At 36.1% G+C, this 72,089-nt stretch overlaps 4 protein-coding genes across 7 annotated transcripts; 2 read left to right on the top strand and 2 right to left on the bottom strand.

The window, feature by feature from the left end:
* The first annotated feature begins 11,985 nt into the window (after window positions 1-11,985).
* LOC112037112 (probable starch synthase 4, chloroplastic/amyloplastic) lies at window positions 11,986-28,913 on the top strand. 4 transcript variants are annotated; one of them, XR_010627272.1, is made up of 18 exons: window positions 12,130-12,243; window positions 12,388-12,578; window positions 14,943-16,074; window positions 16,394-16,475; window positions 16,587-17,679; window positions 17,752-17,803; window positions 19,416-19,538; window positions 19,616-19,691; window positions 19,798-19,982; window positions 20,086-20,280; window positions 20,400-20,471; window positions 21,243-21,452; window positions 23,345-23,470; window positions 27,212-27,361; window positions 27,685-27,746; window positions 27,843-27,918; window positions 28,156-28,414; window positions 28,610-28,913. XR_010627272.1 is itself a non-coding variant. In XM_065769187.1 (17 exons), exons 2-17 carry the CDS (start codon window positions 12,433-12,435, stop codon window positions 28,330-28,332), a joined length of 3,957 nt encoding a protein of 1,318 aa, XP_065625259.1. In that variant the 5' UTR covers window positions 11,986-12,076; window positions 12,388-12,432; the 3' UTR covers window positions 28,333-28,603. The 4 variants fall into 4 exon arrangements, 3 of the variants coding, with proteins under 3 accessions (XP_065625259.1, XP_023925694.2, XP_065625260.1); XM_065769187.1 differs by lacking the exons at window positions 12,130-12,243; window positions 28,610-28,913 and adding an exon at window positions 11,986-12,076 and having other exon boundaries at window positions 28,156-28,603; XM_024069926.2 differs by lacking the exon at window positions 28,610-28,913 and having other exon boundaries at window positions 28,156-28,603.
* A 2,772-nt stretch (window positions 28,914-31,685) lies between these two features.
* LOC112037113 (chlorophyll a-b binding protein 1D-like) lies at window positions 31,686-33,201 on the bottom strand. Its single transcript, XM_065769184.1, is given in 5 exon segments — window positions 31,686-31,809; window positions 31,811-31,965; window positions 31,967-32,067; window positions 32,070-32,184; window positions 33,142-33,201. Coding segments are annotated over 5 exon segments (555 nt in total).
* A 6,959-nt stretch (window positions 33,202-40,160) lies between these two features.
* LOC136065666 (secreted RxLR effector protein 161-like) lies at window positions 40,161-40,730 on the bottom strand. Its single transcript, XM_065769183.1, has one exon. The coding sequence runs from the start codon at window positions 40,728-40,730 to the stop codon at window positions 40,161-40,163; it is 570 nt and encodes a 189-aa protein (XP_065625255.1).
* Window positions 40,731-62,794: 22,064 nt separating this feature from the next.
* Window positions 62,795-63,761, top strand: LOC136065667 (chlorophyll a-b binding protein of LHCII type 1-like). The gene has a single exon (XM_065769186.1). The coding sequence runs from the start codon at window positions 62,860-62,862 to the stop codon at window positions 63,652-63,654; it is 795 nt and encodes a 264-aa protein (XP_065625258.1). The 5' UTR covers window positions 62,795-62,859; the 3' UTR covers window positions 63,655-63,761.
* The last annotated feature ends 8,328 nt before the right edge of the window (window positions 63,762-72,089 follow it).

Genomic DNA, 72,089 nt, shown 5'->3' with positions numbered 1-72,089 from the left:
TTAACCTTTCTTGCTAGAATGATATGATGTTCCTAATTACAACTTATCTTTGGCATAATTTATGACGGTCTATCACAGTATAGGACAGCTAGGGCTTGATTCTTTGGTTTGCTAAAGGCTACATGTTAGAGCTTTGTGCTTGGTGTTGGGCTTAAGAGTGACCTAGGATTGACATTTTTATATATAACTAGCTCGATAGTATTATGACCGCGTGAGTTAACTAAAAATTTTATGTAAAAGAGAAAATATTTTACAAATATTATTAAAATGATCTAAATAATTAGTGAGTCACCTGAAACTTTAATAGACCTTTACATAAACCAACTTAATATATATATATATATATATATATTGAACCAAATGGCTTAACAACAGTATGAAGTTTATTTCTGAAAAAGGGTATGAAGTTTGTTAGTTTTACCATATTAAAATACACATAATGATAGATGTAAAGACCAGGTTTGAGATCTCAGCCCACTACGTAGGTGGACTTAGGCCCAAAAAGCCCAAAACAATGAATTTGTAGAGAGTGGGTTGGAAAACTGGGTTTTAGTTAATCAAATAGACGTTGAAATAGATTTAGATGATAAGAAGATGGAAAGAAATAGGGTTGTATTGAAGAAAAATAGTCCTCGGCAAGGTCCGAGGTGCACTATTCTTGTATATTATTCTCAAATTAGGTTACAAGTTTGGTTCCTAAATGCTATAGTGTTTGTTCTTCTAATTTCCGATCCCACTCCCATGAAAGATATCTCCCCTTATATCGTTCCTTCTAAAGCATCTTAATCCTACACTTGTTGATTACCTGAGTCACCACTTGAGTGCTTGTCCTATCAGACACCTTCTTTGGTTGTGTATGCCTTGGGGTAGCCAACTTTGCACTGTTCAGGGGTCTTCTCCACATTAATGCAACCAGGAAGTTAGCTGCAGATCATTAAATACAGTGGTGACAGCTTTCTTCCTAAGATATTTTAGGGATTAGCACTGTTCAGGAGTCTTCTCCCTATCTAATGTGTCTGCAATATCTATTCATACCGAGAGAACTTCCTAGGAGGTTCTTTAGTGTTGGAAGGCTACTTCTCCTAACCTCGGTTTTAGTTATCCGAGGAGACATTTATTCTCGGCTAATCCCTTTGAGCCCTTATGGCCGAGATCAACTCTTTTGTTTGCTAACACAATCTCTTCAGATGGAGGCTCTTCCCCCTCGGACAAGACATTATCCTCAGCTTAGGCTATAGGCCCAATGGACAAATATATAATGAACTTCTGGGCCCAATATCCCTACAATAGATAATCATGATAAATATTAAATTTTATTTTAGATTTCTTGATTTTTGGTAATAAAATTTAGTTGGAGTAGAATTTAATTTAACCTTTTTTAATCATATTTTTGAAACTTAGGTAGTTGGTTTTACCTAAAGTAAACTATATTGACAATTAATAAAATATAAACTATTTTAATAATATAGTGGGGAAGTAGAGTCTTTTGGCTAAATATTGCTAATTCTGAAACATATTTGTATTATAGGTACTGTTACAAGTTATTTGAGGATTTGAGGAGAAAGATTGAATTTCGGCAACAGTGTTGCCGAAATTCCAAGAAAAGTAGGAGAGAGAATGAGGGAAAAGGTAGAGAGAGAAAAATGGTGAATTACGACAACACTATTGCCGTAATTCGCTGCCCAAATATCTGCCTGGGCACTGTGAGACGAAGTGCTCTAAGTGGTGCCCCAAACAAACTAAAAAAAAATTGTCCCTATTATGGCAATACCATTGTCGAAAATGGGAGTAGAAAAAAAAAAAAAGTGAATACCGAAATCTGGGAGGAATTTAAAAAAAATATATAATGTGTTACGTACACAATATTTTTATAATATTTTCACAACAAATCACAGGTAACTGGTTATTATTAATTCAAATTTAAATTTAACATTGAGATTACTATTTTAATCTAACAATAACAATAAGTAACAACCTGACACTTAGAATTTGTTGCAAAAATATTGTAAAAATTATGTGCACTTCATTTCTAAAAAAAAAAAAAAAAAATTCCCTATTGTAGCAATGGTATTGTCGAAATACCATTGCCACAATTGAAAAAAAAAAAAATTCCCCAATTGTGGCAATGGAATTGCCGAAATACCATTGCCACAATTGAAAAAAAAAAAATTTCCCAATTGTGGCAATGGTATTGCTGAAATTGTGGGAAAAAAAAATTTTCCCCACAATTTCGGCAATATCATTGCCACAATTGGGAATTTTTTATTTTTTATTTTTAGAAATGAAGTGCACACAATTTTTACAATATTTTTACAACAAATTCTAAGTGTCAGGTTGTTACTTATTGTTATTATTGGATTAAAATAGTAATCTCAATGTTAAATTTAAATTTGAATTAATAATAACTAGTTACCTGTGATTTGTTGTAAAAATATTGTGTACGTAGCACATTATATAATTTTTAAATTCCTCCCAGATTTCGGTATTCACTTTTTTTTTTTCCACTCCCATTTTCGGCAATGGTATTGCCACAATATTGACAAATTTTTTTTAGTTTGTTTGGGGTACCACTCAGAGCACTTCGTCTCACAGTGTCCGGGCAGATATTTGGGCAGCGAATTGCGGCAACAGTGTTGCCGTAATTCACCATTTTTCTCTCTCCACATTTTCCCTCATTCTCTCTCCTACTTTTCTTGGAATTTCGGCAATGCTGTTGCCTGTTGCCGAAATTCAATCTCTCTCCTCAAATCCCCAAATAACTTGTAACAGTACCTAAAACGCAAATATGTTTCAGAATTAGCAATATTTAGCTAAAAGACTCGGGAAAGCACATGCAACGTGCTTGCTATTATATTGAATAATAATTTATTGCTATTATTTTTTTTTTTTTTTAGAGAGAGTTTTAACTTAAGGTGTCTGCTCCTGATGCTAGTTCTTTATTATCAGACCAAGATATTAATAAGTTTTTAGTGTAGGTGGGGATTGAACCCTAGATTTCTTATTCAACCATAAAAAACTTTACCAATTGAGCTAATTGGAACCCAATATTGCTATTATCTTTATGTCCATTGCACAAATCTCTCATTTTTTTTACAAGATTTTAGAGGGGTTACGTCACGAGGTTTTGGAAAAATAATGTTAGACAGTCTTACCATTATCCTTACCCTTACCCTAGTATCTTGCCATTACATTATATAACAATATAATTTCAAATATAAAAACTGTTTATAACACAGTCAATATGTAAATCATTTTATATGTGAAAAACCTAAATTTTTTACCATCAATATTTTAAAAATGTGAGGCATGAAATATAAAGTTTTATTTTCTCTAAATTTGCGATTACAGAGCACAAAACACAACGGGATATTAACTTAAGAAATGAAAATTTCACATTTCAATACCCAATTGCGAGTACAAGAAGCCTTTTGCTCTAAAGAATACAGAGCTGATACTGCAACCCAACCCACCATCAACGTTACCTTCATACACAGCTTTCTCCATCTGTATATGCCAAGACTCAGTTTCGGACTCGCACACCCGAAGAGAGAGAAAGCGTTAGAAGAGCAAGAGACCCATCTTCAAGCTTCGGACCAAACCCAAATCACGCCGCCCCACCCCCATCCACGTGCCGGTGAGTTCTCCCTCGCTTCCTCTCTTTTCTCTCTTCTCCTCCGTCACTCTCAAACCCAAGCCCGGACCCAATTAACTTTTTTTAACCATATTTTGTGTGGGTGGTGGTGGCTGGTGGCTGGCTTGAGCTTTGCAACTGCAAGTGAGTGATGGCCCGCAGACTCTGTTCCCGTCTTTTCCATTTCCATTTGCAGCAACCTTCTGTTTCTCCAAGGTCTCATTCTGATAATTATATATATATATATATATATATATATATATATATATATATATGCTTACTTAAATATTCCCTAAACCAGCTGCAGAATTTCTCTATATGCTGCTTTTGAATAACATCATCAGTCACATGAAAAGGGAAACCAGCCTTAATATCCGCTATGTGTACACTGTGTAGACAAACGTGTTAATGTTAAGCTAGAGTATTGTATTGGAATGTTGTGAAAGGATACGCAAGGACATATCACTTTTTTGCGAAATGGGGTGATTTTTTCACAATTGAATAGCACGTAATGATGTGCTTGGATCCATGAATTTGAATTTAGTGTAATGCTCACTACCGCACCTATGGATTCCTTAACATTCCTTGCAGGCCAGTTGAATACAGTTTCAACAAATTTAAAATAGCATGAGTAGAATGTTAAGCATTCCTTTGCTATATACCCTTCTGTAATGGAGCCTTTAGGATAAGTTTTATTATGCATGTAAGACTTAATTCTTGACAAAAACCTATTGGAAAACCCAAGATCAACAACAGGAAATTGGTAAGTTAAACAAAACCAAATAGACCAAGTTACTATATGTGTTACCTCTCTATGGGATGCATCGAACGATAATGAACTGGGCTAACAACTTTGGCTTCGCTAGCCAAATGCATGGCTAGATGTACCATCACTGTAAAAAAATAGGGAGGGAATATCATTTTCAACTCACATAATGTCACTACAATTCTCTTTTTAAGAGCCTCAAGTTTCTCCACATTTAGTACTTTGGAACATATCTCCCTAAAGAAACAAGATAAGTCAATTAAATGCCTACTCACTTTAGGAGGCAAAGACCCACGTATTGCTATCAGAAAAAGTTGCCGCATTAAAATGTGATTATCATGGCTCTTCATCCTACTAATCTTGCGTTCTTTGAGTTTAATGCNAGAGAAAATATATAAAATTTAAGAAGAAAGGGAAAAATATGTAACAGCAGTGGACACAATAAACAAAAAATCACAAAAATTTGAGATAAGGTAACACAAATATAAAGATAAATTGAGAGAGAAATTTTTTACCTGCCATTAGAAACATAAATCTAGCATACTTTCACAAGTTGAGGGACCCTAAAATCATCATTAGCATAAATCATAAATTTCAATGAGAAAGAAGCTGTGGGGTCCGTGGGCCTGATAGCCTCAGTCCATCATATAGCAGGCCCAAGGCCCATGCCGAGGAGCGCAAGCTATTTCTGAGGAGAAGGGGGGAAGCCTATTCTCTTGAATCCACGCCGAGGATACCTTGTCCTCGGCCTGACAAGAGTGATTTCAGGGAGTGGCTAACCCCAAAGTAAGCTGTCACTCTCGCATTTAATGCACTCAACTAACCCTCCTGGCCGCATTAATGGAGAGGTAACCCCTTGGCAGGATAACGTTGGTCAGAGTGAGCCACTTGAGTATCGATAAAGCCTCTGATGGGATGGACGACCAGAAAAAAAGGCGAATAGACAATCAACAGATGGAAGCAAAAGATAGGAAGATAAAAACTATAAAAGAAGAGCTAGTAAAGCTAAAAAGAGAGGGGGAGGAAAAAAGGCCTCCTCGGCCACAGGCCGAGGAGCATTCCCTCATTTGTAAGAAAACACTTAGCCATTTTTAAAAATAAGTTTGGGCATGGTGATCAACGGCCAGCACCTAAGCCTGTCAGCCCACTCTCTATAAATGTATTGTTTGGGCTTGTTGGGCTGAAAACCCAACACTCAATTCAAATTGAGTCCTTACAATTGGCGCCGTCTGTGGGGAGGATTAGGGTGCTGGCCGGTGCACCAGGTAAACGTTCCAAGTTATAAGTATTTGTTTTACAGTAGATTGAATAAGATAAGGTTTTATAAGTATTTGTTTTACAGTAGATTGAATAAGATAAGGTTCTACGTTCTAAGTGTTTCTTTTACGGTAGATTGAAAAAGATAACGTTCCAAGTTATAAGTATTTGTTTTACAGTAGATTGAATAAGATAAGGTTCTAAGTTCTAAGTATTTGTTTTACAGCAGATTGAATAAGATAAGAGTTCTAAATTTTAAGTATTTATTGTACCAAAAAAAAAAAAAAAAAAAAGAAAAAAAAAACGAAAGAGAAAAACAAAAGATCTTGATATTATTAATTCAAACGTAGAAAAATTACATATTACAATCAGAGGCTCAGGTAGGCCTGTGTTACAAGTAAATTTACGAGCTAATAGTCACCTGCTATTCCTAGCTACTCCTACAATCAGAGGCCCAAGTGGGGCCGCCCCAGGAAGAAACTAGCCGGAGGGAAGTGTCAACTCGTGCTTTTATTTGGTACCAAGAGAATGGGAGAGCTTGACACACGGTGGAGGAGGTGAAGGACAATCATGCCCTCAGGCCCCCAACCACTCCCTCCTCGGCTGGGCAGAGCTGGAACGAAGAGAGGAGCAGACGCAGGGGCTCGGGGGACCCTCCCCCATGATGTTCCCTCGATTCTCTCCGTTCCTCTCAAGTGTTGGCCGTTGGAGACGGCAACACTCGAGCACCGCCCATGAGGTGAATTCGCACGTCTTCCTCGTCGGAGGTGTGCTCCGGGGAAGGACCTTAGGTTCTCTAACAACATCCCTCTAGGATACCTCGAAGGGCACCATCAGGGTTACGCCTAGGCTCTGCCGAACCGAAAGCCCAGTGGGGGCTGCGGCCATGCCGGTTTTATCAGACCCGGTGACAATTCCGGCGGGGTTGTTAAAAGGGAGCGGAAAGTTGCAAGAAAGTATTTTACTCTGTTTGTGTTGAGAGGTTCATGGGTAGTGGGGGAACCGTCCCCTTACTTTATATAGGGGATGGAAGTTTGGTGAGAGTTAATTCATGCAGAGTTCGAGGAGGGCATTATCAGCGGGGTCAGTAATGAAATCGCCAATTTCCAAGGAGACCACGGACGGTTGGACTCGTGTCAATTTACAAGGACAGTAATGAAGGCGCGTTTCGTGCACTGGAGCGTCAAGCGCGGAATACAAACAGACAAAGGGCGCTTCATAAATGAAAAAGATGGGGCCTCGAGTTAGAGATGAGATCAATGCCACGTGTAAAGATCCTAATCTGACGCAAAGAGTAATCATCTCCAGTAAAGCGATCTGAAGGCAAATCCCTAATCACAAAAATTGAAGTGGCAGACAGAGCCAAGGTATTGCATGGTCCTCGGACCCAAACCTATGGTAAAACTACACACACCATTATATCTGAGTACTAGACAGAACCAAGGTATTGCATGGTCCTCGGACCCAAACCTATGGTAAAACTAGATACTTACAGGAAAAATTGAAGTGGTAGACAGAACCAAGGTATTGCATGGTCCTCGGACCCAAACCTATGGTGAAACTACACACACCGATTATATCCAATACTTACGAAAAATTGAAGTGGTAGACAGAGCCAAGGTATTGCATGGTCCTCGGACCCAAACCTATGGTAAAACTACACACACCATTATATCTGAGTACTAGACAAAACCAAGGTATTGCATGGTCCTCGGACCCAAACCTATGGTAAAACTAGATACTTACAGGAAAAATTAAAGTGGTAGACAGAACCAAGGTATTGCATGGTCCTCGGACCCAAACCTATGGTGAAACTACACACACCGATTATATCCAATACTTACGAAAAATTGAAGTGGTAGACAGAGCCAAGGTATTGCATGGTCCTCGGACCCAAACCTATGGTAAAACTACACACACCATTATATCTGGGTACTAGACAGAACCAAGGTATTGCATGGTCCTCGGACCCAAACCTATGGTAAAACTAGATACTTACAGGAAAAATTGAAGTGGTAGACAGAACCAAGGTATTGCATGGTCCTCGGACCCAACCTATGGTGAAACTACACACACCGATTATATCCAATACTTACGAAAAATTGAAGTGGTAGACAGAGCCAAGGTATTGCATGGTCCTCGGACCCAAACCTATGGTAAAACTACACACACCATTATATCTGGGTACTAGACAGAACCAAGGTATTGCATGGTCCTCGGACCCAACCTATGGTAAAACTAGATACTTATAGGAAAAATTGAAGTGGTAGATAGAACCAAGGTATTGCATGGTCCTCGGACCCAAACCTATGGTGAAACTACACACACCGATTATATCCAATACTTACGAAAAATTGAAGTGGTAGACAGAGCCAAGGTATTGCATGGTCCTCGGACCCAAACCTATGGTAAAACTACACACACCATTATATCTGGGTACTAGACAGAACCAAGGTATTGCATGGTCCTCGGACCCAAACCTATGGTAAAACTAGATACTTACAGGAAAAATTAAAGTGGTAGACAGAACCAAGGTATTGCATGGTCCTCGGACCCAAACCTATGGTGAAACCACACACACCGATTATATCAATACTTACGAAAAATTGAAGTGGTAGACAGAGCCAAGGTATTGCATGGTCCTCGGACCCAAACCTATGGTAAACTACACACACCATTATATCTGGGTACTAGACAGAACCAAGGTATTGCATGGTCCTCGGACCCAAACCTATGGTAAAACTAGATACTTACAGGAAAAATTGAAGTGGTAGACAGAACCAAGGTATTGCATGGTCCTCGGACCCAAACCTATGGTGAAACTACACACACCGATTATATCCAATACTTACGAAAATTGAAGTGGTAGACAGAGCCAAGGTATTGCATGGTCCTCGGACCCAAACCTATGGTAAAACTACACACACCATTATATCTGGGTACTAGACAGAACCAAGGTATTGCATGGTCCTCGGACCCAAACCTATGGTAAAACTAGATACTTACAGGAAAAATTGAAGTGGTAGACAGAACCAAGGTATTGCATGGTCCTCGGACCCAAACCTATGGTGAAACTACACACATCGATTATATCCAATACTTACGAAAAATTGAAGTGGTAGACAGAGCCAAGGTATTGCATGGTCCTCGGACCCAAACCTATGGTAAAACTACACACACCATTATATCTGAGTACTAGACAGAACCAAGGTATTACATGGTTCTCGGACCCAAACCTATGGTAAAATTGCACACATCGATTATATCCAATATTTACAAAAAAATAGAAACAGTAGACAGAACTGACGTATTGCATGGTCCTCGGACCCAAACCTATGGTAAAATTGCACACATCGATTATATCCAATATTTACAAAAAAAATAGAAACAGTGGACAGAACTGACGTATTGCATGGTCCTCGGACCCAAACCTATAGAAAACTAAATAAGTAGTATGCATTACCAGGGTAGTATATGGTCTTCGGACTCGAACCCATAAAGAAAATAACTGCTCTGAGAAAAGCCAAAGCGTTACTCAATGTCAGGCGATAATACAACCCTTCGGTTTATATTTGGATGATAACAGATGGTCCCATGATGCCAACTCCATAATGGAATACAAATATTGAGTAGAATACAATAGCAAAACAAACAAAATAAAGTATCATTAAATGAAAGCAAAATCTCAAGTATTCGTTTTTCTTGAATTAGTGTGTTTGTTTCAACGACATCTTTAGATAGATTAATCAATATATTTTTAGGAAATTTTGTAAATATATTGTTACTAATTGAGTTTTTGTGGAAATTATAATAATTTGGTAATGGCTTGAAGCCTAGTTGAGTCTGGGTGGTTATGGCTAAATTCAATTCCATTATTTCAATCATTTTTAGTTTTGCTTGTTGAGTTTAACTCTTTGCTTCCATTCCCCCTTTCTTAGGAGATGTTGAAGCATCAATTTTTCCACTTAAGATGTTTTGTGTTTATCCTATGCTGCTCTATAAGAATATGATTTAGGAAAGCACCTTAATGCTACAATGAAATCACATATTTTTTATAAGTTAAATTTTATTGTATGCTTTTGTTTATTGTTTTCCTAAGATTATGACATTTTTCATGTAGGACTCTACCACATCAAAAGAAGATAGTGATACAAATTGCACGTTGGGTTCCCCATTTCATTTTATTCAGCCACCAACCCCTCCCATTTCTCTGTTCTTCCAAGTAATTCTTAGTTGTTGAGATATATTTAATATTAGTTGTTGAGATTGTGTTTGAGTTATTGGGCTCAGCTGAAGCCATTTGAATGGTTAGTGTTTGGTCTGTTGGGTTGTTGGTTAAATGGGCCTGCCTTTTGGGAATAGGTGGGTTCAACTCTTGTTTGGGTACTAAATTAGATTGACATAATTCTGGTTATTTGGTAAGTTGCAACCAAATCTAATCTATGTAAATTTCCCAAATTTCTCCAGTCACTGCCAATTTGAGCTTCTCATTTATCAACTTTTGGTCATTTAACATGTATCCCACATGTTACATCTTTCTTCATCATAAGTTGAACACCTATCTCACTGCAATACTTTTTGTTCATATATGCCCAAGCATATCACATGCATGGCAAAAGTTTCCCAATTTTTTTTTTTCATATTTAAAAGGAACCCACAAGGATGGTAAATAATAATGTTCAAGAGGAAATCCAGTGACGAGGGACACGTAACATCAAATTCTACTTCAATCTTAAGATGACTTCCAAATTGTCTATTGAGAGGCAAAGCCATAATTAAACTTGAACCCAACACTCAGTGAAGGAGAAATCAAGTTCATTAAAATAAATCTCATAAAAAAAGTTCATTAAAATAAAGGGTAAATTACAAAGTTGGTCCTTATCCTTTACATCATATTTCAATTTGGTCCTTAACTTTTTAATTTGGTCAATTTAGTTCCTAACATTTTCAGTGTCGTGTTAATTTAGTCATTGCCGTTATCTTTTGGATGGAAAAAGCTGATGTGTCAAACAGAACAATAAAAAATTATTTTTCATGCCACATTAGTTGCCAACTATGCTGCCATATCAGATTAAAAACAACCACATCAACAACCATATGTCCTTATTTATTTATTTAAAAACAAAAACAAAATACTGGCTTTTCTCCCCCAAATCTGAAACCTCTCCCTCCCAATCTCTTTGGCTAATGCACCTTCATCCTCTCCCAACCCTTGGCTTCCTCAGCTCCCTATTCTTAATAAAATAATGTCCTATTCTTAATAATAAAACCATAGTGAGAGCACTAACGGTAATGAAGCCAAAAAAAAAAAAAAAACTAACATCACAAGAATAGAATATGGATCTACGTCATATGAAGGTTCTAACCCAAATCTGCAATGGAAATAAAAACTTTTTCTTAAAAAAGAAAAAAGAAAAGAAAAGAAAAGATCCAATCTTTAGTTGGTATTGAGAGAGAATAGTCTACCAGAAAACCCATTGTGTGATCTTCTGGCTGGTTTTTCCTCTTCGACCATTGATATCCATGGCGCAAGATTCCCATGTGATACCAATTAGACAAATGCTATTATTCAAACCCTTGATTTCTTTTTATTTATATAAATTACGAACGTGTGGCTGTTGATGTAGCAGCTCAATTGGCAAAAATAATAATATTTTAATATCACCGTTAGCCACGTCAGTATTTTTCATTCATTATCTAACAACGAGGACTATTTTGACACAATAGCAAAAGCTTATGGACTAAATTGACATATTTGAAACGCTAGGGACCAAATTGACATATAGTGTAAAAGATAGAGACCAAATATGTAATTTATCCTAAAATAAACGACTGAATACATAGGAGTATTTTGAGAGTTTTAGAAAAACAAAAAATCATTAAATTTAATTTAAAATTTTCCAATTTCTCTTTGAGAAAATAGAGAGTAATGAGTGTTCCATCTTACTTATTTCATTCCCTCCTCACTTAAACTTACAAACAAATGAAAAAACTTTTTGTTCCCTTTATTAAAACTCCCAAATAAAATAAAGAAAGAATATTTTAAATCTTGTTTTAATTTCTTTCTATTTCATTCATTTCTCTCTTCCTGAGCTATCTATTAGACTTAGTAATCCTGTAAAGTTGGAAGTTAAATCAATATCATTTTGTTAGATCTAAATATTGTACTTAAGTATTACTCATAAAATTTACACAATTTAAATATACGGTGGATAATCACTCATCAAGTCAGGACAAAATAATTATTTTAAGAGGTCGCCTCAAGTTCAAAGTAAACATTGCAAGTCGAGCCCCGGAGCAAGTAAAAACAAGCTGCAGTTGACCTCACCTAAGTCCTTTTCCTTAACACAAACCCATCACCATTCATTACGTCGGACTCGGACCCATGTGGAATCAACCGTTGTTCATTCGTTTCAGATAAGGTAGTAACGTTTGTCTTTGTCACATGTTAAACCCGCACGTATCGTCACACATTCATTTCTCGAATCAAAGATGCCAACACCAACAGCTAGACTCAAAATCCAGACAAAGAGAATGAGTGTTGAGTCAGAAACGTACATAAAACAAAGTAACACTGTACTACTGTGTGGTGTGTACAGTACTGTTAATATGTCAACTTTTCCCTAGATTCTCGTATAAATATATAATCGTTGTGGCCAAGAAACCGTTTGTTCTATCTATCTATCTATCTTTTACTTGGTTGCTTAGTGTTTCTCTCTTTTATTGCATGCAGATATAGATTGAGAAAGAGAGACTGTGTTATTGGATTTGATTGACAATGGCTGTGAAGCTATCTACATGGTTTTTGAGCCAAGGGATGATGAGTGGACTGAACTGCAGCAGCAACCACTCAAATGTTCGTTTTTTCTCACCTTCCTATCGCTTACTTCCTGCTTCCTGTAAAATGCGTCACCGTAATCTCAGGTTCAATCCCATTCTTTTATTAATTGGAACTGTATTTTGTGTTTTTTGTTCTTTGTCATCATAGTTTTGAATCTTTTGATCGTTTGATTGAGCTTTTGTTTTATGGGTATTGTTCTATAAATTGATTTATTTCTTGGGTTTGGAAATTGGGTGCCTTTTCTTGATGTTGATTGACTTGTAGTATGATGATTGCTAAATTTTCCTTTTTGGGTGGTGGGAGTTTGAAAATTCATACAATACACTTCCAAATTTGCCTTATCGATCGTATTGTGAATTGGTTCGGATTATATTTGTATCGATTGAATTAAAATCAAAACCATATTAGCCACCTTTATCCTTATCCCAATTGATGCAATTGAATTATTACATTTTGCCATCACCACTAGTACACAACCTTCTTGGAGCTGATGTGCCACTGATAGCGATAGATAGAGCTATTGCCTAGGGAGTTTCAAACCCACGGCCTTACCCTCCACCCTTTCTTATGTGGGGAGGAGGTTTGTTTTGAGCTAGAGCTCATTAGCAACATATTTGATTATATATAATCCAAAAAAACTAATCTAGAAAGCTATGTATCTGTCCTTTTAAAAAAAAATATTGCGTCTCTAAGCCTGTGGAACCTAAGTTAAAATGGGTGTCGTTGATTCAACAGGTTGAGGTAAATGGTGGCAAGGCTAGGAAGAAATAGAACTGAAAATGCACTTTATGAGATGTTAGAGGTTGCTTGGAATAATTTGAAGACAGAATGCTGACTGAGATAGACATAACACATATGCTTCCAGGAGGAATGGGCAAAAATGAAGATATAGGAAGTGAGTCTAAGATTGATACATAAATGTCAGCAAATTGGAACAGCTGACCCAAAACTTAAGGATATTGCTTAGACAAGTTTATTTGAGTTACTTATCAAAAAATTAATGTGGGTTACTTATTTCTTCCTTGAAATGTTAATTTCACAGTACTTGGTTACAGCTGGTCTATCACTCTATTGTCTTTAGCATTGGATCAATTTGATTCATTGAATTGAAATTGTTTTCCTTATTACAATATTTACACAAATTAATGCTGAATTTTTGTTTATTAAAGATTCAATTTTTCTCTGTACTATTGTGCACATTGAAGTATTTTGGATCTTGAAGTATATGAGTTTATAGAGGCTTAATTTTCCTTAGGTTGACCCTTATTTATTTATTTTTGTAATAAGTTAGTATTAGAAAGGGAAAAAAGAAGGTGGGGGGTAGTGTAAAAATATAATCACCAAAAAAAAAAAAGTTCTCACTGCCAAAAGATAAGGTCATCAAGAAAATATAAAAAGGGGATCATAGAAAAGAATCAAGAACAGACTGATACCTAGTAGAACATAAAGATAAGAAAAATTGACTTTATTTCCCCCAACGACTTTGCTGGAATTTCAGAATCCTTGTTATTTCTTTCTATACACAGACACCACCTAAGTTAAAAAATAATAATAATTAAAAAAATAAAAAATAAAAATAAAAATAAAAAATCTCACTGCCAAAATCTAAGGTCATCAAGAAAATCTAAAAAGGGGATCATAGAAAAGAATCAAGAACAGACTGATACCTAGTAGAACAGAAATATAAGAAAGGTTGATTTTATTTCCCCCGAGGACTTTGCTGGAATTTCAGAATCCTTGTTATTTCTTTCTATACAAAGACACCACCTAAGGTACGATGGACTAGGTCCTAAGCTATGACTTCTTCCACTCCCCAATTTCACCCTCTTATTTCCCTTAGGTTGACCCCTTTTTTACCAAGCAAGATAGGACAAAATCTCATTGCTGAATTTTTTTTTAGGATTCCAATTCCTAGAAAATTATAAATTTATAACCTTTTCACATCTAATCTTACATAAAAATTTAAATGCACACTTTAGAGCACATTATAGCACTTAATGAACTTAATGCCTTTTGGCATCCATTGTCTATGAATTGTGGTGGCAATGGCGAGTATTCACTTGAAAACCATGTCTTCTAATTTGAATGTTGCTCTGCTTGTTTGAGTTGAAAACAAAAAATTAGGTAGAATGGTCTGATTAAGCATGTACTATGTGCCCTACTTTCTAGATTCAAATTCCTTGAAAAGTTATCTTCAATAAATTTTCTTGTATTATAGACATGTAATTTTCTTAAGCAATCATAAATTCTCACCCAAGTTACCGGCTCTAGAAGCAAATTTTTGAAATTAGATTGAATTTCTTTTATGGAGTTTTTTTTATTTAAATTTTTTTTATTTTTTTTTTTGTGTAATTTACATAGTTTATCTTATCTCAGATTAAAAAATTCTGTACCTTAAATTTGATTATTAGTATGCATTAACTTGATCATACAAAAATTACATACAGTTCCCAGCATAAAAAGCAACAATTGAAGAAAGCCTCTCATGAACGCATTGAACAGCCTCCAACAAATGCAGATTTCCAGCCAAATGGTGATGAGGAGTTAGAATCCGAAAATGCTTCAATTACTAATGTCCCAATTTTGAGTCAGGAACTCATTTCAAATGGTGATGTTGACACAAGCATAGCTCTGGAGCATACCAGTGCAAAACAATTGAAGAAAGCCTCTCATGAACAGCCTCCAAAAAATGAAGATTTCCAGCCAAAAGGCGATGAGGAGTTAGAATCTGAAAATGCTTCAATTATTAATGTCCCAATTTTGAGTCAGGAACTCATTTCAAATGATGATGTTGACACAAGCATAGCTCTGGAGCATACCAGTGCAAAACAATTGAAGAAAGCCTCTCATGAACAGCCTCCAAAAAATGAAGATTTCCAACCAAAAGGCGATGAGGAGTTAGAATCTGAAAATGCTTCAATTATTAATGTCCCAATTTTGAGTCAGGAACTCATTTCAAATGATGATGTTGACACAAGCATAGCTCTGGAGCATACCAGTGCAAAACAATTGAAGAAAGCCTCTCATGAACAGCCTCCAAAAAATGAAGATTTCCAACCAAAAGGCGATGAGGAGTTAGAATCTGAAAATGCTTCAATTATTAATGTCCCAATTTTGAGTCAGGAACTCATTTCAAATGATGATGTTGACACAAGCATAGCTCTGGAGCATACCAGTGCAAAACAATTGAAGAAAGCCTCTCATGAACAGCCTCCAAAAAATGAAGATTTCCAACCAAAAGGCGATGAGGAGTTAGAATCTGAAAATGCTTCAATTATTAATGTCCCAATTTTGAGTCAGGAACTCATTTCAAATGATGATGTTGACACAAGCATAGCTCTGGAGCATACCAGTGCAAAACAATTGAAGAAAGCCTCTCATGAACAGCCTCCAAAAAATGAAGATTTCCTGCCGAAAGGCGATGAGGAGTTAGAATCTGAAAATGCTTCAATTATTAATGTCCCAATTTTGAGTCAGGAACTCAAATCTAATGATGATGTTGACACAAGCATAGCCCTGGAGCATACCAGTGCAAAGGAGTTGAGTAGTCCAACTATAACTAATGAAGAAAAATCTTTGGTATGGTCCTTCACCAAGACATCTACAACAAAATCAATAATCTGTGTTTGGACTATACCACTTTATTTTTTATCTTTCTATCTATATTTCATGTTATTTACCCGGTGGGTGGGATTCTCACTGGTAAATTAAGAAAATTAATTTGAGATAAATGGAGAGTAAATGCAGTTGTTTATGGACAATACATAACAACCCAGAGATCAAAAACTGGTTGATTTTTACAACAAAAACTGTTTCATTTCCTCTTATTGGCTAGAAAAGCTAAGGATAATCATTGTAAACTTAAACAAAATTATTATATTCTTTGCTTGTCTCACAGGCTATAAACATAGGTGGTGCAGAGCAACTATCAAGTGTTCAATCTGAGGATTTGGTTGGCATGATAAGATATGCGGAGAAAAGTAGGATATTTTCTGTATTTTTATAATCCTTTTGGTATCTGTCTCTTTAAATTAGCATCTTTGTATCAATTTACAGTGAAATACATACCTATGTTTCCATTCTTGCTATAGATATCCATCTTCTCAATCAAGCTCGGGTTCGTGCGCTTGAAGATGTTGAAAAGATTCTCACTGAGAAGGAGACACTGCAAGGAGAGATCAATTCTTTGGAGATGAGACTTGCAGAAACTGATGCCCGGATTCAAGTTGCTGCCCAAGAAAAGATACGTGTGGAACTTCTTGAAGACCAGTTAGAGAAGTTGCGAAATGAATTCACTCAAAGGGGTGGTACTGAAAGAATTGAGCTTGATATGTATGAGAATCATGAAAATCTTTTGAGTAGTGAGGACTCTATAATACATAATAATAGTTTTCATCCTCTTACCAAGGAGCTTAGCTCATTGAGGGAAGAAAATGTCTTCCTAAAGAATGATGTACAAGCACTTAAGTCTGAGCTTAATTATGTCAAGAACACAGATGAACGTGTGCTTATGCTGGAAAGACAACGCTCACTGTTAGAATCTTCCCTAAAAGACTTGGAGTCTAAACTTTCTGCTTCTCAGGAAGATGTTTCCCAACTTTCTTCTCTGAAAGTTGAATACAAGTACTTGTGGGAGAAGGTGGAGAATTTACAAGAATTGCTAGATAAGGCAACCAAACCAGCAGATCAAGCTATTACAGTGTTGCAGCAAAATCAGGAGCTCCGAAAGAAGGTTGATAAATTGGAAGAATCCCTTGAAGAAGTTAGTGTCTATAAGCTCTCGTCAGAAAAATTGCAACAATATAATGAATTAATGCAACAAAAGATCAAGCTTTTGGAGGATCGTCTTCAAAAGTCTGATGAAGAGATACATTCTTACATTCAATTATATCAAGAATCAGTGAAGGAATTTCAAGAAACACTTAATAGTCTGAAAGAAGAAAGCAAGAAAAGGGCACTAGATGAACCTGTGGATGACATGCCTTCAGAATTTTGGAGTCGTTTATTGCTCATAATTGATGGTTGGTTGCTTGAGAAAAAAATATCAACCCATGATGCAAAGTTGTTGAGAGAAATGGTTTGGAAGAAAGATGGACAAATTCGTGATGCATACATGTCATGCAAGGAAAAGAATGAACGCGAGGCTGTAACTACATTTCTCAGGCTGACATCATCACCAACATGGTATTAATTATTTAATAGTAAATTGTGGTGAATATATATGCTGTTCATTAATTTGTACCCTTTGTTGATCAGTCCAGGATTATATGTAATTCATATCGCAGCAGAGATGGCACCAGTTGCTAAGGTGTGCTCAACTTTGCGTTATGGTCTATCCTTTCTTTCTTTGCTCAATCTTTGTGAAAACTTCAGTGAAGGATCTGAAGGTCTTTTATGTTGATTTAGAATTACATTACATACTGCTGAATAGATGGTCAAATATTGCCAGAGGAATCTGTGACACTCAAAATGTCCATGTTGATGTTATTGACAAATTCTCTCCTTCATTATAGTATATCATTTATTTTATGGAAATATAAGTGAGGGGACCAATAAAGGAACTTGTGTCTTGGTTGGAAATATCTTATGTCAAATTATATTAGTGTATACAGAACCTGGGATTTCACTTAAGCCTCTCTGATAAGATGCTTGATTGTACATATAAATTTATAAAGTCAGCTGTAGTATAGCTTCTGGGTTCAGAAATGCAATTTCTTTTTCCTTGCTGAATTCTGTAATGGTGCTTGTGTAGACAAGTTGCCGCTGCCCAAATAGTTATTTTCTACTCTTTGGTTGAACTGTGTATGGTATATCCTTTCTTTTGGAAAATGGCATATGGTCCCCAGTCCCCTTATTGCCTTTTCAATAACAACATAACAACTCCAAAATAAAAGGATACTAAACCATAACCTTAAAGTCATTATCACTTTCATTATTAAATTATGACTAACATACACTTTTTGTCCTTGAAATTTTGTCAGAGTTAGATTTCATCCATCAAATTTAAAATGTATCAATTTTGTCCTTTGAAAATTTTCTATAAAAGAAATTGCATACGTGGCAGATTGAGTGTTGGCATGGCACATATGTTAAAAAGTTGTATAGCGTGGCATAAATTTAATAGCAGATGGATAGAAGGATGAAATTGATACCTTTAAAATTGTTAAAAAGACAAAAGTTGAACTTCCACCAAATTTTTGAGATGGAAAAGTATATATCTCCCATTGATAGTACCTTATCTTTGTGCCTTAGATTATTAAACACATTTTTTTTTTTTTTTTGATAAATAACGAAAGAACTTTTTATTAAAGAATATCCAACCCAAGTATACTGGAAATGTACTACAGTGGCAGAGATTAGTAACCCAAATTACATTTATTTTTCCTTTTTGAGTGCACCAAAGTTGGTTAAGCTTTTTTTAGGTGGTTTGAAGCTGGCTTTATCTTGGCTTGTGCTCAGTTTGGTATTTTAAGTTTTCCTTCACAAGTTTTTTTAGATTATACAGAAGACTATATAATGGCTTAACACACAAGTCAAAATGCTCCACAAATGCTCTTTGTTGGATCTTATCTGCCACACATATCTCAAATTACCTGGCTGTTAAAATATTTCTTCAGCACATTTACTACGCTATATTTTGCACGAATGAAAGTAGTATATGATTTTGTTTGGCCTTTATCTAGTTTTCAGCATTGAACCATTTTCTCTTCTGGTGCTGGCCTTGTGTCCATGTGGAAAATAAAAGAAAAGTTTGAATACTAAAAATTTTTCAACATTTATTCAGACAAGAATAAGGATAGGTGCTAATGCGCTATAATCGTGATTCATGAACTATGATTTAAAATTTTATGTTGTCTATTCTTGCTTAGTTTTTAGTGTTAGTTCTATGATTTCTTCAAGATTCTACATTGCTTCTGTAGGTTGGTGGTTTGGGGGATGTTGTAGCTGGTCTTGGTAAAGCTTTGCAAAAAAGAGGACACCTTGTGGAAATTGTTCTTCCAAAATATGATTGCATGCAATATGATCATATTCGTGACTTAAGGGTGAGTTATTTTTTGTGATAATATTTTGAAGTACCTGAGTTTCAAGAATATCTCAATGATCTGATTAACTGATACAGGTCCTGGATGTGGTGGTAGAGTCATACTTTGATGGCCAACTATTCAAAAATAAAATCTGGGTTGGCACAGTTGGAGGTTAAGGATCTTATAGTTTTTGCTTGCATTGTATACTTCAGAACATGGACTGTACAAAAATTCTATGTTTTAGCGTCAGATACTTATTATAAATTTAATTATGCAGGTCTTCCTGTTTATTTTATTGAACCTCATCATCCTAACAAATTCTTCTGGAGAGGAGAATTTTATGGCGAGCATGATGATTTCAAACGTTTTTCATTTTTTAGCCGTGCGGCACTTGAGTTGCTTCTTCAAGCTGGCAAGAAACCAGACATAATACATTGCCATGATTGGCAGACAGCTTTTGTTGTATGGTCCATATAATCTTCATTGTTGACTTGTGCTTTATTTGATGTCTGACATTTATTTTTATATATTTATTCTTCTAAATGAAAATTTTTTGCCTTCTTAGGCACCACTTTACTGGGATTTATATGCCCCTAAAGGATTGAATTCAGCTAGAATATGTTTCACATGCCACAACTTTGAGTACCAAGGGACTGCTCCTGCTGCAGAATTGGCATCTTGTGGTCTTGATGAACATCAGCTAAACAGACCAGATAGAATGCAGGACAACTCTGCACATGACAGGGTCAATCCTGTTAAGGTATAGTAATTATTGATACGTATTTACTAATTCTTTTTTGTGTTGAGAATCACATTTATTACTGATATCATAAAGACATGAAAATATTTCATAATGTCTTATGGATTCCCTATTTTCAGGGTGGAGTAGTATTTTCTAATATTGTGACGACTGTTTCGCCTACTTATGCACAAGAGGTGCGGACTGCTGAGGTATGAACTTTGCCTTTACGTTGGTTTTGTTGCATTTACATTAAAAGTTCTCAAGAATGCTTTGAGGTTGCTTCTATAGTCATTATTATGATTGGGCTCCCGGTTGAGAAGATTAGGGGGAAGATTAGGGGGGAAAAGTTGGGGAAATTTGCCATTTAACGTGATTTTAGCAACTATTTTGATAGTTGACATGTTTTTTTTTTAAATATATTAGTAAACTAGCATCTTGAGCCTTAGAGACTCGAGTTTAGCGAAAAAACTCTAGTCTTCGAGACTTGAGTTCAGTGAAAAAAGAAGCAGATCTGAAGAGTAAAGAACCCACGGCAGATCAGAAGAAGAAGACAAAAGAAGAACAATCCAGAAGAAGAAGAAGAACCCACACGGCAGATCTGAAGAAGAAGAAGCCACCACTTGGAACTCAAGGCTGAGAGACTTGATTTTCAAAGCCTTGAGATGCTAGTTTGCAAAATAGTTTTTCAAACTTGACAACTAACTAAATTGTTACAAAAATAATGTTAAATGGCAAATTTCCTCGAAAATGTCCCTCTTTTTCATTCACATCAGGTAATTAAATATCACATAACCTCTGTGTACTGACTTTACATGACATGATGGAATAACATTATTCCTGGCTTCAAATTGATCCAAGATGATTAGGGTGTGGTGTCTACCATGTCTTACAAAAATCGGCACTGATGTTTTAAGGGAGTATTCATATCGGTCTCATTGCTTTCATGAAGCCCTTATATGTTGTTATTTCTTGATTTACAGGGAGGAAAAGGTCTCCATTCAACACTTAATTTTCACTCAAAAAAGTTTATTGGGATTTTAAATGGAATTGATACTGATGCATGGAATCCTGCCACGGATACATTTCTCGAAGTCCAGTACACTGCAAATGATCTTCAAGGGAAAGCAGAAAATAAGAAAGCTATGAGAAGGCATCTAGGGCTTTCTTCTGCAGATGTTAGGAAGCCACTGGTAATTTTATTTTATCAAATGGTGACATCATCATATCACATTAAGTTTTCATATTTGTTGACATTTTAATATGCAGCACTAATATAGTAGTATAAGATGTTACCCTTTTGAAAAAGTTATATTTTGACTCACCACATTTGTGGTTTTACAATATACTGTCACCAGCTATGGAAATTACATTTGGGATCCTAGGAGCTGTACTTTAAGCTTTGTATTATCGTGCATACATGGGAAAATGTTTTTTATTTTATTTTATTATAAGTGAATGAAGAATTTTTATTGAAAAGGGGGATTGCTTCATGTTCACAATAATGAACACAAAGTATCTTAAAAAATTACAAAGAATCAAACTGAAACTCTAAGAGAATTATGAAACTCAAAAATAGAAGTAAAATGAGTGAAACCCCTAACCATAGACCAATCAAACAAGGTATGAATCAATAAGGATTTTTACTGATCGAGGGATCTCTCAATGTCGTTAAACATATGAGAGTTGCGTTCCTTCCCACTAACCACATCAAACATAGTGGCACTAAATTCTAAACATCTGAAGAATGCTTCTAAACCAATTCTTGCACCCAAACAATAAGGCCTTTACTATCAAAGGAATCACCCATTAAATTCCAAACATGATAAGAAATTTACTCCACAGCATATGATATGAGGAACATCACAATGAAGTAATAAATGGTCCACTATTTCCCTGCAATATCGACACAAGCAGCACCATCCTATCCTTCTTAATAAGGTTATTAATAGTAAGAATTTTACCCCAAGCTTCTGGCCATAAAAATAAAGAAACCCTCTTTGGGGCCTAGACACACCATATACTCTTCTAAGGGAAAAAAATGTCATTTGTGCCATGGATAGCTTTGTATTAAGAACAAACATGAAACTTGCCTCTCCCCATTAAGCACTATTTCATCTTATCACCCCCCTCCCCCCTAGGCACCTGAGAATGGATATGATTTGAAAAGAAATTAACAGAGCCCAACTCCCAATTATGGAAGTCCCTTTGAAAACTTACATCCCAGCTCCTAACCTGCCCCCATCCAGCCTAGAATCCAACAAATCAAAGATGGAGGCTTTCGTATCGGCTGAACTGGCAAACGGACATAGGAAATTGTTAGCATGGAGACTTGAGACATGCAACTCTGTCTCATATATGCCCTGCTTTTAGTTCATACTGGTATCAGGACTGAAAGTTCCATTTGAACTTACAACTAAAACACGGGAATGTATACAGTTGGGAGAACTTAGATTCGGAAATTTCTCCCATTTTATTTTTGTTCTCTTTAATTGCTTTATAAACAGCCTCCCTGCCCTTCTTTTTTCAAGTTTTTGTACTAAGCTCATGTTAATGCATTCTTTAACAATATACCCGGCAACAAAATGTGATTCCACTGCCAGAATCTTTGCAGTTAAGTTACTGTGTTTTAGGATCCTTTTTGTTGTTTTTATTGAATCCATGTTAATGATTAAATAGATAGAGAAGTCTGTTTTGGATAAATATTAGGGCTCTTAAAATTTTTTTTTTTTTTATTGTTGGGAGTGTTTGAGATATCACAATAGTGTTCTTAAAAGGGGCCTTTTAATTGTTTGGTTTGTACGTCATAATATTTTTGGTGATGTACTCCCATGTAGGACCATCTTTATGTTTTGAAGAAACGACATTGTCACTGGCCTTGTAAGAAAGGTCTTGGGTTCATCACATGAGAGAAGGATGTGGGAGGGTGAAGGCTACCTCTGACTGTGTAGCCTAACATTTCCACTTGATAAAAAGGAAAAGAAAAAGAACATAACTGGCATTTTCTATATTTCTTTATTTGATCCTGATTATAGTTGGTGAATCTGCTTGAAATCTTGGTTTTGTTTGATCTTTTATTCAATAGTTAGGCTGCATAACAAGATTGGTGCCTCAGAAAGGTGTTCATCTTATTAGACATGCGATATATCGAACATTGGAGCTGGGAGGACAGTTTTTACTTCTTGGCTCAAGTCCAGTGCCACATATTCAGGTAATGTTTTACTTTTTCTTTATTAAATTCTTTACAAGTAGAACCCCACCGCCCACCCCCAAAAAAAAGAAGAGACAGGGAGTAAAAGGATAACCTCACCTTAATCAAATGGTTGATTTTTATTTTGAAGGTCTAATCCTAGTAATTTCTTATTCATTATTCTAACATCAATACTACTATGTGTAGAATCAATATCAGGAGCGTAAAAGAAATTGAGAATGGAAAATTCAGTAGTATTATTCTACAAGTTTGAAAACTTCTTTCTGACCCAAATTTGCATGTGAAACTTCTTTTTAAAATTCTAAAGATCTTTCTCTTCTTCTTCTTCTTTTATTTAAGTTTTAAGCAATAGCTATATCGAGAAAAAGTGTGAGAAATGGGCACAGCCCTAGTAAATGGGGAATTTACAGAGGAAGAGGCAAAAGGAAATGAAAGTAAACAAGTACAGAAAATATTATCTAAAATTCAAGTTAACCAGGAACTCCAGCAAGTTGAAGTAGAGAATGAAATAGTAGGCTGAAGTCCATTCATAGAAAAAAGAATAACAACAAAATAATAAAAAGAAGAAGAAGAAACTAAAAGAGAGAGAGACAGAGAGAACTTCAACTTTGTAAGAAGTAACTTCTTCCCCTTGAAATGATGTGCATACCTATATCTCCCTGTGCACCACATTAAACATAACAGAATAGTCTGCCGTTTGTCACCATTTGTTCTTTCGCCAAAATATTCTTTCTAACATGATAATATAATCCTCATGATAAGGCTTACCCCTTTTCTTTCTCTTTTTTTAATGAATGAGCAATTATATTTCAAAGAAAATATTACAGCAAGTTAGTACAGAAAAAGCTTCACAAATCTTGCTGGGACAGCCAGCTGCACAAAGACAGATTCATACAGCAGGGGGGAAAAAAAAAAAACCTAAGCAAAGTGCTAGCAGCAAGGAGAATTTCTAAGGCTTGGCGGAGAGATGCCCCGATAGCAGCACAGCACTCTATTCAAAACAGAATTGCAGAAACAGTCCCTACTTTCAACCCTATTTTTAACTTCTTATTTGATAGTTCTAATAATAATCTCTTCAGACTTGATCCTGCCTTGACAACTCGCGCTATCTCTTAGCTTCCACAGATTATAAACGGCAGAACATAGAGCTGTTTTGCAATGGACAGCTCTCAAACTCAATCCCCTCAACTGGTCTTCACCCCACAACATGATGTCCTTTCAATGGAATTTAGGATTTATAATAAAACACCAGCCCATAATGGTTTTCCACACTCTTCTGGATATGGGGCACTTAAAGAAGAGGTGCTCCCTATTCTCAATTCTATTTTTGCATAAAACACAAGTAGCATCAGTTACTACTCCCCATGGTAGAAGCCTATCCTTTGTCAACAGCCTATTCTGATTTGCAAACCAATGAAAGTGTGTTTAGTAATTGAACCTAAAAACCAGATCAGTTGATACCACTTGACCTCTGGATTTTTCCTTCTTATATGCTGGACCGGGTACTAGAACAAGAATAAAAGCCAGATTTAGAAGGAATCCAGAAAGGCCTATCCTCATCTACAATTTCTACCAATGAGAGTTTAGTCCTGAATGGCCACTAAATTATCAGATCTTGCGGTGGCCAGTGCCACTCCTGATTCTGCAAGACACTAGAGACCAAGCAGTCAACAAGCTAGCAAAGTGATAGACTGTTTTATGACCATATCTTTGATAAAAGACACCATCATGATGCCACCATCATGCCAAAGATAGATGATAGATCCATGCCCAACATCAAATCAAATAAGAGGACTAACTTCATTTCATAGTAGTAGTAGTAGTAGTAGTAGTAGTAGTAGTAGATAAAAATATTTAAAGAAAAACTGATACATGGCAGCCATGTAGGACTGAGTCCTGACACAACAACATGCCATACCTTAGACAATTCTGGAATTTCTGGAGCTGAACTTAATCTAAACATCAGCTTTTATATAAAATATAAGGTAATGTTTGGCAACTGTTTTTTTTTTTTTTTTTTTTCAATTTTCAATTTTCTAGACCAAAAGATTTGTTTGGTAACTTTTTTTTGATAGATAAAAGGTTAAAATTTGTTCGGTAACTCAAAATAGACAAGAAACAAAAATGGTTTCCAAATCTCAATTTCCAAAGGAAACTAAAAATAGCTAATAACTTGTTTTCAGTTATGAAAACATGGAGAAGCAAACAAACTTAATGAAGTCTAGGCTTTGAGTCCTAGCTGAAACAAAAAAGTGAAACCAAAAGCACAATAACAAAGTCCAAATTAAACTTGCGGCCAAACCCAAACCCACAGCTCTCTCCACCCTTCCTCCACTTTCCTCTCGTTATCCATGAAATCCTCTTTTAGTTCACAGCCTGACGTGTGGAATTACCAGACATGACAAACTTGAGCATCGATTACCAATGATATATGAAGAAACGACCCAAGCCTAGAGTTAAATGAGCTAGATTTCATGTTCAGGTTTTGGTCTTATGTTTGAAAGACACAATGCCTATGTGTTCAGACTTTAGTGAGCTTGTTTTAGTCTGGCAACAAATGCATGTACCTGCTATGCTGGCATCTGATTGTTTAGACACGTCTCTTTTTTATTTTTATTTTTATTATTAATAAAAAAAGTTCATAGATTAGTCTAAAAAACAATATATAATATATTGGTTCATCACTTAGTAAATAGTCCCCTTCTTCCCCCAAAAAATAAGTTAACAGGCACAAGAAATTCTCACTCTTGTTTTAAACTAACCAAATGTATTTTCAATTTTGGAAACACAATAAAATCGTTTTTTATTTTTATTCTTCAAAACAAGTCTTTGGAAACAAAAAACAAAAATAATTACCAAACAAAACCTAAGAATATGTCTGTAATGAATCATTTTATGGTATTAATGGTCTCACGTATTAACAGTAATTATGAGACAATATAAAACCATATTATTGTGTTTGTAATACAGATGCAATTATTGTTAGTGTGCATAGCTCTGGTACCATTCAGAATTTATGTGTTTCATGCAATTAAATTAGACAAATTATGGAATTAGAGGATAAGATGACAGTTCACTTTGAAGCAAGTACAATTATTCTTCTGAAAATTTATGAATTCTGAAGACAATGAGCTCTAGCTCAAATGGTGGTTCCTTCTCCTATAAAAATGGGCGGAGGGTGAATTGTAGATTAAAAATCCATTGTATGTATTTGAAACTTAGACATAAAAGGAAAAAAATGCATATAATGATTGTCAAATACACATCCTTTTTGAAATTTTAAACTCACCATAACAGCTCTCTCTCTCTTTTGCTTATATCCATTAAGAAAGCACAAAAATTGAGTATCCATTTAATTTTTATATATTTAATTTTTCAAAGCTTAAAAGTGATCGGTTAGTTGACATTTCAAGATCATTTACATGCGGAAATGAATGTATCAATTTAACACGTCAGATTTAAAACGAAAAGCCAATGGTTCAGTTGCCATGTCCATATTAATTGCATTTGGTAATGAATTTCTTACTATTTGAAGTTCACTTGTTGCTTCTTCCATATGATGGCTATATGTGCTTATAGCTAATGATTTCTATTATTAGAAGGCAAAGACTTATCCCATTTCCCCGTTTTGTTTGCCAACCTTTTTTTTATGAAAATTTTGTTTGCCAACTTAGCCATATAGATTTATGCTGACTGATTTGTGTTTTTGCTCTATGTTTATTGTAAATTTTTATCTTGTAGAGGGAATTTGAGGGTATCGCACACCAGTTTCAGAATCATGATGATATTCGATTGATATTGAAGTATGATGAATCCCTTTCCCATTCCATATACGCAGCATCTGACATGCTTATCATCCCATCCATCTTTGAGCCTTGTGGCCTTACACAGGTAAAGTCTGCACTTATTCTTGAGTAAGGCTCCTTGAACAGAAAACCGACTGAGCACATTTCTCTCTTCTCAAATTGCACTTAATGGAGAGAGACTTAAAGAAGCCACACAGCCCCTGCACTTCTCATTTAAAAACTGAGATGTGGAAAAGATAACTCTTGAAATCAATGGATGATGTTACTTTAGCTATGTTCTCTATCCTCATCTGTGGCATATAAGCCTCTAGCTAAACACCTTATTTCAATGTACTAGTGTTGAATCCAAATCCTATCATGTTTTTTTAGCTTTATTTTCCGTGTTAACTCCTTGTATATTTTCTCTAGTTGATAGCCATGAGATATGGCTCTGTACCAATTGCAAGAAAAACCGGCGGTCTGAATGACAGGTGGGTTAAGCCTCCTATATAATGTTGCCATATTGTGATTCAAGTTTATTCCTTTCAGAAAAATCTTATTTGAACATTCTTTTTTTTCTTGTGTAGCGTTTTCGACATTGATGATGATACTATACCTCTCCAGTTCCGGAACGGATTTACCTTTTTAAATCCTGATGAACAGGTAAATCAGTGGAATACTGGGTTGTAGTTAAGTACTTCTATGTCTGTATTTGTGTTCATTAATTTTTATTTAGCATCCATGTTTGAGGCTTTAAGCAGGCAATTTGCTGCTCTAGTCTGTTAGAGCCTTAGGCTATTGCAGTCAGCAACGAATCTTAACATCATGTGTAGAGACTTCTGTTTTATCCTCTCTCCTCTTGTGTGGATAGATTGTTCTGATGCATCTTTATTTTGACAGGGTATAAACAAAGCTTTGGAACGTGCGTTTAACCTCTACAAGAATAACCCTGAGAAATGGCAGCAGCTTGTTCAGAATGACATGAATATAGATTTTAGTTGGGAGTCATCAGCAGCACACTATGAGGAACTTTACGCAAAGTCTGTGGCCAGAGCAAGGGCCACAAACCGGCCTTAAGCTTGTTTGCTGATGATGATTCACTTCTCTTCTGGCAAAAACAGCCTTCTCCACGCAAGCTTGCCTGGAGGAACATTATCAGGTTTTTTCTATATAAAAGTGTAGCTGAGATTGGAACACACTTAATTTATGGGTGTTGTACGGTGTATCTATATAAAGTTCAAGCTGAGATTGGAATGCTTGATTTATAGATGTTCTAAGTGGGAAGCCTGGCTCACAATCTGATGTACAGCATGAGAGATTAAATAGTTTTTTTTTTTTTTTTTTTTGGATGAAGGCTCCAGCTGCGTTGGTGGATTTGATATTCCTTTGACCTTCACGGCTTCACTCAACTTCTTGTTGCATTGGATACATTTTTCATTTTATCATGAGAGCAATCAATGTATGTTAAATATTATCACATTGTTTTAGATCGAAGTTTAATGTATACCTTCTCTCCCACACAAGGCTAATGTGCCTCTTCTTTCATACTTCCATTGTAATACAACATTATTCAATGTAGAACATAATGAACTGATGTTCGAGTGTATCTACTCAAAACATAAATGATTTTGGCAATAAGTACTAAAAATTATAGTGAATTTATTGTCATTCTCCTAACACCCATCTCCCTTACTGTTGTGACGTTCTGTCAGTTCCAATTTATATGTTAAAGCTGTTGGATAAGAGCATCCGCATCAGATATGGCAAAAATTATACCATTTTGTCACACTAAAACCCTACTTTATTATTTTACCACATTATTTTACAATATTCCATTTATCAGATGTTTTATACTACAATTCTATACATTAAAATAATATTTCCTACACATTAAAATAATATAAACAACATAATAAAATAATATATCTAACCTAATAAATAACAACCACAACACTGCTGCCGCCGCCGCCACCACCACCACCGTGGCAGCCACAATCCATCGGAACAAATCAGAACAACAACAACAAACCAGAAATCCATCGGAACTCCCTAATCAACCAAATAGAACAACTGCATTGGAAAAAACAACAAATCGGAAATCAACAAACAAACTCAAGCCGCCGACCCAACCAACCCATCAACAAACAAACAAACTCAAGCAACCAACCTCGACCCACAATGCCACCGACCCAAAACCTTGACCCACAACCCATAGCCCACCAAAACCAAATCGGAAGCCCCACCACCTCAACCACAAACCCCGACAAACCCACCGCCTCCACACCCTCACCCACACCCACTTCCAAACCCAAAACTTTCATAATCCAAGTCAACCCAGACTCCAAACCCACCATCTTCATCGCCGTCATTGTCATAGTCTAGCCCATTCGAACCCACCCACCTCTGTCGGAACCGAACCCATCAAAACACAGCCAAAAAAAAAAAAAAAAAAAAAAACAGAAAAACCATTGCTAGAGAGAAATCGGCGTCGGCGTTGGCGTGGAAGTGATCGTCGACGTCGGCATTGGCGTGGGCGTGGAAGAGCAGTGATGAGGATTGGGGTGAGAGAGAGAGGAGAGGATTGAGGTGAGAGAGGTGAGAATGACGGAGAGATGAGAGAGAGAAGAATAAAAAAAGAAAAAATTTTGCCACACGCGTTCCGTACCATGGCAAATTTGTCACGGTACTGTTCAATGTTGCAAAAAATATGGATATGGCATATCTGATAAATGGGGTCAAACGGTGCTTGGTGTGCCAAATGTGCCAAATATTTAACATTTGGCACATATGGCACAACTGATAAAGATGCTCTAAGGATGACAGGCTTCATTTCTAAATAATTGTGTAATCTAATTTGTTGGATAGGGTTTCATTAGACATATCATTGCCTTTGCAAATGACACCTATTAAAAAAATGTAGCACAACATTTAGCAAGTTATTATGGGAATGTTGAACTAGAGAGCCAGTTCGGTAAGATTTTGCATTGTTGTGATATGGAATAAGAATTCGAGTCTTGTTGGGAAGGCTTGATCAGAGACTACAAGTAGAGGGGTCACAAATGACTTTTAATTTATTTATTTATTTATTTATTTATTTATTTTTTTTGAGAAAGAAATGGCTTTTAATTGTTTATATGAGAACTGTGAAATTCAGATTTTAGCTTAAATATTTTGTTTGTTAGAAATAGACTGAAAACTTCATCAAAGAGTGAGCATAAATAATGGTTTTGTTTTAATCAAATGTCTTGTCATGACACAGAATTTCTGCGTCAGTCATGTAGAATCATCAAATGCAATTGATTGTATTGTCAATGCCATTACGTTGCATTGAATTAACGTTCTCATATTTGATGATATCTTTAGCAAAAGAGCAGCCCTAGACCTCCCTATCTTTGGCTAAATACTTTAATAACAACTCTAACCTTATACCTCTAGAATCTTGTTTGGTTTTGAAAGTCATTTGCAACCAATTGGCCTACAACCATGTGACATTTCAAACAAGTCTCATACAATATAATTTAATATAATTGAGTTTGAAATTAATTGATATAAAATTAATTAATTTGTATTACTTTATGTTTTCGAAAATTATTATTATATTCTAATAATAATAATCTTTAATATATTTAACCGGAAAAAAAATTGATTTAAAATTTCTAAAGAATATTAATTATGATTAATAACTTAAATGTGAAAGAAAATTAAATGTTATTGTGGGGACTTAACAATTATTGATATATTTAGCTTGACGACCTTGAAAATTCTTTTTGACTCCATTCGGGTTGGTTGCTTGCATGAATCCCATTCCTTGCTCTCATTCTCAATATGTCCTATTCTGACTGCTAGTAACAAAAATTGAAAAGAAACTCGACCTTGAGTAGTTGAAAGGTGAACCTTCAAAGAGGCTTGTTTCTTGGTCAGACTCAAATTGTCATCTCTTTCTCAATTTCTCCAAATCCACATAATTAGAATTTAGATTTACCATTTTAATACCATGGTTATTATTAGTAGATCAAGATTTTCTTATTCTTGAGAAATTAATCTAAATAGTCTCATACAAATGGTAAATTAGTGATTCTCCAGGAATATTGCATTACTCTTGCTAACAGTTGAACTATAAATTAAAAAATGTTACTTGTATTAATTTATTTTTATAAGCTTATAGTTATTACTATTAAATTATTATCATGGTAATTTGAAGAAATAACAAAGTTTAGCTCACTAAAAAGCACAGTACTAGATGGCGATTGTGGTTTCATTGTGGCATAATCCTCAGTTCACAAGCAAAGATATATGTCAGTACACAGAAAATTACTAGTTACATCACATGAAACTTCTAAATGCCAAAGATATATGCTTTTTATTACGTTTACAAATAATTTACAACAACAATCTCAATCCAAAAAGTAAAGTTCACAATTTTGCTATGCTCACTTTCCAGGGACAAAGTTTGTGGCATAAGCCCAAGCATTGTTGTTAACTGGGTCTGCAAGATGGTCTGCTAAGTTCTCCAATGGCCCCTTTCCAGTCACAATAGCCTGAACAAAGAAGCCAAATAGAGAACATAGCCGATCTCCCATTCTTGATCTCCTTCACCTTAAGCGCAGCAAATGCCTCTGGGTCATCAGCAAGGACCAATAGGTCAAAGCTTCCACCTGAGTAAAGTGGGTCAGTCACCTCACCGAGTGGCCCACGAGCAATACGGTAACTAACCCTCGACAGCACCCATCAAGAAAACCTGTGTGGCCCAGATGGCCAAAATGCTTTGTGCATGGATCAAGCTTGGGTTACCCAAGTAGTCAAGCCCACCCCGCTGAAGATTTGGGCTCCAGCCTTAAACCAAACGGCTTCACCAAACTTGACACCGTTGCGGGCCAAGAGCTCAGGGAAAACACACCCAAGAGCATATAATTCTGATAGAAAGACATGCTACGGACGCAGCTTTGGCAACAAAATTTGACAGGAATGCATGCTCTTCTACTATTTCATCTAGCAATGCTAGGCTGCCAGCCACTTGTTATGGTTAGTCCCTTCACAAATGGTGGCCCAGCAATTGGAGAATCTGCGGATATAAAACAAGGGTATCCTATGTTTTGAGGGAAAACATAATTAATAATTTCATACGAAACATAAAATTACAGTTGCAAATCCATTATATTGTAAGGAGCCAAGTCATTCCTTTATATTTTCCCTGTCTTGCTTGACCAGAGTTCTGGAATCTGGACTTCTGGGATAGGAAAAATTCAACAACTATAAGTTTATAACCAATCCATCAATGAGACTCAAAGACTAGCTTAATTAGTTAAATGTGCACCTCCTAAGCATACCATATTTTCATATTTTCTCCTTTTTTTTACTTTTTCCTGAATTAACTAATTAGAATGAGAGAAATAGACAAAACCATTTAAATGTAAGCTATAAATCCACTCCAAAATAATGTTCAATGCCGAACAAGATTACCACTTGATGTAATTTTAGCCAACAGTACTGCCCATCATATGCAGGCTTAAATAATAATAATAATAATAATAATAATAAGCCTTCATATGAGTGGTTTCAATCTGCCTGCAATAATTCATGAAATATACTACTGATAATAGTCATCTTTCTTCTTTGATAAATATATATATATATATATATATTGCTATCTTAGACTTTTCTTTTTATTTTTCCTGCAGATATTTTACACCAAAAGTCCTATCAGCCACTAATACCTTTTTTGTTTTTTATTGACAGATTTTGATTGAAAACAATCTCAGCCTCTCACACACCGTTTGAGAGTCAGGGTCCCAGGGATATCCCACCACAAAACATAGGCATCATTTCATTGTTTTCATTTTATGTAGCATTTCAACCAATCCAATTCGTTAATTTTGTTTTATGTACCTTGATATCCAATAATTTTGCAGCCATCAGATTTATGCTGTACTCCTTTCTCTGCTCCATTCCTTGGCTTACATGAAGAATCATATCTTCTCTAAAAACTCTATTGCATATATCATTGATGAAATTCCTTTCCTTGAATATTGTCTTTGGTCAAGAAAATGAATTAACCCAATCTCATATGATCATATAATTATATGGATGTTTACTTATTAGTGTAGATATCTACTCGTTAATAAATTTTGGTCCCCAACTCCAATGATGAGCTTGACATATGTCAACTAAGGTTAATTAAAGAGTTCACAATAGTTTGGGAGTAATCAAAACTTAAAAGTACTCAAATTGCTTTGAAATCGATACTGAAAAATGATATTTGCTCACCATTTTTACCATAACTTTGGATCCACAGAGAATTTTTGAGTGAGATTTATTTCATTAGAAATTAGACATCCCGAACTTCAATTTGAACATAAATTTTGCCTAATTTAGACTTATATTGAGTAAATTATGACCATTTGAAGTTGGGCCAACTGGGCAGTCTAATTTTCTAAGTTTTAAAACTTCATTTTAAAGGCCCAAAACATTATGATTTGATGTGGGCTGACCCATAAACCCTTGAGAACGTCCAAAGATCATTAAAAAATCCCTAAAACTCTAATTTTAACTTATAAATACTCATCTTATGTCTCCAATCAAAACCCCAGCTAGAGAGAGTTATTTTTTAGCTTTCATCTTATCTAAAACCCTATTTCTCTTTTCTAAAACTCACACAAAGCCCCTTAACGCGTTTTTTACAAATTAAAAACCTCTCTTTAGTTAGTTTTAACGCAGAAACTATTTTCCCAATTTGAATTCTCAAAACTTTTTTCAAAACTAATCTTGTTCTTGAGTTGTGATTATCAAAAACTATTGTATTCATTAATTCTCTTATTCTCTCAACTTAATCTTTGTGTTGTAGGCACCAGGGGGGGAGGGGGGTTAAATATCAATCAAGTTATGTTCCATAAGCAAGGTGAGTCTTCATGGCTTTTCCTTGATTAGGGTTTTTATAACTTGTGTTTTTGTTTTTCTTAATTGATTTATATGTTATACATTCCTAGAAATATGTTTTGCTATGTTTATTTTTGTTTTGTGTTGCCTCATCATGTTTTGATTGGAGAGTTGAATAAATGGATATTTTGATGAACATGTTTTAATGTGTTAAGTGTTGTTCTTGTTTGTTGTTAGATCCAATGCATGTTTAGGAATAGATTTTGTTTTGTTTATTTTGGATATCTTTATTGTTAGTTTAAGTTGTTTAATATTATATTAAAAGCATGTTAGGTTGTTAGTTTTATTATTTTAGGTTTTGTTTTGTTTTCTATATTTATGGTTTTTAGGCTAGGGTTTCCTGGGTGTGTATGCATACGTATGCTTCTTGCACGCGTACGCGGACTTGAAGCATGCATACGCGTACAACTGGGCTGCGTATGCAAGCCTATGTATGCGCACGCATATTCGTACCCAAAAACCTTAATCCAAGTTTTCTGCTTCGATTTCTTTATTTCATTTATATAATATGCTTTTGTTTTGACCCTTATTTATGTTTTTGAGTCTTTGTTTCTCTGTTTGATTGTTTGTTTGCCTTTAATATGTTAGATTAGGGTTTTCTTCCAATGTTTTCTTTATTCTACCATGAACATGCATATGATATGATCATGCATTAATGCATAGGTGCTGTGATGTAGTAAGGTAAGCAAGGTAAGATATGCATTCATATGTACATGCATTTGATTGGGATATGATATGTGAACTTGGAATATGTTTGTGTTCTTGATGCTCTCCAATAATTCTTTGATGCTACCATGTCTATGTTTCTGCCCTTGTGATATCTTGTTTGTTGGTTGCCTTGGATGAAATAATATGATATAATATGATATGCATGATAGATGTATGCGAGGTTTGATATGAGTTGCCATGATAGATGTATGTTAAGGTTTTAGGATGATTGATGCCATGTTGATTGCTAGATGTATGCTAGCATGTGTGAGTATAGATAACAATATTGAATGAGCCTTTAATGAGATTAAGACGTAAGACACAATGACTAGAAGCCGACCCACATGTCGGATGGGGTTGGGTGCCTAACACCTTCCCATCCCTATACCTAAACTCTGAACCCATACTCTGATACTAAGATTAGTCTTTCCATATAAGGGCGCTATATTTATCGTTTCTAGAACTAATCTAGGTGGCGACTCCATTTTTTCTTTGCCTTGGTCCACTCGGCCGAGGCACCCATAATTAGTACTTCTAGTTTTTATGTGAATGTTTTCTTTATGTTGGTAGATTATAAACAACCATAATATAAATTTTAGGATTTTGAATTATCATGATTTCACAACTACACAAATTATAAAGCTTACCTTGATCCATTGCTAAACTTTTCTTAAGATCGAGTCTTAGTATAAAAGACACCTAATTTTTACAGGATTGGTTTTTCTCTCTTGACCCTCTTTTCTCTTTAACTATTCAATGTATGTGATGGGGTAGGAGCAATGCCACATTCAGGCCAGGGTAGTCCCAGGACCACCCTAACCTGAAAAAAAAAATTATATAATAATTTAAAAAATTTTATTTGTCTACCCTTCAAAAAAAAAAATTGGAAACGCCATCAGTTTTTTTATGCCAATGAAATTAAATTTTTGTCCATTATTTGTTCTACTTTTAGGCAAAAAAAAAAGCCCAAAAAAATTTGAACTAAAATATGAAAAAAAAAAAAAAAAACCAGCCAAAACCCAACACACGTCCGTTGATTGATCAAATGGTAAAGCTGAAGCAAAACTGAAATAAAAAATCCTAACCTAAAGGAAAAAAACCTCATCAACAACAACGACTAAGCACATCGGCGCGACAGCGCCTCCGCTTCAAACTCCTTAAACTCATTAAACAACAACAGACCCTACCTCGCCCCTAGTCCTAGAGCACATTGACATTGGAGACGATGAGATCAAAGATCGGATCGAAGATTGCTTGGCTTGGTCTCGAGTCCTCGCCTCGACGTGCTACTACGATGCCGCCCCTCAGGCCTCAAGGTATTTTAGTTATTTACTTCTCTCTCTTTTTCTCTATCTCATCTTACATCTTTGGCTTTTTTGTACTTTGAGAGTGAGAGCGGAGCTCTCTCTCTTTCTCTTTGAACTGAAATGAGATTCTCTCTCTATTTCTCTATGTCTAATTGCCTTTACTTTATAACTTTATTTGACATTTTGACTTTATCCGTTTGTGAGTTTGTCGTTTTGTGTATTGTGAATTTTGTGTGTTGTGAATGTTTTATATCTTTAATGTTTTGTGTAATGTTGATTGGCTCTTGTGACTCTTGTCCGTTGAGTGAGGGGGTGGATGGGGCCGTGGGGTGGGATATTTGAATTGGGGAAGTGGACAGAGGCAGTAAAAGCTAACTGACCAATACATTATAAAAGACAACAAATTAAATTATGTTAAGCACTAGGTAGTGGGTTGAGTCGTGGATAATGCACAGTGGGGTGTGTGCTAGATTGCTAGTAGTTAGTAAAGAAAAATAATAAAGCAACTAAACAACAATAATTAAAAATTTAATTAACCAATACATTATAAAAGACAAACAAATTAAATTATGTTAGGCTAAACAACAATTAATAATTTTATAATTAATGAAACAACAATACAACAACTTATAGTTTATAAAAGACAAACAAATTAATAAAACAACTAAACCACAATAATTAATAATTTTATTAATATTTCAAATGAACTTATAGTTTGTTTATTCTTTTGCTAGAATTATGGACAAATATTTGATAAGAAAACCACGTACTCAAGATTCATCTCCTGTGCAAGATTCATTTCCTGTGCAAGATTCATCTTCATCTTCTAAACGAATTCGTGTTGACTTTAACTTAGAAAATCTTCATTCAGATCTTGAGTTGCGAGAAAAGATATCATCTTATCATCCTAATAATCATGATGAAATAAGAAGATTTTATTTACAAAAAGGCCCTTGTCAACCTCTTCTCCAAAACCATGATTACCCTTTAACGGATTTTTCTGAAAAGCTCCGTCGATTTAGATCCGAATTGTATGTAAATAGAAACTGGTTGGAATATAGTATAGAAAGGATGCAGTATTTTGTTTATATTGCTACCTATTTGGGCAAGATGTTAGTCAGCAAAAAGGAGGTGAGACTTTTGTAACAAAGGGATTCAAACTTTGGAATTAGAAAGAGAAGTTAAATTCCCATGTTGGAGGAGTTAATAGTGCTCATAACCAAGCTATCAAGAAAAGTGAAGATCTAATGAAGAAAAAGCAACACATTCAAAGTGTTTTGCTCAAACAATCAAATCAAGATAAAATTGAATATCAGGTTCAATTAAATGCAATAGTTGATTGCATAAGATTCCTTTTATGCCGGAGATTAGCTTTTTGTGGTCACAATGAATCTCAAGGTTCAAGTGATAAAGGAAATTTTCTTAAGCTTCTACAATTTTTGGCATATCACAATGAATCTATCAATGAAGTGTTGCAAAAAGTTTCGAAAAATTGCAAGCTTACCCACCATGAAATTCAAAAAGACATTGTGAATGCAATTGCACGTGAAACATCCTAAGCCATCATCAAGAATCTTGAAAATGGGTTCTTTTCAAATTTAGTTGATGAGTCATGTGATATCTCAGTGAAAGAGCAAATGGCCCTCGTTCTTTGTTATGTGAAAAAAAAAAAATTTTATTATAGAGTGTTTCTTTGGTATTGTACATGAAGCAAGTACCACTGCTTTGTCACTCAAATATGCTATTGAATATTTACTTTGTGAACATAATTTGAGTTTATTGAAACTATATGGGCAAGGTTATGACAGGGCTAATAATATACAAGGTGATATCAATAGTCTTAAAACTTTAATTTTGAAAGAGAATAAGTCAGCACTTTATGTCTATTGTTTTGCTCATCAACTTCAATTGACTCTTGTTACCGTCGCTTAAAATCACATTAACATTGCTGAATTTTTTTATGTAGTTAGTAATTTAGTAACTGTTGTTGGAGGCTCTTGTAAGAGACGAGATGCTCTTTGAGATGCACAATTTGCCAAAATTAACGAAGAATTAGAGAATGGTATACGTAAAAGTGAGCAATGTTTGAATCAAGAGACAAATTTTAAACGTTTTGGTGATACACATTGGGGATCATATTATGGTACTATTTTTAACTTAATTTTGATGTTCTTTGCTATTGTTGATGCACTTGAGATTATTGAAGAAGATGGTCTCTCCAACCAAAAAGTTGAAGCTCAATCTATTATGATGTCAATTCTATCTTTTGAATTTGTCTTTGCAATACACTTGATGAAAAACATTTTAGGAATCATAAATGAGTTGTCAATAACATTGTAAAAAAAAAAATCAAGATATAGTAAATGCTATGGATCTTGTTAAAGTGTCTAAGCAACGATTGCAAGTGATGAGAGATGGTGAATAGATATCTTTATTGATTGAAGTGTCTTCATTTTGTACCACACATGATATTCCTATCTTGAACATGGATGAAATATTTGTAGTTAGTGGGAGGCCGCGATGCAACACCCAACAAAATTCAAATTTACATCATTATCGTGTTGAGCAATTCTACACAGTCATAGATTTGCAACTTCAAGAGCTTAACAATTGTTTTTTAGAGGCGAATACTGATTTGCTATTTTGTATGGCTTGCTTGAAACCAAGTAATTCATTTGTGATTTTTGATAAGGAAAAGTTGATACGTCTAGCAAAGTTCTATCCATCTGATTTTCTTAGGACAAATATCTTGGCACTTGACTCTCAACTTTAGAATAACATTTTTGATATGCGTAACAATGACTTGTTTTTAGGGTTTCAAGGAGTTAGTGAACTTGCTGAAAAGTTAGTGAAGACAAGGAAGCATGAGACTTATCCATTAGTCTATTTACTTGTGAAGTTAGTTTTAACTCTTCCTGTCGCTACTACAATAGTGGAAAGAAGTTTTTCAGCAATGAAATATATAAAGAATGAATTGCGCAATTGAATGGGAGATTAGTGGATGAATGATTACTAGGTTGTATACATTGAAAGAGATATAGCTTGTAGCACTGATAATGAAATTGTCATGCAACGATTTCAAAATACGAAAACTTGTAAAAGACAATTGTAAACTTTATATATTTACGTGTTTTTTTTTTTTTTTATTGTTGTTGTTGTCAATATATGAATTTCTCTTTTTATTAGATTGTGTAATTTATGCTTCTTAAAGAACATCCTAAGAAAAATTTCAAGAGCCGCCACTGTGATGGAGTAGTTGAATGTCTCTTTTATAGGTAGAGAGAAGATCAAATTCCTTGTATCTAGAATTTCCACTTGCCCATCAAAGTTGGAGTTACTTAGAAAACTTACTTCTCCATTAACTAATGTTTTAAGGAAATATAACATCTTATTAAACCATAAAATATATGAAGTTATCAAATGGATATGTTATCAAATGGGACAATTTATTCTTACATTCTCCCACTTGCCTCATATGATAACTTATGTCAAGGCTTAATACGAATAACTATTAGGTGCACAATGGTACATTTCCTCTTACTTTAAATTGGTCATCATAATACTATAATTAAACATCTCACTAATCCGAGTCATGACGGTTCCATATAAATTACACGACACAATTCCTTCCAAGTACTAGCAACTTGCTTAATATAACCTACCAATGAGAAATGACTTAAAAGGTCCAATAGTAATATCTTTTTTGTTAGAGACTCTTTCTATTATTATTCATTTATCATTATATAAGTACGTACTTAAAATAAAATAGGAATACTCAGAAACACGTTTAATGAGATCTCTAAGTGTCAAAAGCATAAAGTAATATTAAAATAACAACCTTCATGTTCTACGTTCAAGACCCATTTGATCAAAATGTTTCTTAAATGTCTTAGGAGGTAACCCCTTTATCAATGGATCTGCAATCATAAGTTGTTTGCTTATGTGTTCTATTGACACTTATTGTTTCTGAACTTCTTCCTTAACTATTAGGTATTTCAATTCCATGTATTTTGCACCATTAGAATACTTATTGTTTTTAGAGAAAAACACAGTTGCAGAATTATCACAATAAATTCTTAGTATCTTGGAAATAAAGTTAACAATTCCAAGTCCTAAGATAAAATTCCACAACCACAATCCATGAACTGTGGCCTCAAAGCATACCATAAATTCAGTTTCCATAGTGGATGTAGCAGTGATAGTTTGCTTTGAACTTTTCCATGATATTGCTCGTCTAGTTAACATGAACAAATAACCAAAAATCGACTTTCTACTATCAACACCTCTAGCAAAATCTGAATCTGAGTAACCAATGACCTCAAGATTATCAAATCTCCTAAATGTGAGCATGTAATCCTTTATGCCTTGCAAATACCTTATCACTTTCTTTGCAGCTTTCCAATGATCCAATCCTAGATTGCTTTGGTATCTTCCTAGCATACCAACTGTAAAGCTAATGTCAGGCCTTGTGCATGTTTGGGCATGCATTAAACTTCCTACTGCAAAAGCATAAGGAATTCCTTCCATTTGTTTTCGTTCCCATTCATTTTATGGGCATTGCATAAGGTTGAATTTGTCCCTTTTTTGAACTAGGGCAACCCAAGCAGAACATTTCTTCATATTGAATCTCTCTAGAACTCTTTCAATGTACGCTTTTTGAGATAACTCTAATAGTTCACGTGATCTATCTCGAAATATTTCTATTCTTTTCACATAAGTTACCTCATCCATATCTTTCATTTCAAAGTTCTTAGAGAGAAACTTCTTGGTTTGCAATAAGCCAAGATCACTACTAGTAAGCAAAATATAAACAATATACAAAATTAAAAATATAAACTTATTTCCACTAACCTTCAGACAAATACACCGATTAAGAGTGTTTTCCTTAAAACCAAAAGATGTAATGGTATCATTAAACTTAAGATGCCATTGTCGGGAAGCTTGTTTAAGTCCGTATATTGATTTCGTAAGTTTGCAAGCTAAGTGTTCCTTACCTTTAATAGAGAAACCTTCAGGTTGATCCATATAGACATCCTCTTCTAAACTCTCATTCAAAAAAGCAATTTTCACATTTATTTGGTACAACCATGGTTGTCAAAATTGCGATATGAATTCTAGAATCACACGATTTTACGATTTTACCTCATCAAAGCGTTTAGAATCGCACAAGGATCGTAAAAATTGTAGGATCGTATGTAGGATCGTGTAGGATTGTATAGGATCATAGAATCGTATGAGATCCTACCGATCCTACCAAAACATAAAAGTCTCTTCTTCTTCTTCTTCTTCTTCTTCTTCTTCTTCTTCTTCTTTTTTAAGTTCATCTTTACAAGTTGTAATTTGAACGGTTTTAGACCCCTTAAACAACCAGATTGCGTAGCCTAGATTAATTAGCCAAGTTGTTACTTAGTCAAATTAAGCAATTCTAGGTTAAAACAATCCAAACAATCATATCAAGATATAAAGCAGCGGAAAATAAATAACACAAGATATGATCACCCAGGAAACCACACGGTAAAAACCTGGGGAGGATTTGACCCACCGATCCTCAAGGCTAACCTGAATTCACTATGAAAGAATTGAAGTTCGTACAAAAGGACTACAAGCTCCCCGCTCGACTTCCTAATGTGTCACATGTTATTATATAACTTTTTTTTTTTTTTTGCATGCTTGTTTATCTTCTTTCCTGCTTTGACATCCTTTCCTTAGGTTGATCCTGAGCCCATTACTGTTTATAATCCTGCAAGTGAAGAGGCTCCTTCTGCTGCTAGCACACCTATGGAGGGCTTTTTTAACGGAGTGGATGCCATGGCTGAGGCTATGGCTTCTGCCTCTACTGCTGCTACACAGAAAGATCCTACCGAAACTCTAATCCTTCCATCTGAGCCTATTTCTGTTAAGGAGGGTACCTAGGCTGAGAGGGTTGTCATTGGGGAATCTGCCCCTACTCTTGCCGAGATCCCTACTCCTTAAGAGGGAGTTACTCTTGCAAAGGTGTCCCAAACTTAAAGCACCTCTCCGGCTACTCCTCCTATCATGTTTGTCAATGATCCTTTCATTGCCCTCTCCCAAGTCGTGAAGGATGGCTCTTCCTTGGTTGTTACCTCGTCCTCCATCCCTAGTTCTGCCATCAGAGGGCCCGATGCAGACTTGTTTTCCGATGAGGGATTGGAGGAGGTCTTTGAGGACTCCAAGGATGAGTCCATTATGAAGACACAAGTTTTTGATTTCGATGAGGCTAGGGATGTTGATGAGCAGGAGGCCGAGGCCATGGGCATGTATCCTTTACCTCTACTAAGCCTTCTTTTTCTTCTTTTCCTATTATTTCATAGCGTATTCCTTTATTTACTTTGCATATTATTCTTGCTATACAATCACGGACATGCCTAAGGATCCCAAGGCCGCAGTAGGTCCTATACTGCCTACAACCCCTACTTCTTTAGTGCCCATAACCACCACTCCTGTTGGCCCTGGTTATTTTATTACCCTTATACTGCCTTCAATTAAAACTTTTGTCACTGAATCCATCTCTTTCCTTTGTTTACTCCTTATGGACTAATGTTGTGCCTTGTATTCTCTTTCAGGTCCATCTCCTGCCAAGGTGGCTTCGACCTCTCAGTTTGAGATTGGCAATAGTTTTGCCACTGTTCCCAATCCTATGGGTGAGGCCGTTGCCTTCTTCAACCATTTTAAGCAGGCTAAGACCAATGACCTTGACCCAACAGACTTTTAGGGTGCTGGATCTCCTTATGTTGATTTCCATGGCTTTCGTGTACCTAAGGAGTGCATCACATCTCTGGAGGTAGTCTACAGCAGCTACAGAGATTTCATGTAGGGATTTCCCTTTGGTCATTTTGCGAGGGAGCACTTCCTCAAGTTGTTGGGGTGTGTAATGAATGACATGAAGCATAACTTCATCAACATAGTTTCTGCTGAGAGGATCTTGCAGTGGAGGGCTGTAGATTAGGAGTTGATTCGAGATGGATTTGCTGTGGAGTTTCTACTAGACCATTTGCAAGAGATTGTTCGAGCCCTCTTCATGAGGAAGATTGTTTGCGTAAAATAATCTGCAAGCGAACAGAATCGTAACAAGTAGTAAAGTGTTTTTTTTGAAAACGAATGTCGAACCCACAAGGATTAACTATGTTATTGAATACCAAAATTCACTAAATAAATTACTATTTGGAAAAACGAAAATAAATGGGACGTTCTACTATCTGAATTAAGTAAAACTATTTAATGAAAAATAAATCAACGAATAAAAAGAATTAATAAAGCGTAAAAAATCTAACAGCGTAAAAATATGATAAGAATGGATCTAAAGCAGTTGATTTCACCTAACAAATCTCACACAATTTATTCTTCCTAATTATTAAATTCTAATAATCTCCCGTTAATGATTAAAAATTCCTTAACTATTCAATATCTTCTCTCGAATAATATCAAAAATATCTTCAGCTAACAATTCCATATCTCTATGAGAATTTAATTAACTGGAGACTCATTATGTACTTTGAATTTTCTGAAAAATCACACTAATCGCGGTAAAGCATCTCTACTTTCGCTCAACTAATGGTGTTTAATTCTAGAACTAAAATAACAAATCACCACTCGGTCTCATTGTAATTCAATTGATCAAACAATAATTCGTAAAAAAAAATAGTAAGCATTAAGAATAAGAATTAAACACTCAATCATGGAAATATTAAAATAAAATAACTCAGAGTATAAATTGTGTGTTCATTGCTAGACTACATCAACTCTCTAAAAAATAAAATTTAGTCCATAATAAAATTGAAAAGAAAACAAATAAAACTTATGTTTTTAATTTGAATTGGTTGATCAACATGAAGCTATTGCCTTTGTCCTCAGATCATCCTCCTCAGAAAGACTCCCAAAAAATATTCTTCAATGCCGCCCCCTTGAATTTTCCCTAAAGAGCCTTTAAATAGGTAAAGGAATCCTATTACAAGTTGAATTCTCGTTTGGAGAAAATCTTAGATTTTTGGGCTTCATTTAACCGATGATTTTGGCCCATTTAATGTCATAATTCGAGCTCTTGGTAAACTACAAAGTTGTAGCCCTTTAAGTTAAATTTCCAGCCCAAGTTGAATCATCTCAATTAGACATCTGAGCCGAAAGTTATGTCAAAAATACTAACTGATGTGCGGGCTGGAATCCTAATCTAAATTGGACTTAAATTTAATTAGGTCTTCAAGTCAACCGATTTAAATCCACAAGATGTGGATTAATCTGAAATCTTCTCAATCCTTCAAAGCATAAATGAATAGATAAATATAAATAAAAAATTAAATCAAAAGAAATAAAGGAAAACTAACAATTTTAATAAATAAGAGGATAATAAAAATCATGTAAAAATTACACTTATCAAAGATCCAGCCTGCTGTGGAGGCCATTGACACTTGCATCGAGAGTTTGAAGAAAGAGGTGGCAAACTTAGAGGCATGTTATGTGCGTCTTCTTTTCGATGTCACTGGCTCAAGCCACTTCAGGGACCAGACCCTTATTCCAAGTCTTTGATTACTTAGACGTTTATCCCTTATGATGACATAGATTTGTTTCCTTTTCCTATGTTCATTTCTTTCCCATCATTTTATTCACAGCACACTATTTCTGATAAGTCAAGAATGTAATGATCCCTTGTGATGAATTAATTGATTAATTAGCCAAGTTTGTTAATTAATCAAATTAACATGCAAAATGCGTGGTAGCACAAACAAATCACCAATTAAACTAAGTATGTAGTAGAAAATAAATTAACACGGTGATTTGTTTACAAATGGGAAAACCTACACGGCAAAAACCCTATCGGGTGATTTTAAGATCACCACTCTTGAGAATCCACTACTATCAAAACAAGTAATTACAAGTAAAGGAATTCCCAGTACCTTATACCAACCTACAGTTGAATGCTTACCCCAATACCTAATTGGATTTGTTCTATAGTAACAAACTCTCCTTTCTAATGCACGACTCCCAATACGAGACTAACTAATAGATGCGCAGATCCTAGAACACGACTTGATCACCAACTTAACAAGGATGTTGGCTGCAAAGTTCTTTAGTTCATCACTCGATGAAGATTATGAAGTTGCTTGGTCACAAAACCCTATGGTGTGCAAATACAGCGACTTCTTCAAGAAAAAGAAGAACTAAGGCAAACTAAGTTTCCAGTTACACTTTTATTCACACTTGTGGAATTGAGCATTGTGCAACTATGCGTAACCTTTTTCGGCCTTTAAAATTATCCTTATATATGTTTAGGATTGTGAGAAAAGAAAGCCTAAACATACATTCACGGATTGGATGAAAATCATAACTAAAATTCAGAACTTCATAAATCTCGACAGATACCCTATCTGTCAAGCAGCTATTGAGCCTCGAGCTAAAACATCTCTTTTAAACCTCGATAGATACTAGTTGTCGAGCTTTAATGAACAGCGTTTCTTCATTTGATTCTTGGACAAACCTGCATGGCTTTAACCTTTAAACTTGAAACTTTGTTTCTTGAAGCATTAAACACATCCTAGATCTAACCAATTACAAGTAAAATACGTTTTCTCAAAGGATTAACCAATTACATAAAATAGTGACATATGTTCCTAACATTGAATCACATATGTTCTAACAATCTCTCCCTTTAACAATCCGTGACAAAACCACAACAAACAAATGAACATATGAGAGAAGTCATAAATCACTCAACTCATATTCACTTGTTGAATATAATAAAATTTATCCTAACACAAACTCTTGAAAAACTTTGCAAGAAGAGAGTTTATGGCAAGAAGACTTTGACAACCTATATTTCTAAAACACTTTAAACAAAACTCATCAAGGTATCTTAGTGTGAAACAGAAATAAAAAATTTCATATAATATATAAGAAGCATGTGCATAAAGAAAGAAAAGAAACAATACATGTAAAGATAGGTGAAAGAAATGTAATAACAACCTCGAATGTATATATATCAACAAGTACAAGGTTTGCTATCCCAATATGATCACAAGATCTAAGGTACATGAACAATGTATCTAAAAATAGAAAAGAAAAAGATACATAAAAGTCCTCACTACATCCTTCAAAATATGAACACTCCCTCTAACAAAAATCTCCTATACTAACACTCCCCCTATGAGTATGACTACTCTCATATCCAAAACTACTCCCCCCTTATTGTCACGAGTGACTAAGGATAAGTACATCAAGTAGACATCTCATTAGCATTGGAAGATCTAGCATCATCATCGTCAACATTAGAAGCATCAACATCAGCATCATCATCCTTATCCTCAAAAGCCTCTAGAGTTGGAGGAGGAGAAGCAACAAAGCCACCAATGACTGCCTGTTGTCGTGCAATACAACCAACACGGGTGTTCACTGACACAACTCATCACTAAGAGTGTCGAGGTGAGCATCCATGCACACAAGCTATGCCATGATGTCCTCAAGAGTCACACCACTCATAGAAGAAGAGAGAATGGATATGGATGGAGCTGTAGAAGCTAGAGGAATCACCATCCCAGACCGCCTTGAATGTAGCTACACCTCGCTTCGTTTAACTGTAGCGAGGCATCTATAGCATACATGACATGGAAGTGGTCGGAAACGGTAAAGGGGATAGAAAAATGGATTAAAATCCTCATGATAGCCAAAGGGAAGATGAGCTTATCATGAGTTTCTGTATCGTTATACATGTCTATGAGAGAAAGAATAAAATAAGAAGGAAAATCTATAGTAAGATGCTCTAAAAGGGAAAGTAAAAATCGAGCACGGGGCTCTGTAATAGAGTTATAATGAGATAAAGGATGCAAAATAAAAGTCATATCTATGTTAATGAACCTAGGATCTGTAGCGAAGGCCGTTACAAGAAATGAATTGACGATCACCCCAATCAGAGGGATGCTCACAAAAAGAGGATATAAAATCGTCTTTAGACATGGTCTTAAGATGCTTACAACTAGGCCAGTCAGGATGTGCTACCCTGGGGACATGGAGCATGTCGAATACAATATCTAGAGTGACCACGATGCGTGTACCTCAAACGTGAGTGACAAAGAGAGGTACTGAATAATCAAATCTATGCATGTTGGAGTAGAACTCTTGTATAAGCATGGATGGACAAGTGACCGGGACATCACACAATGACTCCCAACCCCTACTATAAATGACAGTGGGTAGGTCAGTGTTAGAGAAGTCCAACAAAATGACTTGGCATTCCGAATGAATGCCTCATCTAGAAAAGTTCTCCGAAAAGTCCTGTTGGGCTTTATCATCACAGAATCGAACATGTGAGGGAGTAGGATTAGAAGAAGTAGATGCCCCGGAACGAAGAGGGTTTTGGGATGGAATAGATTTACATTTAGGTGCCATGAGGCCACTAATGTAAACAAGAGAGAGAGAGAGGGAGAGAGAGAGAGAGAGAGAGAGACGCAGAAAGGCACCAATCACAATCAATAGAATGTATGGTACGTGTGCATGAAAATACATGAGCATGTGATATGCAATAGTAAAGGCATCATGGGCTTAGCCCAATCCAATCCTACCAGCACACAATCATTTTAACAAAGTAAACATACATCTATAATGCATGAAACATTGTTATAATGCAAATGAGATACAATGCATGATGATTTAAAGCCATTTTCACAATGCCTATCCCAAAAATTTCTCAAAAACTCCACCAATTTTGAAAAACCCTAAAAATTTTCCAAAAACCCAAAACTTATACCTAAATGCATGAAATGCATGAAGAATGAGAGATAAAGATCATACTAGATATAAGAAAAATGATATTGAGGCTGAAAAGCTCTTGGGAAAGGAGTTTGAAGTGAAAAAAAGAGGTTTTGGGAGGTGAAGAGTCTGCGGGAGTCGAGAGAGATCGAGATAAATGAAAAAGAATTCGCACGGATCCTATTTATAGACTCTTATAATTCTCAACAGATCGAGTGGTGTCGGGAGGTGTTAAGTTTTAAAGGCTTAAAGAGATAAAGCTATCGAGTAGCTATCTAGAGGTGTCCACAGCAAAACATGGCTGGATGGATCGAAAGCTATCAAGAAGCTCTCTAGGAGATAGAAACTTTCTTGATGGATCGAGGAGCTATCGAGATTGCGATAAAAAAGAAGCTAAAAAGCTCAATAGATAGTCAAGCTCAATAGATAGTCTAGCTGTCAAGAGGTGTCAAGAAGCTATCGAGATTGCTTAAAAATAGTTTTTCAAGAAGAGAAAAACACAGATATGAATGCAATCAAACATGCAACTCAACCAAGGATCCAAACAACATTTTAATCTCTCAAAAACATCTCTTAATCAAGAAAAATGTAAGCACATAGATCCCAAAACACACACACACACACACATACACTAAACAAGTCTAACCAATTTTATATTTCAAAAACAAGTTAAGACAGTTTAATGAGCATACATTAATACATGTATTCCTTGTGATGGCCAAATCACATTGTACCTGCATATGTATCAAAAGTAGCAAAGAATATTATATGTTGTGTGTGAAAACATCGCAAGATTGCATAAGTGTCTATGTGTTATGGCGATTTGAGATATGAGAAAATCACTTTAACTCACACATAATCATAACTATTTGATGGGAACTATCACTTTCGAGGTACATCCTATAACTCCCACATCTCCTAAAGGACACACTTACAATCATATATAAAACATTTTGATCTTTTTGCTTTTATTTTTCTTTGCATATTTTTTCTTTTAAGCAAATCATGCATGGGCATATAAGAGATAGAAAAGAAATACCCAATGATGTTAAGCATTTGACATTCCACTTTTACTATGCCGAAGCATACAAATGTCATTTCATGATTGGCGGGCAACAGTGATGAGATGGTTATTTATGCCTTTCTCTTAGGATTTTCTAGTCCTTCTCGTCAAAAAAAGTGATATGAGTGTTAAGCTCAAAAGATTACTTAACCTTACTCATCACAAACATGAGCCACAAAACTTACTTGCTTAGTCGTGCATAGAAATGTTCATCTAAGTTATAATTGTTTCAATGGCCATCCAAGGTACAGAGGTACCAATGCGCACAAACACACACTATTTTTGAATTTTTCTGATTTTTCAAAAAAAAAATTGTTTTTATATATAAAAACAAAACAAAGCAAAATTGAAAAATAACCAAACAAAACATGTTAAACAAGACAAATCAATGCATAAAACTAGACTGACTCAAAACATGAAAGCAAAACACACCAGTAATGTAAAAACAAAAACATGAAAGGGAGAGAGAGAATAAGTGATAGAATCACTTGGAGCCATTTTCCTTCTATACCTTGGAAGAACCTTTCCGTTTAACAAACCCTTGATCCGGCGGTGAGGGGGAAGAGTTAAAACCATTCAAGTTCGAAAGGAACATGAGAGCTTTGAGAAGATCTCCAAGAGGAGAAAAAGAGGATGGAAGCTAATTCTGGTTTCCCAACACAATCATGTCATTGTTTTGTTAAGTGGCTAGCCACTTATAGCAATTAGGTCGAGTATGTCCAACTGCACTACAGTGATGACAGAAATGCTACTTTTTCTGTTTTGGCTTTTTAGAGTTTCCCTTCTTAGCCCTAGGGTTCTTAATCTCTTTCTTATCAAGCTTAGGGGGTGCTCCTAAGATAGATTTACCCTTGTCTACATTCTCACTAGCTAATTCATTCTTAACATCATTGTTCTTAGCTTCAACATTATTAGCAGGAGGAACAAAAAAAAGTAGTACTAGTAGAAGCAATACTAGGAGAAGAGAAATCATACCCTAAACTAGTTCGATCGGAAGCCAATCTCTGAATACTGAGTATCTCATTGAGTTTAGCACTTGAAGTCCTTTCCAATTGAGCTCTGACTTGAAACATTTTAGCCTCAAGCTTCTTGGTCTTTTCAACCAAGAAATTATTATCAAATCTCAGTGTTCCAATTGTCTGATTGGCTTCATCGAACTTTGTAAAGATTTTTTCTCACTCAAGCTCCACATCACTAAGCTTTTTGGTGGCCAACCTATATAACTTCTCATGCTTTTCTGAGACCTTGTATAACTTTGCATAGGCTGTGTGGATGTCATCTTGCTTATCCATCTTATCAAACTTAGACTTCACCAATTCCTCTTCTTCATCTACATCTTCAACAATCCCCTCAACAGGATTTACAGTTGATAAGTCAAGAATGTATTGACCCCTTGTGATATATTAATTGATTAATTAGCCAAGTTTATTAATTAATCAAATTAACACGCAAGATGCATGGCAGCACAAACAAATCACCAATTAAACTAAGTATGAAGCAGAAAATAAATTGACACAGTGATTTGTTTACGAATGGGGAAAACCTACACAGCAAAAATTTCACTGGGTGATTTTAAGGTCACCACTCTTGAGAATCCACTTTTATCAAAACAAGCAGTTAAAAGTAAAAGAATCCTAGTACCTGTACCAACCTACAATTGAACCCTTACACCAATACTCAATTGGATTTGTTCTGTAGTGACAATCTCTTCTTTTCAATACACAGCTCCCAGTACGTGACTGACCAATTGTACAGATCCCAGTACGCAACTTGATCACAAACTTAAGAAGAATATTGGTTTCAAAGTTCTTCAGTTCATCACATGATGTAGATCATGAAGTTACTTGGTCACAAAACTCTATGGTGTACAAACATAGCAACTTCATCAAGAGAAAGAAGAATTAGGGAAACTAGGTTTCCGGTTACACTTTTCTTCACACTTGTGGAATTGTGCTCTTGTGCAATTATACGTAACCTTTTATGGCTCTTAAAATAATCCTTATATATGTTTAGAGTTGTGAGAAAAGAAAGCCCAAACATACATTCACGGATTGGATGAAAATCAAAACTGAAAATCTGAACTTCATAAATCTCGAAGATACCCTATCCGTCGGGCAGCTGTTGAGCCTTAAGCTGAAATAGCCCTTTTAAACCTCGATAGATACTAGTTGTCAAGATTTAAAATTCAGCACTTCTTCACTTGATTCTTAGACAGACTTGCATGGCTTTAACACTTGAACTTGAAACCTTGTTTCTTGAAGCATTGAACACATTTTAGATCTACCCAATTACAAGTAAAGTGCATTTTGTCAAAGGATTAGTCAATTACATAAAATAGTGACAAATGTTCCTAACATTGAATCACATATGTCCTAACAATCTTCCTTTTTGGCAACCCATGACAAAACCACAACAAACAAATGAACATATGAAAGAAGTCATAAATCACTCAACTCAAATTCACATGTTGAATACAATAAAATCCATCCTAACAGAAACTCTTGAAAAACTTTGCAAGAAGAGAGTTTGTGGCAAGAAGACTTTGACAACTTATATTTCTGAAACACTTTAAACAAAACTCATCATTGCATCTTAGTGTGAAACAGAAATAAAAGATTGCAGACAATATATAAGAAGCATGTGCATAAAGAGAGAAAAGAAACAACACATGTAAAGATAGGTGAAAGAATTGTAATAACAACCTCAAATGTATATATATCAACAAGTACAAGGTTTGCTATCACAATATGATCACAAAATCTAAGGTACATGAACAATATATCTAAAATAGAGAGAAAAGAAAAGGATACATAAAGTCTATACTACATCCCTCAAAATATGAACACTCCCCCTAACAAAAATCTCCTATACTAACCCTTCCCCTATGAGTATGACTACTTTCATATCCGAAACTATCGAGGTTTAAAATCCAGCACTTCTTCACTTGATTGTTGGACGGACTTGCATGGCTTTAACACTTGCACTTGAAACCTTGTTTCTTAAAGTGTTAAACACATCCTAGATCTACCCAATTACAAGTAAAGTGTATTTTGTCAAATGATTAGTCAATTACATAAAATAGTGACATATGTTCTTAACATTGAATCACATATGTCCTAACAATCTCTCTCTTTAGAAATTTGTGACAAAACCACAACAAACAAATGAACATATGAGAGAAGTCGTAAATCACTCAACTCATATTCACTTATTGAATACAATAAAGTCTATCATAACACAAACTCTTGAAAAACTTTGCAAGAAGAGAGTTTATGACAAGAAGACTTTGACAACCTGTATTTCTAAAACACTTTAAACAAAACTCATCAAGGCATCTTAGTGTGAAACAGAAATAAAAGATTGCATATAATATATAAGAAGCATATGCATAAAGAGAGAAAAGAAACAACACATGTAAAGATAGATGAAAAAACTGTAATAACAACCTCAAATGTATATATATCAACAAGTACAGGGTTTGCTATCACAATATGATCACAAGATCTAAGGTACATGAAAAATGTATCTAAAATAGAGAGAAAATAAAAAGATACATAAAGTTCTCACTACATCCCTGAAAATATGAACACTCCCCCTATGAGTATGACTACTCTCATATCCAAAATAACTCCCCCTTTTTCTCACGTGTGATAAAGGGTAAGTACATCAAGTAGACATCTCATTAGCACTGGTGGAGCTAGCACCATCATCCTTAGCATTAGTAGCATCAGCATCATCATCCTCATCCTTAAAAGCCTCTGGAGCAGGAGGAGGAGAAGCAATAAAGCTACCTATGACTGCATGTCGTTGTGTAATATAACCAGAATGGGTGTTCGCCTAACACAACTCATCACTAAGAGTGTTGAGGCGAACATCCATGCACACAAGCTGTGTCATGAGTCCTCGAGAGTCACACCGCTTGTAGAGGAAGAGGGAACTGATGTTGATGGAGCTATAGGAGCTAGAGGAATCACCGTCCTAGACTGCCTCAAATGTAGCTACGCCTCGCTCCGTTTAATAGTTGCGACGTCTATGGCACACATGACATAGAAGTGGTCAGAAACGGGAAAGAGAACAAAAAAATGGCATAAAATCCTCGTAATAGCCGAAGGGATGATGAGCTTATCACAAGTCGCCATATCTCTATATACATCTATGAGTGAAAGAATAAAATGAAAGGGAAAATCTACTATAAGATGCTCTAAATGGGAAAGCAAAAATCGAGGATGGGGCTTTGTAATAGAGTTATAATTAGATAAAGGATGCAAAACAAAAGTCATAACCATGTTCATGAACCTAGGACCTTTAGCAAAGGCCGTACAAGGAGTGAACTGACGATCACCCCAATCAGAGGGACACTCACAAAAAGTAGATATAAGCCCGTCTTTAGACATGGTCTTAAGACGCTCACAACCAAGGTAGTTAGGATGCGCTACCCTGGGGACATAGAGCACGTTAGATACAATATCCGGAGTGACCATGATGCGCATACCTCGAACGTGAGTGACAAAGAGAGGTATTGAATAATTAAATCCATGTATGTTAGAGTAGAACTCCTAGATAAGCACGGATGGACAAGTAACCGGGACGTTACACAGTGACTCTCAACCCTACTGTGAATGACAGTGGGTAGGTCAGTATCAGAGAAGTCCAACAAAATGACTTGGCATTTTGAATGAATGCATCGTTTAGAAAAGTTCTCCGAAAAGTCATGTCAGGCTTTATCATCACGGAACTGAACATGTGAGGGAGTGGGATCAGAAGAAGTGGATGCCCCGAAACGAAGAGGGTTCCGGGATGAAATAGATTTACGTTTAGATGCGATAACACAACTAATGTAAAGAGAGAGAGAGAGAGAGACGCAGAAAAACACCAATCACAATCAATATATAAGAATATAGAGAATGTAAGGTATGTATGCACGAAAATGCATCAGCATGTGATATGCAAAGTAAAAGCATCATAGGCTCAGCCCAATCCAATCCTACCAACACACAAACAGTTCAACAAAGTAAACATACATCTAAAATGCATGAAACATTGTTATAATGTAAAATGAGATGCAATGCATAATGATTTAAAACCATTTGCACAAAGCCCATCCCAAAAATTTCACAAAAACTCCATCAATTTTGAAAAACCCCAAAGTTTATCAAAAATCCCAAAAGTTAGGTTAGAAAGCATGAAATGCATGATAGGTGAGAGAAATGAGATCTTACCAGAAGAAGAAAGATCAATCTAGGCCGAAAAACCTTTGGGAAAGGAGTTTGTAGTGAGAAAGAGAGGTTTTGGGAGGTGAAAAGTCTACAAGAGTCGAGAGAGATCGAGAGAAATGAGATCTGAATTGCACGGATACTAATATATAGAACCTCTTAAATCTCGACAGATCGAGAGGTGTCAAAAGGTTTCGAGGTTTAAAATTCAACAGATGCAGCTATCGAGCAGGTGTCCATAGCAAAAATAGGCTCGATGGATCGAGGAGCTATTGAGCATCTATCGAGGAGATAGAAACTTTCTCGATGGATCGAGAAGCTATCTAGAAGCTATCGATATTGCGATAAAAAGAAGTTGAAGAGCTCGATGGATAGCCTAGTTGTCGAGAGGTGTCGAGAAGCTATCGAGATTGCTTAAAAATAGTTTTTTCAAAAAGAGAAAAATACAGACGTGAATGCAATCAAACATGCAACTTAACCAAGAATCTAAATAACATTTTAATCTCTCAAAAACATCTCTCAACAAATAAAATGTTAAGCACATAGATCCCAAAACACTCACACATATTAAACATGTCTAACCATTTTTATATTTCAAAAACAAGTTAAGACAGTTTAGTGAGCATAGATTAACACATGTATTCCTTATAATGTCCAAATCACATTGTACCTACACAAGTATCAAGAATAGCAAAGAATATTGCGTGTTGTGTGTGAAAACATTGCAAGATTGCATAAGTTTCTACATGTTATGACTATTTGAAATATGAGAAAATCACTTTAACTCACACATAATCATAACCGTTTGATGGAGACTATTACTTTCGAGGTACATCCTATAACTCCCATATCTCCTAGAAGACACGCTTGCAATCATATATAAAGCATTTTGATCTTTTTGCTTTTATTTTTCTTTGCATATTTTTTCTTTTAAGCAAACCATGAATGGGCATATATGAGAGAGAAAAGAAATACCCAATAATGTTAAGCATTTGACATTCCACTTTTGCTATGCCGAAACATACAAATGTCATTTCATGATTGGCAGGCAACAGTGATGAGATGGTTATTTATGCCTTTCTCTTAGGATTTTTTAGTCATTCCCGTCAAAAAGAGTGATACGAGTGTTAAGTATAAGAGATCACTTAACCTTACTCATCACAAATACGAGCCACAAAGCTCACTTGCTTAGTTGTGCATAGAGATGCTCATCTAAGCTACAAAAGATAAAAGTTTAGAAAACTTTGTTTTAATGGTCATCCAAGGTACACAAGTACCAATGTACACAAACACACACTATTTTTTTATTTTTCAATTTTTCAATGTTTTTATTTTTTTTATTTTTATATGAAAAACAAAATGAAGCAAAACTGAAAAAAAAATAACCAAACAAAAACATGTTAAACAAAGACAAAGTAATGCATAAAACTAGACTGACTCAAAACTACAAAGTAAAACACACAAGTAATGCAAAACCAAAAAAAAGAAAGGGAGAGAGAGAAAAAGTAACAGAATCACTTGGAGCTTTTTTTCTTCCATACCTTGGAAGAACCTTTCTATTTAGCAAACCCTTGATCCAGTGGTGAGAGGAAAAAGTTAAACTGTTGGAAATTTAGACCCCTTAAACACACAGATTGCGTAGCCTAGATTAATTAGCCAAGTTGTTACTTAGTCAAATTAAGCAATTCTAGGTTAATACAATCCAACAATCATATCAAGAATAATAATGCAGCGGAAAATAAATAACACAAGATATGATCACCTAGGAAACCACACGGTAAAAACCTGGGGAGGATTTGACTCACCGATCCTCAAGGCTAACCTGAATTCATTATGAAAGAATTGAAGTTCGTACAAAAGGACTACAAGCTCCCCGCTCGACTTCCTAATGCTACCCACCAGTAGAACTTCCTGACACGACCACGCGCAGGCTCCGAATCCACGGACTACTTCTTTCTTGAATTCCTCAATCAGCTACAAGCTCCCCGCTTGCTTTTCTTTTAATCTCCAATGGTAGCAACCTTGTTGATCATCAAGATGTTGAAATAATCTCTACCTTAAAAACCCTAAGTTTATGTGAAGGAAAGCTCCTCAAAGATCTCACAAGAGATTCACATAAACAGCAAATATGAGCAACAAAGACTTAGAGAGGTTTGGGTACAAAACCCTAAAAGGAGGCACAAGAGGCACTCTAATCTCTATCTCTCCGAAGTCCCAAAAACGTTCTAGGGTTTTCCTTATATATAGAAGTGTTTTACTTGAACCCCAAGACGTTTAAATAGAGTTTGGGCTGAACTGGAACTCTGCAGAAAAATAAATCTGTACGTGGTTCGATCGATCGAGTCTAATTTTCGATCGATCGAGCCTTACAGATTTAGTCCAATAAATCTGCACTCACTCAATTCCAGTTTTACAAATAAACATACTTTGAGCAAGCCTAAACAAGACTAAACAACCTGTTTTGATCATGGTTTGCCAACACTACACATTAGAGTTCTAAATACATAAAATCCTAAATCTTTAGAACCTAACATAATTTGTAATCTCAAGACTAAGACATTGTACTTAATAAATGTATCAACTAAGTGGTGGGACTCATATGGAGATGACTTTCTTGAAATGAAAAATTTTGCTATAAGAATATTAAGCTTAACATATAGCTTTTCAGGTTCTAAAAATAATTGGAGTACATTTGAAATAGTAATTAGTAAAACCAAATGACTTTGATATATTATCCCCCAATTGGGAATTCTCTATTAAAATTGGTACAACTTTAAGTACACCCAAAAAGGAGAAAATTGTTTAAACCAAAAAAAGAAGAAGAAGGATAAATTGGTATTTGTTATGTAAAACTTGAAGATTAAAAAGAAAATACCTAAACCGTCAAGTGCAAACGAAGAAATTGGTTTGAAGAACTTGTCTTTGGATGATGAGTGGTTAGCAAAGTGTGTCGACCAAAAGATGATGGTACAGATTTTGATGAAGATAATGAAGTAACAATTCTAAAGTCTTCCTTTATAGATTTTAAAAAAATAAATAAAATTTATATGTGTATAGTGTGAATGTGTGATCATTATTGTATCATTTGGTTATCAATGTTAGGTGGTGATGAGGGTTCAAGAGTTGTTGCCGAAGGAAAATGTGTGCTAGTATTTTGGTACTTGGTTTCTAATTAAACATTCACTGAACTTTTTAAATACATTGAATCAAAATTTAAATATATTTGTTTCGTTAGTATAGACGTAGTGATGTAAGACATGCAAATTACATCATATGATCAAAATCTTTATTATTTTATGGAAGAATTAATCATTTACATGATTATTCAATAGACAAAGTCGCTATCAATGTGTTTTTTGTTTTAAATCTGAAAATAGATAGGATCTTACGATTCACGATCCAATCCTATGATTTACAATCCTACCTACCTCCTGCGATCCTATGTAGAATCTCGATTTTGACAACCTTGACTGCAACTCTAAATCATAATGAGCTACCAATGCCAAAATGATTATCAGTGAGTCCTTCTTGGATACAGGGGAGAAAGTATCTTGGTAATCAATGCCTTCTTTCTAAGTGAAACCTTTAGCCACAAGTATAGCTTTAAATCATTCAATATTGCCCTTAGAGTCACGCTTGGTCTTAAAGACCCACTTACTACCAACTTTCTTGTATCCTTCAGGCAATTCGATGAGATCCCAGAGTTTATTTTGTTCTGGTGATTTCATTTCATCTTTCATGACATCCATCCATTTAATAGAATCAACACTTTTTATGGCTTGTGAAAACGAAACCGGATCTTAACTTGTTCTTATATGAAAATCAGATTCATGTTGATAAACCATATAATCATCAGAAATAGAAAACTTTCTTTCTCTTTGAGATCTTCTTAATGCTATTTCTTGTGGTTCATCTACCACCTATTTTCATTGGTGAGCATCTCATTATGGAGTAGTGGTTCATTAATTTGTTGTTCAACATTGTTTGGCTATTCAAAAATTGTTGGAACAACAATTTCATTTGAAGTTATCGGTAGTGGAACTTGGACCCTAACTTCTTGAATATCCACATTTAGTAGATTATCACTCCCACTGATTTCACCATTTTCAATGAATCTGGCATTACTAGTTTCCACAATTCTCATACTATGGTTAGGACAGTAGAACCTATAACCTTTAGACTTTTTAGGGTCACCTAAAGTAACCACTGATTGTTCTTGAATCTAATTTCTTTTCATGTGGATTACAAATTCTACCCTTTGCTAGACAACCCCAAATATGCAGGTGTCTTAAACTCGGTTTCCTTCTTGTCCATAGTTCAAAATGGGTTTTTGGAACTGCCTTACTAGGAACTCGATTTAATAAGTATGCAGCGGTCTTAAGAGCATACATCCACAATGATAAGGATAATTTGGAATTACTTAACATACTCCTAACCATATCCATTATAGTATGATTGCGTCTTTTAGCTACACCATTTTGTTGTGGTGTTCCTGGCATAGTGTATTGTGCACAAATGCCATGCTTTTCAAGGAATTTAGTAAATGGGCTTGGGCATTGCCCTAGTTCATCATACTTTCCATAATATTCATCACCTTTATTTGATCCAATGATTTTCACTTTTCTTTCTAATTGTCTTTCTACCTCAGTAATGTACATTGCAAGGGCTTCCACTACTTGAGATTTTTCATGCAATAAATAAATATAAGTATAACGTGAAAAATCATCTATAAAGGTGATAAAATATTTTTCTTTACGGAAAGATGGAGCATCAAAAGGCCCACAAATGTCTGTATGGATAATTTCAAGAAGCTTTGTACTTCTTGTGTCACCTTTCTTAGTATGTTTGGTCTGTTTGCCCTTAATAAATCCACATACACACCGAGATCAATAAAATTTAGGTTTGGGAGAATCCCATCTATTACTAGTCTCTCTAGCCCTTCTTTGGAAATGTGTCCCAGCCTTTTAAGCCACAAATTCAAGGAATTTTCATTAATTAGGCCACGTTTAGTACCAATACTATGATGCAAGGTGAGAAGGGTTTTAGCAAATTCATCATGAATGTTAAATTTGTACAAACCATCAGAAAGAATACCGGAACCAACAAAAGAGATATTTTTAAATAAAGTAAAACTTTTATTCCCAAATTTATGAAATATCCATCAATATCAAGTTTAGGCAAAGAGACTAAATTTCTAGAAAGAGAAGGAACATAAAATGTTTGAAACAAAATATCAAGTTTAGGCAAAGAGACTAAATTTCTAGAAAGAGAAGGAACATAAAATGTTTGAAACAAATCTATGTGTTTATTGGTATCTAGAAATAAACGATAAGTACCAATGGCTTCAATTGGTGCTTTCACCCGATTTCCCATCAATACAAAATTCTCATTTGGATTTATGGTCTGGATTGAAAGAAATCCCTGCATCGTATTTGAAATATGAGTAGTAGCTCCATAATCAAGCCACCAAATATTAGAAGGAATTTCAGTTAGGTTTGATTCGAAACATATAGAAATATAACCTTTAATTAAAGATTTACCTTTTCTTTTGAACCATTGCCTACATTTTGGGTAATCTTTCTTAAAATGTCCCGTCTTTTTACAGAAGTGACATTTATAATCGTCATTTTCCTTCTTTTGTGGCTAACTAGTTGGATTAGGATCACTTGTTTTGCATGATCCATGCTTTAAGCCTTTTTTAGGCTTCCTCCATTTTCTTTCAGCTTCTTGATTTATGTGATGAATTAAATGTTGTTCAAGTTGCTTGAGTCTTGCCTTTTCTTGATTAAGTATAACGGCCAATTGATTTACATTCCACTTATCTTTCATAGTGTTGTAATTAATTTGAAATGGCCCATGCTGAGGAGGTAAGGAATTCAATATAAATTGAATGAGAAAAAACTCATCCACATTCATCCCTAAAGTCTTTAATTGAGCAGCCAAATTAGTCATTTCAATGGCATGCTCTTGTATCCCACGCTTACCATCAAATTTCATGGTGGTGAGTTTAGCCATTAATGTCCCTGCAAGGGACTTGTCAGCTATTTTGAAACGGTTTTCCACATTTGAAAGGAATTATTTTGCACTGTCAGTTTTAGGAAGTATTGTCTTGATATTGTTTGCTATGTTCATTCACATAAACATAATACTTAGTCTATTTGATTTTTCCCATGCTTTGTACAAAGTCTTTTCTTCCACACTGCTTGTATCAGTAAGAGTAAGCGGTTTCTCAGATCCAAGTGCTATGTCAAGATCTAGTACACCAAGGTGAAACTAAACTTGTTCTTTTCAATTTGAGAAGTTTGTTCCATTTAGCATGGGAATAGACGAAGCATGCAAATGCAGTGAAACAAGGATTGATATTGCAAACAAAGTAATAATATATGCTCACTACATTAGTGCTAAGAGTTATTGATTAAGGAACAATAAACCAAAATGAAACACATGTTTAAACAATGATAAATAGTATCGTAATCACCTTTGGGCTATTCTTATGGTAAACTATTAAATAGTTATTGTGATTCCCTTTCACCTACTAGAACTAATTAATAAAATATTAATAATTAAGTTGGTCTGTTACTTTTGGGTATCCATTCCAATCTCAACCATGAATATTCATCAACTATCATATTCCAATTTATTAATCACTTGAAAGTGGTGCACCTTTGGGCCAACCTAATATTCTTATGATTAAAGAATTGTGATTTGCAAAGTCACTAATTTTTAACACTAGGGAATATGTGTTAAATTTCAATTATTTTTGACTTGTTATCTATGCGTCATTTCGATTGGGCCACTTTGGCGACTACCAATACGTATCAAAATATAGACTCCAAATCAAAATTAATGGCCTTGCATAAACACTAAATTAATGGGATACATTATAGAAATACAGATATAAGAGTTTGTGCTATACATGTTTACATTGAAACAAATAAGTCTCCTCTTTCATAAAAGACATCAATGAAATACTTGATGGAACAATAAGTTATAGTCTTGATAATATTAGTAGTTTATTACAACATTAAATAAACTAAATTCAACAATTTAACATTCATTGCATATAAAAAGTGAACATAAGGCAGAAAAATTAATAATTAACAATAACTGGCAATATCAAAGTATAAAAGAATTTATACCATAACTATTCATGAGTGTTAAATAGTATTATATTCTCAATTTTAAGATTTGAGTTTTTAACATTAAACGTTAAAGTTGTTAATCTTTAAAGAAACAATTAAATAAACTAGAACCAAATATCGTAGAAATCCGTAATACCCCAAATTTATTAACTAATGGAAAAACAAAGTTCATATTATCCAAACTTGATCCATGATCATATAAAATACATTAATTGCTTTCACAAATCCAAAATCACAGTCATGATAATGGAAACTATAATTGTTTATAAATCTTTTAATGGAAAACACGATAATTCTAAAACACAAGTTCTGATACCACATGTAAATGTTTTCTTTATGTTGTTAGATTATAAACAACCAAAATATAAATTCTAGGATCTTGAATTATTATGATTTCACAACTATACAAATTAATTACAAAGCTTACTTTGATCCATTGCAAAACGTTTCTTAAGATCAAGTTTTAGTATAAAATGTACTTAATTCTTATAGGATTGGCAAAATTTGCCAAATGACATGTTTTTAGAAAAAATTTAGGAAAGTAGCACACGGACGAAATTAATTAGTTAAGTCAACTATTTTTGGAACTCGCGTTTGTCAAACTCGAGTTTCGATCAGTATTGGTGCATACTACTTGGAACTTAAGTTTGTCAAACTCGAGTTTCAAAAATAGTTTACTTAACTAATTTACTTCAGCTGCATGCTATTCACCAAAATTTTTTATTTTGCCCTTATAGGATTGGTTTCTCTCTCTTAACCTTTTTTATTTTTTATTTTACTTTTCAGTGTATGTGATGAGGTAGTTGAATGTTTCTTTTATAAATAAAGAAAGGACCAAATTCTTTGTATCTATAACATCCATTTGTCTATCAAAGTTAGAGTTACTTAGGAAACTTACTTCTCCATTAAACAATATTTTAAAGACATATAACTTCTTATTAAATCATAACATATATGAAGTTATAAAATAAAAATGTTATCAAATGGGACAATTTATTTTTACATTTTAATCATGTCAAAGTTGTATCCAATTAGATGAAAGCATAGGATACAACCATGTAGTCCGAAATCACTTTTTTCCACCCTCCATACATTTCATTGCCACGTTGCTTCTAATTTGAAATTAGCGTGTTCCAAATTTTCTTAATTAAAAAAAAAAAAAAAAAAGAGTTCTAAATATTTATTTCAGAAAATTGATTCTCTCTCGATCAGATGAGTGTAATCTGAAAGCTCTACGTGGTGCGCATGTATTGGTTAGAACCTGCAAAATGAATCTAAGTAATTGGTGGATTAGAGCCTGCCAGGTGGACAAATAAAAACAGAAGCAAAATCTTCAGCACCCAATAGGATTGAAGATTTAGATAACATAGGATAAGGATCCTAGCTCACAAGCCCACTTTAAATACTGTCTGTATCAACCACTCTTTCCTTCACCACAAGAAAAAAGGCCCATTAATTTTCCAAACTAGTCTTTCAGTTCAACAATGGCAGCCTCAACAATGGCTCTCTCTTCTCCATCATTTGCAGGCAAGGCAGTACAGCTTGCCCCATCCACCTCCGAGCTCAGTGTTGGACGTATCACCATGAGGAAAACAGCCTCCAGGCAAGTTTCCTCTGGAAGCCCATGGTACGGCCCAGACCGTGTCAAGTACTTGGGCCCATTCTCTGGTGAGCCCCCATCTTACCTTACCGGAGAATTCCCTGGTGACTATGGTTGGGACACTGCTGGACTCTCTGCTGACCCTGAAACCTTTGCCAAGAACCGTGAGCTTGAAGTCATCCACTGCAGATGGGCCATGCTTGGAGCTCTTGGGTGTGTCTTCCCTGAGCTCTTGGCCCGCAACGGTGTCAAGTTCGGTGAGGCTGTTTGGTTCAAGGCTGGAGCCCAAATCTTCAGCGAGGGTGGGCTTGACTACTTGGGCAACCCAAGCTTGATCCATGCACAGAGCATTTTGGCCATCTGGGCCACACAGGTTATTTTGATGGGTGCTGTTGAGGGTTACCGTATTGCTGGTGGGCCGCTCGGTGAGGTGACTGACCCACTTTACCCAGGTGGAAGCTTTGACCCATTGGGCCTTGCTGATGACCCAGAGGCCTTTGCTGAACTTAAGGTGAAGGAGATCAAGAATGGGAGATTGGCTATGTTCTCCATGTTTGGTTTCTTTGTTCAAGCCATAGTGACTGGAAAGGGCCCTTTAGAAAACTTAGCAGACCACCTTGCTGACCCAGTTAACAACAATGCTTGGGCCTATGCCACAAACTTTGTACCCGGAAAGTGAATATAGCAAAAATGTACTGTAATTTTTTTTCTTTTTGGATTGTTGTTGGCGTGTTGTGAATTATTTGCGAAAGTAATGGAGAGATTTAGGTCCCGTTTGGTTTGTCATTTCAAACAACATTTTTTAGTTTTTAAACAGTATTTTACGCATTTCAATACACTTTTTCACCCACATATATTTCAAAAAACTATAAACAACAATTTTCAAACTACTCTACCAACCACCCCCTTAACCTTTGGTTCAAAAATGGCAGAGTATTAAATTGGTAATGGATTAGGCTTTTATTTTAAATAATTTTGTTCCATGAATTAGTTTTAGGCCCACGTTCAATGACATGTATGACCAGCCCAGGTGCATCGTGTAACTAGTAATTTTTTCTCTTTTGCCATTTTTTTTTTTGATAAGAAACATGAAATATTCATTCAACTTAAAGGAAAGTTACAACAGAGATGGCATACAATCACTGGAGAAGAACACAGACAATACAGACAATATCACACCACACTCCTCAAAGAACCCAAGAGCACAGCAAAATTTAAGAGTTTGCTTATTAACCATTTGGGATCTCTTTGCTTTGGCTCAAGTGGTGGGCTCATTAAAAGGAGAGAAATTACTTGTGGTATTCGGACAGGGAAGTCCTTTGGCCGAAGAAGAAAACAATTGAAAGCCCAAAACCGATTTTTGTCCTCAGAGGACCAAAGGGAAACCCTGTGTGCTCAACAGAGGAAGGTGCTAGGCTTAAGGAGCAGACTGCCAGCACAGATGAACTTCTGGCTTTCTCCATACCCAGGCACGGACCAACAGCCGCCGAACTTTGACCGGAATCTTCCTCTCTTCGTTCTTCCTCCAACCCGCCTCAGCAAGCAGCACAATGTTTCACAATAACCCCCATCCTCCAATCGGCTAGATCTTGAAATTCAGACCCGAGAAACCCACCAAAACCCAAAACACCACAAATAGAGCAAAAGGAAGGAAGCCACTCCGATTGAAGGCTCGATCTGATGAACTGGAAGATCATTATTCCTCTATCTACATACCTTAGATCCAAACCCATCTTCCAGGCAGATCTTGGAGTGGACTTGGAAGCTCGCACGTGCACATCAAGGCTGTCCGATCTCATGGTTGTAGCGGCGCAAACAACTTCCTTAACCATGGTGAGAAGAAAAATCAGAAGTCCCCCAGTGGTAGCTAGATCCATGTTGCTGAGGGGACCTTGAAAGCTTCAAAGATTTAGACAAACTACCCGAATTGGGAGAGAGAGCTTGTACCAGGCAAGAGAAAGCAAAAACTCCTACTGAGGGAGAGAGAAAGACTTCTCTCTCTCCCAGCGGGAGAGAGAAAAAATCTTTTGCCATTTTTCTCTGCTTGTATTTGTAAACTGTGAAATATGCCATGAACTAACTATTATAGCTTCATGTCAAATAGTGTACAGAACGAAGCACAGTTTGGTCAAGAATTATTGAGATATAGTAACTAAATAAAAATTCATTATTTGACTTATATTAAGATAATCCCACCTTCTTGAAAATATTGTTTAGTATCTAATTAATGTTTATAGTATAGGATCAACACGTAACACTCTAACTTATAATAGAAAAAAGTTATACATTGTATCTAATATAAATTTAGTTACCAACAAGTAACTAATATATAAATGGGTTTGCATAAGGTATTGTGCATTAACCCTCAAGCAATCGCTACATCATTATAAACTAACCAATTTTATAATCATTAAATTTGAAGCAGTGTTAAACGAGAGCCCCAATTCAATAATTAAAAACAATTCAAATCTCTTTACATAAAATAATAATAATAATAATAATAAATTGAAAACAGAGTTAAAAAGAGAGACTAACATGGGAATTAGCCTAGTGGATCTAATTGTCCTTGAAAATAAGTAGGTCAGTGAATTTCACTCCTTAAAAAGTGAAAAGGAAAATTGGGAATTTTATAAATTTGGAGGACTTTTATTAGATGAAGAATTTTGAATTATAGTCGAGTTAATAACATTTATAATTTACTTAGGAAATTATGGGAGGAAAAGAATGTGAGATCACAGTATAAAGAAATGATATGTTAAATAACCACCTCAATTTTCACTAATGCTACTGAAATTGATTGGTGCTTATATTATTATATATTCTTACAATTAAAAATGATAATTTTGAAAAGATGGATTGTATATATTTGTATAATTAGTAGGTAATGACACTATTACAGTATATTCCAATCTTGTAGATTTCTCATTTCTCTCGATATTCATCATACTAATTTCTTCATTATTCACTATATCACTTTGGTTTGACACATGGGACTTAGAATAAGAACTTCTAAAAAGAGAGTTTATAATTAAACATTATTAACTTGTTTTGATGTTTTCTTATAAAAAGAAAAAAAAAATTGTTTTTGATGAATCAAGAAAATTCACCAATGAGTCGCACGATACTCCTTTCGCTTCGTATGCCAACCTGCGCGAAACAAAAGAGAAAACCTACCGAAGGATACCGGTGTGGTGTCGGCCAAACACCCTCCGAAGGTTAAGTCAGAAAGTATTCTCACAACTCTAGAGTGCTAGAGAGGGGTTAATTATGCGTACCTCGGCTTTGTGAGGGTATTGGGGCTTTTATAGTGGCTTGAGGTTGACATCCCTTTCTTGGCGCCGAAGTCTTTTCCTTATAGGACTCTCCTTGTAGAATCCTAAACGTGATGAATAAGTCTCCTCCTTGTGCGGAAGATTTTTACCAAATATATATAAGATTTCCAGAGTCCTACTAGCGCAAGAACTCTATTTGGGCCCTTATGAGAGTGGGTCAAAATATTCCCCATCAGGGGCTCAACAGGCCCATGGACAACTAGCCCACCATCCTTCACTCTGTCCATATCCGGCCCGTTCACGTCAGGTCCGTCCAATAGAGGCCCGTGCAAATGACGGATCCGTTTATTCGGGCATAAGCGGGCCTTATTCGATCCGTTCAGTCACATAAAACATTCCAAGATATTGTCCCTTTCAGTTGCCCCCTCACCCGATGGGTCCGTCAGCAATCCTGAACGGACCTATGGGGTGACGGATCTAAAACTCGGTCTGGCACACAGGACACCTATGTCCGTAAATTTTCATCCGTACACTGCTGGATCAGGAGCTGATGCATTAATGTGTTGTGCCAAGTGTCATCCTGTCAGTGGCTGTTGTTTTGGAACGAGGCGTCGCTTCGTCTTCCGTGCACTCCCAGTATAAATATCAGTCCTCCGCCCCTCATTTCCCCACTTGCTGCTAGAAAAGATTTGTCAGAGCAATTCCGTCACGTCTGTCAGAGCACAATCCGTTCACTCAAGCATCCGTCGCTCGTCGCACCCAACACCAAGCTTCTGGTGAGTTATTTTATATCCGTCATTTCTTTTTCCTTTTGCATTTATTTGTACTCCATGTGTCCGTCGTTATTTCCAACCCCGTCAGAGTCTTAGGTTTTGTCATTACATGTAGGCCATGTCTAGTGCGTCAAGTAACCAGTCGGTCGTTCCCGACGGGGCGGATTACGAAGGGGTTTACCCGTCAGGTCCCAAAGACCATGACGTCCCGAGCGAGAGTAGTCCGTCATCATCTTCCTCGTCCTCAACACATGGGGGCCTGGAGATGATCAAAGTCCAAGAGGTGTCAGACGACGAAGAGCAACTAGTGAGGTCCGTCGTGGGGGTTGATGGACTAAGGGAGTTCATTTTGCCCCCAGAGTGGACGGTCCATGCTTTTACGTCGACCATCAAGGAGGGTCACTTCAACACACTACGGGACCGCTACCAAATTCCTGACCACATCCCACTCCGTCTACCTTATATGTCAGAAAAATATTATTACGAAGGAGTGGACGGAGTGGGCGTGTACGAGCAAGTGCTTAAGGCTGGGTTGAGGTTCCCATTGAGTTCGCTACACCGTGAACTCTTAAGCTACCTAGGAATATCCGTCAGCCAGGTGTCCCCCAACGCCTGGAGAGTATTTATCGCCATGGAGGTCCTGTACGGAGCCATGTCGGACGGAGCAAGAAGGCTTACAATAAGAGAGTTTCTCCATTGCTACCGTCCGGACGAGATAGACAAGTCAAGGGGTATGTACAGCTTTGTCCCTAGAAGTCCCGTTCTGAAAGTTATTTATGAGACCCCGGACTCAAATAGGGATTGGAAGAGTCGTTACTTCTTTATGGAAGGAGATGATTGGATGAGTCATCCAGGGGAGACGGACTTCATGCCCGTCGACACAGTTTGGGGCATTTTAAACTCATCTGGTATGGTCCGTCATAAATCACTCCGTACACTTTTAGTAATTTGTAATGTTTCTGATCTCCGTCTTCTATGGTGCAGTTCGACGGCGTCCCCAAGTTACACTTGAGGAATTCAGTTTCCTCGAGAGAATTTTTTCCAAGACAACACCAGAGGAGAGGACGTGGGCTAAGCTCGTCAACCTCAATACTATCTATTGGTATTGTGACGGTCCCGAGCCCACCCCGGCGGCATTAAAGTACGAGAAACAGACCCGTCTGCGTAAGTCCGTCTACCCTCTTGACCTTTTTTTTTTTTTTGTATCATTATTATTGTTCCTTAGTCCGTCATCCTTTTTTCAGAGATGGAGGATGCGAAGAGGAGGGCAGCCATAAGACTTCAAGCCGCGAAGAACAAGCAGGCAGGGACGGATCCCATAGGGACGGGCTCCAGCAAGCCATCCTTAAAGAGGAAGCTGCCCGTGAAAAGCGACCGTCCACCCAAGCAGCCCAAGGTCCCTTTGGACCCGGTCCTGGGCTTGATGGCTGAGGGGAGTAAATCAATTACTCCGACCAAGCATGGCAAAGGCAAGGGGCTGATGACGGGTCAGCCAGGCGAGTAGAAAAAACCTCCCGTCTTACTCCGCGAGGACTCTAAGTATGCCTTGGAAAAGTTATCGTCGATCATCACTACCGACGACTACGAGGATCTTGGGAATCACTCGACGGAGGTGATGGGGGAGACGGGCCTCTTCAGCATTGCCTAGGTAATGTTCCATCGTCCATAGTCCATCCGTTCATCAATTTTTGACTTATATTTTGCTAACTTATTTTTGTCGTCCTCAGTCTATGATCATGATGAAAGGCCTCATGGGACGGTGTCTCAACCACGAGACGACCATTGGGAGACTCCGGGAGAAGGCCAAGATGACGGAGGGGGAGCTGCTTGACCTGAAGGCCTGGAAGGTCACCCAGGAAAAGAAACTGAGGATGGCCGAGACTGCCCGGGATGAGGCCGTTCAGCTGATGGAGGGTCTGAAAAAGGAGTTGGTGGACAAAGACAATGAAGTCCGTCATGCCAAGGAGGACGCCGTACGCGAGTACCGTGACTCCAACGAGGTTATCGCGGAGCTGAGTCTGGTTTATAACGACGGGTTCGACGATGCTCTCCGTCAGGTGAGGAGGTTGTACCCAGATCTAGACTTGTCCGCCGTCTCCGTCTCTGCCCCGGAGCCCGCTCAGACGGAGGACACTGATGCTCTCTTTGACGAGGATGGCCTTGTCCGTGAAGCTCCAATGGATCACACTGCTGCGGACAGCAAAGCTAAAGATGTTGAGGACCGTCCAGATAAAGAGGGAGACGGAGCTTGATTTTGCTTTGTAATAACTTAGTTTTTTTTTTTTTTTTTTTGGTAAGTGTGGAACAATTTAAAACACCCGTCATGTTTTACGGGGACTATTTATACATTGACCGTTCAGCATGCTTATTTCGTGCTGGGTCCGTTGACCTTCTGTTTTATCTTTTTTGGAATGCATGTTTTTATTTTTATCGCATTTTCATGTTTAAGTGAGCTCCGTCCTGCTTATTATGGTACGTCCTTACATACTATTTGTTTTTGAATGGTTCGAACATGTCCGTCATGTATAATTTGAATCCATCCGTTGGGTAGATTGTTTATTGAACATGCCCGTTATGCATAATCTTGAATTCACCCGTTGGGTAGACTGTTTTTTGTATCAGTCCGTCGGGTATCGTACTTGTTTCCTTTGTGAGTTCTGTCCAACTAGTGGACGTTAACCTGGGTTCGCTCATTATACGGACTTAGTAGTGTCCGTATATTTGGGTTGGCCTGTCCGCTTATGGACGACGCTACTGGTCCGTCCACTACTCGGCCTAAAGGTTTTTATCCTCATGGGATGGTCCGTCCATTTCGGGGATAACTTGATTAGTTCGCCCATTATCTGGACTTAGGCTCTCATCCTTTTAGGGTGATCCGTCCACTTGGTGGGCAGCCTAATTGGTCCGTCCATTATATGGACTTCGGTTTTCATCCTCTTGGGATAATCCGTCCGTTTTGTGGACAGTCTTATCAGTCCGTCCATTATATGGACTTAAGTTTTCATCCTCATGGGATGATCCGTCCATTTTGTGGACAGTCTTATTGATCCGCCCATTATATGGACTTAAGTTTTCATCCTCTTGGGATGACCCGTCCACTTTGTGGACAGCCTTATTGGTCCGTCCATTATATGGACTTCGGTTTTCATCCTCTTGGGATGATCCGTCCGTTTTGTGGACAGTCTTATCAGTCCGTCCATTATGTGGACTTAAGTTTTCATCCTCATGGGATGATCCGTCCATTTTGTGGACAGTCTTATTGTTATATAGAAGTGTTTTACTTGAACCCCAAGACGTTTAAATAGAGTTTGGGCTGAACTGGAACTCTGCAGAAAAATAAATCTGTACGTGGTTCGATCGATCGAGTCTAATTTTCGATCGATCGAGCCTTACAGATTTAGTCCAATAAATCTGCACTCACTCGATTCCAGTTTTACAAATAAACATACTTTGAGCAAGCCTAAACAAGACTAAACAACCTGTTTTGATCATGGTTTGCCAACACTACACATTAGAGTTCTAAATACATAAATTCCTAAATCTTTAGAACCTAACATAAACTATTCAAGTTTGAAAGAAACATGAGGGTTTTGAAAATATCTCCAAGAGGAGTAAAAGAGGATGGAAGCTGATTATGGTTTCCCGACACAATCATGTTGTTGCTCTGTTGAGTGGCTAGCCACTTATAGCAATTTGGTCGAGTATGTCCAATTGCACCACAGTGATAATAGAAATGCTGCTTTTTCTGTTTTGGCTTTTGAGAGTTTCCTTTCGTAGCCCTAGGGTTTTTAACTTCTTTCTTATCCTGCTTAGGGGGTGCTCCTAAGATAGATTTACCATTGTCTATGTTCTCACTAGCTAATTCATTCTTAACATTACTGTTCTCAGTTTTAACATTATCAGCCGGAGGAATAAAAATAGTAGTACTGGTAGAAGCAATAATAGGAGAAAAGAAATCATACCCTAAACCGATTTGATTGAAAACAGATTTCTGAAGACTGAGCATCTCATCGAGCTTAGCTCTTGAAGTCCTTTGCAGCTGAGCTCCGACTTGGAACAGTTTTGCCTCAAGCTTCTTGGTTTTCTCAGCCAAGAAATTATTCTTAAATCTTAGTGCTCTAATAGTTTCATTGGCTTCATCAAACTTTGTAGAGATTTCTTCTCACTCAAGCTCCACATCACTAAGCTTCTTGGTGGCCAACCTGTACAACTTCTTATGCTTTTCTAAGACCTTTTATAACTTTGCATAGGCTGTGTGGATGTCATCTTGCTCATCCATCTTTTCAAACTTAGACTCCACCAATTCCTCTTCTTCATCCACATCGTCAACAATCTTTTCAGTAGGATTTACGATGGCAGTGAAGGCATTTAGGATTCCATCATCCTCATTACCAAAATTATCCTCAAGCTTAGTGTCACCTAACATAGTGGCAAGTGCCTTGCTCTTCTCAATGGTCTTGAGATACGTAAGGCACTCTTGTTTCATATAACCGAAATCTTGACACCCAAAGCACTTTGGTCCTGAGGGAACAGTGTACTGATCACCATCCCTAGCATCCTTCTTCCCTTTGTCTTGGCTCTTAAATTGAGAAGAACTCGGTTGTCTATGGTCCTCATCAAAGTCCTTTGCATTAGCATTCTTCATAAACTTCTTGAATTGCCTGGTGATGTAGGAATTCATCTTAGAATCTTCATCATCAGTATCACTGCTTTTGGCCTTCAATGCCATACTCTTGCTCTTGCTTGATTTTCCAATCCTTATCAAACCCAACTCATAGGTCTACAGATTGCTAACCAACTTTATCAAAGGAATTTTGTCAATGTCCTTTGATTCCTCAATGACAGTGATTTTGGCATGGAATCTCCTAGGTAGATATCTGAGCACCTTTCTCACAATCTTGGGTTTAGGAATAATTTCCCCAAGGTTAAAAGCTAAGTTCATTATGTCATTAAGCTTGGCATAGAACTCATCGAATGACTCATCCTCCTCCATCTTGATCTTTTCAAAACTTATAGTGAGCCTCTGAAAATTTGAATCCTTGACAGCCTTGGTTCCTTCATAGGTTGTC

This window comes from Quercus suber, unplaced genomic scaffold (assembly GCF_002906115.3).
Source record: "Quercus suber isolate HL8 unplaced genomic scaffold, Cork oak 2.0 scaffold_1075, whole genome shotgun sequence".
NCBI lineage: Eukaryota > Viridiplantae > Streptophyta > Magnoliopsida > Fagales > Fagaceae > Quercus > Quercus suber.
This window is presented reverse-complemented; position numbering and strand designations above follow the sequence as displayed.

Bases quoted from the DNA above. Each gene is read 5' to 3' on its own strand.
- LOC136065666 (XM_065769183.1), bottom strand. From the start codon at position 40,730: ATGGAAGGAATTCCTTATGCTTTTGCAGTAGGAAGTTTAATGCATGCC.
- LOC112037112 (XM_065769187.1), top strand. From the start codon at position 12,433: ATGGCTGTGAAGCTATCTACATGGTTTTTGAGCCAAGGGATGATGAGT. The intron at 20,472-21,242 runs GTATGAACTTTG...CTTGATTTACAG, and splicing joins AAGAGGTGCGGACTGCTGAG to GGAGGAAAAGGTCTCCATTC. The intron at 27,919-28,155 runs GTAAATCAGTGG...TTATTTTGACAG, and splicing joins TTTTAAATCCTGATGAACAG to GGTATAAACAAAGCTTTGGA.
- LOC136065667 (XM_065769186.1), top strand. From the start codon at position 62,860: ATGGCAGCCTCAACAATGGCTCTCTCTTCTCCATCATTTGCAGGCAAG.